This window comes from Zosterops lateralis (assembly GCF_965231275.1).
Source record: "Zosterops lateralis genome assembly, chromosome: 2".
NCBI lineage: Eukaryota > Metazoa > Chordata > Aves > Passeriformes > Zosteropidae > Zosterops > Zosterops lateralis.
The window spans coordinates 71,506,331-71,578,419 of record NC_139763.1 but is presented as its reverse complement, the minus strand read 5'-3'; the positions used below and the strand labels follow the sequence as shown (position 1 = coordinate 71,578,419).

General features: G+C 43.0%; 1 protein-coding gene across 1 annotated transcript; it reads right to left on the bottom strand.

Annotated features, from left to right (window-relative positions):
- Window positions 1-48,343: 48,343 nt before the first annotated feature.
- AMER2 (APC membrane recruitment protein 2) lies at window positions 48,344-51,267 on the bottom strand (the record flags this gene model as incomplete). Its single annotated transcript, XM_083855158.1, has 2 exons — window positions 48,344-50,300; window positions 50,475-51,267. 2 exons carry the CDS (start codon window positions 51,265-51,267, stop codon window positions 49,423-49,425), a joined length of 1,671 nt encoding a protein of 556 aa, XP_083711284.1. The 3' UTR covers window positions 48,344-49,422.
- Between the last annotated feature and the right edge of the window lie 20,822 nt (window positions 51,268-72,089).

Below are 72,089 nucleotides of genomic sequence, written 5' to 3'. Positions count from 1 at the left end.
AAACTGAAACCTGTGCAGCCAGAATACTGCAGCTCAAACCTTTCCTCTCTAAAGAGGGAGCATGGTTATGACTGGTGCTGAGTAGTACAGTACAAACAGATTTATAAAAAGTCTGTACTGGACAGACTAATCTACTTTTCTACATCTTCCTATGTTATTTCAATATCATATTTCTGATTAGTGGTTTGCATCAAAGATGTTTTGCAGTCCTGTGACAGATGTGTCAAATGCAGTTAGAATCATTAGGATGCTCTCTGTTATATGACACAGAAATGAGACCTAATGAAATTCATAGGAAAAAAATGTTCCTCTTCACAATAGCTTCTCAATCAGAAACTCAGGTAAGGGGAACTAATGAACCTTTCTATTTTTAGTTTTGATTTTGAAAATGTAGAATGTTACAGATCACTACCTATTTACACCACTGCATTTCTCATTTGCTAATAGCAACACTTCACTGAACCCAGGATTAATTCATAGAGTTAAGTAAGGAAAAAAAAGAAGCTAATTTACTTCTGATATTTAATTAACTTTAACTGAGCTATTTATGAGTAAAAAGTAAATGCAGCTATTGGCAATTTCTGTGTACTGCTCTAGCATGACCACTATGAAGAGCCAGAACTGATTGTTTGTCTACTTGTACTTGCTACAATTTCATGAGAAAATCTGATTTTTACAAAGGCACGGTTCTATCATCATCTCTCTGTCTTCTGCACTATTTGCAAATGTAAATTCATTTATCACTACATATACTAAATGTGCAAATTCACCCTGAACCTTTACAACTACTGTGCAAATTGGTTGATAAGAAATCAGCTGTCAATACACAGAAGCCCCTCTCTCCACATCATGAAGTCTGCAGAAAAATTAAAATGCATTGGAAGTCCCAGTTCTGTCAAAGGACAATTTTTTCTTGAGTGACTTGTTTGATTTTGAATTCTCTTTAATGCCAGGCTTAGGTGATGAGAGATTAATGGAAGTGATTTAGAATGAAATAAAATACAGCTTCTATTAAATGACATTTAGAATGATGCCTCTGTGATGCCAGCCTACCAAAAAGGCCAATGAGACAACACGTTCTCAGAAAATGGCAACAGAAAAGCTTTGTTTCAGAGAATTCCTGTGCTGGCTTTCAAGTTTATTTTTAAAACAACTGCCTCTGGCATCCATCCCATGTTAATTAAGTATTTGTTACTCCTGAAAGCTATCATGCTTTAATTCAGAGGGAAACTCTCGCTTCCGAAGATCCTTGCAGGTTTAATTCCTTCTCAGAAAGCTGTTTCAATCAGCTAAAAAAAGACACTTTTGGTTTTATTCTGGAAAACAATGTACTGTGCACCTTTGGCATTACAGTTCTATTTCCCAAGAATTAATAATTAATAAAGCATTGTTTTATTGTTTGCCCAACAAATATTGTAAATTCTAACAGATCACAATATTTCTTGGAGCAATCTGCAAAAGCTTCTACTCTTTGGTTTATTAACATCTACATTACACTTATGTTTAAAAACCAGTAATTGGTCATTAATCCTTTATTCAAAACCTTGGTATAAATTGCAAGCATAGAAGAGATGCTTCTGTCAAAGTCACCTCAGAAACTTGCAAAAGCTTAAGTTAAACAGGTAAGTGGCAGGAGGGCCTCGTCATTTCAAAAGCCAGAGGTTCACTCCAGACAGTGACACCTCAGAAAGTTGTTTTCTGGTCACAGATTGTGCTAATGGCTTAAGAGAGTGCAAAGAACCCCAACCTGACTTCCTCCTTGATTACTTCAACCCTAGTCCACACAAGCCTTAGTGCTTTGTATCCCTGAGATCTAATTGTAAAGATCCTTCTTTAACCATTCCTGGTGAGACTGGAAATTCACCTGAACGCAGTAACCCTTCTCAGTCAGTGTTGAACAAATTTCTGTCCCTCCCCTTGCAGAATGAAGGATGTTACAGTGATGTAACCTCCCTGCACTAATGCTGAATTCCTAAATGCTGCATTGGTGGTGGAAGACAAGGTATATCCTGGAATTTAGTGTTGACAACTGGATCTAATGCTGTGTGCCTGCAACTTCTTTCCTTTTTGCCACGTGCATGCTGAGGGCACACTAACTCTTCAATGATTTGGCTTTAGTTTAGTTTTTTAAAATCATTTGAAATCAGTGGGGAAATTCCTGCTCATTTCTGTAGCAGTAGAATTAGGACCTATAGGTCACCTAATAGGAAACCTATAGGAAAAAGAAGACATGGTATGTAATTAGATATGTTTCTCCAGGGAAAAACAGTCCTCAATAATAGTATGTGCAGCTGTGACACCATGTTCCTGCAAGAAAAAGTCTAAATCAGTCCACATAGTGCTTAATGTGATGCTTCCATCTTAAAACTTCAATCAGATATTTTTCAAGTAACTTCAGACACAAAGTATGCTGAGGTGAAAGATTTGAAATGAAGCCATGCTATTATTAAGGAATTGGAATAGGTACAATGTACCAGGAATGTACAGACCTGCACTTAATGAGACTTGAATTTCATTATTTATCAGCTGGATCATCTGAGGCTGTATCTGTTTTATCTTCTGCATTTTACCCACGCAGATCTGTAGGTCTTAGGAACAGGGACCAGCTACAAACTATCTCCCATGAAGTACCTTTGAGCACAAGAAGACACTAACAGAGTTCAGCTTTTTCTGAGGTCTTTAAAAGTCACAATATAAATAGCATGGTTCAAAACAGGAATGTAGAATATCAGATCATTTTAAAAACAGGTGGATACTTCTAATTATGTTAAAATAAGCTTATTTTAGTATGTTTTCAGTAGTGAGAAAAGGCTGATTTAGTTGGGATCTGGCCTTTGATCTGGCCAAATGCTGAACTGATTCCCTAGATTTGACATACCCTTTCCTTGTGTAGAAATAAATAATGATGACAAGATTTATTTTTGATCACTGAAACTCACAATAACTGTGCAGAGTAAAACTACCAGTTCCACTCAATTTGAAAATAAAAGGGCTAAAACAGAATAGCATCAACCAAGGAAATAAAAACAAATATCTTCTGAAATTGTTGTCCTCAAAGAAAAAAACAAAACAAAACCAGAATAAAAGACTGGAATAAAGAGAACAGAACTGATATTAACAGTATGTGAAGAGGTAGAGAACTGGATTTATATCCAGTTCTTAATATGTCATTCAAAATCAAAGCAGGGTGGGATCCACTGAAGAGTTTGGAAGAATGTGAGTGTGTAAAAGACAGTCTCTTATTTTAAGGGTTCTGCTGCCCAATTGAGAAGAGAGGTGACCTCCACCCTTGACAGAGAGGTGGCCTGCTTTTCTAGCAGATGTTTCAACATCTTATAGTCTGCAGAGTTACAACTTCTTATATTACACTGAATTCCTCAAAATCCAGGTTTATGCTTTACACTTTGTAATAAATATCATTGCCTCAAAAATCCTTCTGATTTCAAAATTGTTTTTTAAGATTGCGAAAACAAAGGCAAATTAGTTCCACTTTGTCAAGCTTAAGTTATTCTAAGGCAGTTTAACAAGTCTCTTTAAAGAGAAAAAAATATCCCAGTTTCACAGAGGATCATGGCAGCTTTTCCCTGGGTGTTTTGGTGCTTAGAGACCTGCCTGTTAACTATTAATATCTACTGCAGGACATCCAGTCTGTGCCAGAGTAACACCGGCCAAGAGAAGCCCTTCCCCCTCCTCCCTCAGGAGTCCTTTAGTGTTTCCTCATTAGCACCCTGGAAAGGAGTCCACATTTTAAACCCAAGGTCAAAGGAAACTCGGTTAACTCAGAAAATCACTCGGCTGCTTTGGGGCATTTCCTCAGGCAGGTCAAGCATCAAGAGGGCAGCCTGGGGCTCCTGGTAGGCCTGGGGCCCTCCCTCCCACTGCTGCCCCCCAGTAACCCCAGCAGCTCTCTGGTGGGCCCCAGGGATGGGGAGGGTTTCTGGATTTCTGGCTGGCAACCCTGCTGAAGGGTTTCCATGGCTGCTTGCTGGGTTCCCAGCAGAGCCTTTGTGCTGCAGCACAGCGGGATGGGCAGGGCAGCCTCTCCCTGTGCACCTGCCAGCCACCACCTTGTGATGGGCTCCCTCCTCACCTGTGCCCCATCACCTCTGCCCTTTCATGCACACAGGTACCTATTTCTCCATCTCCTTCCTTTTCCTTTTCCTTTTTCTTTTCCTTTACACAGTGTCGTGGTTTGAAAGCAAAACGAGTGAGAGGCTCCAAGTCAGAAATACAATTTCATAAGAAGAAAGGTAAAAAGGTAAAAATAAAATAAAATAAATGCAATAACACAAAGGACCACTAACAGAGTCAGAATACAACCTGAGCAGGATGGTGGAAGCAGTCCAGGTCAGGTGGTCTTCCTGAAGCAGTGATCCTGTAGAAAGGTCTGGTAGCTCTGCTCCTCTGGGAATCCAGTAGGTAAGGGCTGCTTGTACTGTCCCAAATCCCAGATTATATCCAGGTGAGAATGCTTGGCTCCTCCCCCTGGGTGGAGCATCTCACAATGGGATGATGAACCGTGAAGTGGGTCCTTGATGGCCCATTAAACAGAGATAACTCCTGGAGGGAGTTACCCGTGAGTCCTGGGCAAGGCGTTGATGGGCCATTAGCAGAAGAGCCCAAAGGAATGGGGCCTGGGAAGACACTGCCCCACCTGGTTTAACAGTTCATGAAAGATGGTGATAGAATAAATGCTTTGTGTACATTCTACACTACGACTCAGAACACACAGGTTTTTAAAAATTTCACTTAAGAAAAGAAACCAAGATCTCATCTTTCCCAGCATTTCCAGGCTGCAGGGCTGGCTCCTGGAGCAGCCAAAACGACTTAAGAAAATACCATCCACCAGCATGGGAACAAACCAAATAACAAAAGGTCTTGTGCCTGAAGCAAACCCCTTGGAGTTTTGTGGACATTCCCCTGTGGACAGGTGGAACCTCAGCCCTTGCCAGCATGGTGAGAGGACAGATGCAGAGGGGACTGTCCCCACAGCTGTGCCCCTCCGAGCACCAGCATCCACCAACTCCAACTGCCAGCCTCTGCTTGAAGTGGACACACAGGAAGGGTGTTCCACAATGGGCAGCTCCCACATGTCTATAGTCAAGGGGACTCACCAAGAACTACTCAGAGGGAGGTTAAAAGCCTGATCTTTTACTCTCTCCCTACTTCCAGGGCTGATATGTAATACACTGAAATGTGGAGCCAGGCTTCATGCCTATTTAATTCCTTAGGGGTGAGAAATCAGAAATTATTTTTGAATTGGAAATGGTACCAGCAGTCTTTGGAGGAGTCAATCCATCCTGAGCAAACACACACAAACGGATTTTTTTTTTCTGTCCTGCCAAGAGCCTACTTTCAGGGTGATTTCATTCTAGCTGCGCTTCATTTACAAAACTACAGTTTTCAGTGGAATACATTATTTCAAAATATATATATATATGTCAAAAAAGCCATACTTGTTTTTACGTTTCCCTTTCATACGAAGGAGAACTAGCTCCATGTAATTCCATAAATAACTCCAGCTAGCAGTACTTTTTCAATACGATATACTATTTAAGTCTTCCTGAGACCCATGAAAAATCACCAATTTATTCCAAATTTTGTCAAAACCTGTTCCCTCATTTCCAAGTATATGTGGCCCCAGACTTCCAAATCATGCTTTCTGCATACAGAGATCTGTGCAAAGCAGCTTGCAGGTTCACAGCTCAAACTGGAAATCTGCTGCCACAAGGTGAACTGAATGATAAGACTGGCAGACTTGTCAGTGCCATTATTACTGAAGAATGCTCACACTGAGCGCCACTTTATAAATAAGCAGTAATGCCTGCCTGGGGAATTCAAACTTTAGCCTTTGTCTGTATAGCAGCTTTCATTCTGGGAACTCACCCATTTAAACATTCACAGATTTCCTCTTGCACTCACAAATACGTAGAGGAACAAGGAAATTAAACTGGAGAGGATGGGACTGAGGGAAGATCTCATTGCAGTCTGCAACTTCCTCAAAAGTAGAAGTAGAGGGGCAGGCACTGATTTCTCCTCTCTGGTGATAGGGCCCTAGGAAATGGCATGAAGCTGAGTCAGGGGAGATTTATGTTGGATATCAGGAAAAGGTATTTCACCCAGAGAGTGGTTGGGCACTGGAACAGGCTCCCCAGGGAAGTGAGCACAGCACTAAGTCTGCCAGAATTGAAGAAGCATTTGGACAGTTCTCTCAGGCACATGGTGCAACTTTTTGGGGATGGTGCTGCTCAGGAGCTGGACTTCATTGATCCCTGTGAGCCCCTTCCAACTCAGGATATTTTGTGATTCTATCAGTGTGCTGAGATCCCAGGGTGTGAGACAGGAAACAGTGCCTTTACAACACTGTTCAGGCTGGGGAGTCACCCTTTTGTACAACACTTACTCCCTGCCACACTCAAAGGACCTGCAGATCCCGCTCATCTTGGCAGCCCTGACCAATTTTAGTGTCCAGAATCTTTCTGTAAGCAATGTAAAAAGTCACACTTTTTTGAGAACAACCTTTATCATGTTCAGATTTTGTATGTTTGAAATACAACCCTGTGCAGTTTTTATTTGGTGTAAGTGGCAAGGTTTTAGTAGCAGGAAAGCTACAGGGATGATTTCTGTGATAGGACACCAAAAGCTCTCCCCATGATGGACAGAACCAGTTGTATTAGACCCCAAGATGGACCCACTGCTGGCAAAAGCTGAGCCCATCAGCAACACTTTGATAATACATTTAAGGAAACTAAAAAGTGCTGTGTAGGAGCTGCGTGAGAGAGGTGTGAGAAAAATGTGAGAGAAACAAGCCTGTAGCGACTTAGATCAGGGAAGAAGGAGGAGGTGCATCAGGTACCAGAGCAGATTCCCCTGCAGGCTGGGGAGAAGACCATGCTGAAACAGGCTGTACCCCTGCAGCCTATGGACGATCATGGTAATGAAGATCATGCTGCAACAGGCTCCTGGCAGGACCTGTGGCTCCACAGTGGGACCCACACTGAAGCAGCCCTTTCCTGAAGAACTGTGCCCTTTGGAAAGGACTCATGCTAAAGCAGTCTTGAAGAGCTGCTTTCTCCAAAAGTGTTCCCATGCTGCTTCTCTATCATACAATGCAAATAGAAAAAGGAGTACTATATACATAAATCTCTCTGCACTGTAACTTCTGAACTGTGAAAAAATTTGTGGGTGGAGTGTGAGTGTGTTCCTGAAGGAAAACCTTTCCATATAATGCACTTAATGTCATAGGGCAAACCAAGCATCTTTAAAGCATCAAAAGTGGAAGATTTTTATTTGATTCTTGAGGGAGACACAAAAGCCTCTGTTATCCTCCCACTGGCTTTTCCACATGTACACAAAGCCAGGAGCATAGGTCACTGTTATGGGCACTAACTCAGAATTGAGTTAACTCTCTGCCATTTCCAAACCTGCCTCTATGTACCAGACACTCTTTTTAGTCTCTCTGGAGCAAAAACCTATCAATTCTTGTAAGATGGGGCTGGAATCTACAACTCCCTGGATTGTGTTAAAACTGCCACTTTATAAAGTAGTCTTACATTTCCCATGAAATCTCCCCACTTTAACACCAGCAAACAAGCAAGATCTGGGAGCTTTCATCTGGTAGCCTTGCTCCAAAAAGAAGTTACTATCAAAGCTCTCTGAACAAATTTCACAAGTTTAAGCTATTTATAACATTTCTCACTGTGATCTTAGCAAGTAAAAAGAAAGAACATCTATAAACTTTCCCTGAAAGAAAGTACAGTGTGTCTTTGCAAGATGTTCCTTAAGAGAACAGCATGCAACAACTTCTGCCTGCAGCCTTGCGAGAAGACAAAGGTGGAGGTCATGGGCATCACTCATTCAGATTAAGAAACTCCCGGGGATCATGCAATGACTACATAGACTCATTCTGCATTTGCAGAACACAGGCTTAAAGGAAACTGCTGAGAACCATGTCCAGTTCTCAGTTGTCACAGGAAACCATGACAGTGTGAGACTTTTTTCATGAAGTTTAGTCTTAGAACTTGCTTGGGTTTTTGCCCTCATGACTTCTAGAAGAAGACTCCCCTAGAGCCAGACTGTTCTGGCAGATAAAAATCGCCTTATAATTTCCTGCAGTTAATACTCTCAGGGGGTTTTGCCAACATTATTCCCCAGGTCAGATAGCTCTCCTCTCTCCTGTCAGTTTTATAGAAAACAATTATATCTTGCTGCAGTTCAAGAGGAAGCTGTTTCTCTGCCCTGTCCCTTCTCCTGCTCCTCCTCCAGCAGTGAATGCAGATTAGAGACAAAAAAAATCGAGGCCACACCAATCATCCCATCTTCTTTCCTCTCACAGATTTATCACAAACAGTTGGCACGTACAGTAGGCAGAAGCTTACTCCAGACCCTATCAGCTTCCCTGAGGGAATGACAGTCATCCTAGGGTCAGCTGAATATCACCACACTGAGCAGATGTTTGCTAGCAAAATATGGAAAAAGGGCCAACAACTGACAACTAAATGGTATGGAAAGTCACAGAGCTCAAGCCAGTTTCCAGACCCTGTTGAATTTGCTAATCCAGACAGCTCCTGGGATCGAGAAGAAGCCCATGCCTTAAAACTGATCATCTTTCTTGGGATGTTGTTCCTTATCAACAGAAATGTGTTTTTATAAAAATTGCAAAGGGCACATTTCCTGAATAATGTCTATTCCATCTCTCATTACCTTTCCAGAGCAACGGAGGCATTCACTGCTTACTGCTGATCATAGCAGAAGATCTTTTTGAAGGAGAGAGAGAGGGCTCTGCTTGCAGATCAGAGCAATGGATGGATGTGTGGGACTGCAGCAGAGTGTGTCAGGCACCATCTATATAGAAGCATCAAAGACTCCTAAGAGAAAGCTGCAGCATTTGACTCCTTGCTCTTTGGCTTGAAAAACATGAGCCCATGATCACAAGTATTGATGGGTACATTCATTATTTTAATTAATAGTGGGAGCTGCTACAGCCCATGTGAGCAGATTGATATTTTGCACCTAACAGGTGAAAAATATTGTTTTAAATACTGTTAAATTTTTTTGGAAGTTATTAATTTAAAAATTACATTTATTGTATTTTGGCATGTGTGGTGCTTTTTCTTCTATTACTTTTGATCCTAAGACAATTTAGTGCTTATAAAAAAGGGAGGTTGACAACCAAGGAAAGCTATCTATTCTCTTCATTTGCAGACCAGGTACATTGGGAGCATCTGGCTTTTGAAGATGACTATCCACTTTGAAGTTTTTCTTTTCTGTCAATGAAGCCAGCAGATTTTCATTTCTGTCAGTGAAAACCATGAGATACTTTGAAGTTCTCTTCTTCTGACATTTTTGGCAGCACTTTAAATCTACATATTATAAAACACTCTTTTTTTTTAAGCATTCTTGTGATTCTATATGAGAATACTCAGTTTGGATGTTTATTTTTTTTTTGTTTTTCAGAGTAAAGTCCATTAAAAACATGGTCTGAAAAGAAGTTTTGAGTTTTACCCACTGGAATGCAAAGACCCATTTAGATCTATGTAGGAGCCCAAAACAGAAATTAATAATAATATCTACAATACTTAGCAAGGGACTAAAAGAAACATGAACTAATATTAAAATTATAAGTAAATAGAACATCATACCATGTGTTTTTAAATATAACATGCCATGATAATAGAGAGAATGGTGTTGTATGAGTGCATTGATCTAAATTAGAGAAAGCAGAGAGTCATGTCTATGGCTAAACCTGAGGTATCATGGCAGAAATCAATTTGACTGCAGTATATCACATTAATTCCGTGTAGTCAAATTTGACAGGGATTTCTTGAGGACAGAAAAACAGATATTTATCTTGGCTTCTGGTGATATTTAGTAGATTGTCAAAATTCATGTTAGCTAAGTCAAAGGGAAGGACATTTGTCTAAGAAAAAACAGTTCTTGTAAGAGATGAGAGATTGACAATACAGGAAATTTCATTTAAACACTCAAAATCTTCTTTTTTTAGTGTAGAGCAGCTAAACACTAAAATTGGTTGTCCAGAGAAGTCCCCATTCTTGGAGATACTCAAAACCCCAGATCATGGCGTATCTAAAAGCAAACACTCATCCTGAAAAGATCTGGACTGCTTCTTTCTTGGCACATTTACCCAAAGAGTTGAGAACCATGGCCCGACTCTGTGGGGAAAATCCATACTGCAGAAGTAAATTAGAAGTGTTGCATGGTGGACTACAGATGGATGGTATTGAGGCTGTAGATTATAGGTAGACCACAGACAGACAGTCTTTGTATGTTTAACACAGCAAACCTCTGAGGCTGCTGCAGGCTGAGAGCAGTGGATGTCTGGCTACACGTGTGATCGCATTACGCTGCGCTCCATTTCAAAAGCTCTGACTGCTATTACCAGATCACATTTGCTTTGTGCTATGACTAACACACAAAAGCAGCCCAAGGATATTACAGGGTGTTGATCTGTCTCTGGAGGAGAAAAATGGGATGACCAGTAATTCCAAGACATGAATAAAAACGGAAGGAGTAGTTCAGTGTATAGGTACCCAAATTTAATAGAGTATCAGGGTCACTGAAATTCTCTAGATAAGATCAGAGCAGGAAATGAATGCAAGGCTTATGCCTGCACAAAGAGGCCATTCTTTGCAGAGATACAAGTATTACACAAAGTGAGGGGGCAAGTTTGCCTCCCACATTTCTTTCATTACTCATACCTAACACCTGCTAGTTAACTAATATTCATTTTTTGTACTGGGCTGCTCCAGTTCCACTGAGCATTAATGTTCAGTAAAACAATCTCTCACTTCATGTTACCCTGCACAGATAAAAATAATAGTGCTGCCAAAGTCATGCAACCTGAATTTAGAGGTCCTTAACAAACTTTGAAGAAGAATATACCCTATTCTCAATCCCTGATGGGAGAACAGTGCACTGGAAGCAAACAAACCTTCAAATAGGCAGAGTGGCAATTTTCCAGTTTGGCACCCAAGTAGAACACCAAATTTCATTATCATTACACTTCCTCATGGAACATTTATGATAAATGCAAAACCAGTTTTGTGTCTTGCCTGGAAAACATACAGCACCTAAGCACAGCTCAGCACTGAAATGACCCTTGATAGATCAGTAACTCAGAGGGACTGTTGTCTGGTTAATTATCACTACCAGCATCTACAGGGGAAGAACATTATCAAAATCATCTGCACAACTACTGCATTAGCTTGCAATACCTTGGCAGATTGAAGCATGAATACATGTGGCTTTGGTCTGGAGATCTAACACTCTAAATCAACATTACTCTGATGATTTCAGGGAGCCTACAGTAATTTACATTGCCTGAGAGTATAAATGCATCAATTTAGAGAGACAGAAAATAGATTGATTGCTATATATTCTATTTTATGGTATGGCATCATGTACTATACATCAGAAAGGAGATTGCTGATGAGGGATAGAAAAGGATTCTATACATATTTGCATCTGCTGAATACAAAAAAACTAGAGGATACCCTCATAACCTTTTCTTTCTAGTGTGGCCAAACAAAACATGGTTAGACACATTTATTCTGTAGTCTCTAACCACACTGACAAGACTCTGATGAATGAGAATTGCTCCAAGCACAATATTCTCTTTTTTTCATTGTCAGTGATTCTCCACATAAGCTGTCTTTCATGCCCTAGTTCTTTATGCTGGCCTGTGTGCATTCTGGACTGTGGTGCTTTGACATGCTAATGAATTTTGCTCTGCTGTTAATAACTCAAAGCTACAGGACACCCGATGATATCATCATTACCAGCCTGTGTATGGTTGTTTTGTCTTCCTGCCAAATTTTAGTCTAGCATTTTCATCTGGGAAAAAATAACATGCCTATCTGAGAGGACAGGTAAGGGGTGATCCCTACATTATACTGACCTACATTGCTTTTGAAAACTAAGGTCCCTGACCTGTATGTTGGGAGCACAAATTTAGCAAGGGCATTAGCTTTCAGAGAAAGGATTTCCTTTTAACTATTTTCTATTGCTTTCCAAATGAACTTTGTGCTGTGTAAAAGGGAGTGGAAAAAATGTGTTTGCCAAATGTGAATAGTGCAGGCACATTTAATATAAGTATTTCCAGGTGGCAGCATCACCACCCTGCATCTAACCTGGCAGAGCTGAAGGAATAGGGCAGCTTTTTTGAAAACCTATATCTTTCCTTCAGAAATCGCCAATGAGCTCTGGGCAAGTTTTTATTGTTCCCCTCCAGCAGTGAGACTGAGAGCATGATTTCATTTCACATGTACCCAGACCCCCATATCAGTACTTTTATGGCAAGCCTGAACTTTCAAAACAGTGTATAATCATTAACATCATACCCTACAGCTACTCACTGAGATGTTATTACCAGTGTTTTCTATTAGGAAGGACATGCAAGAGACTCTGCCCAGTGCCCAGTGACTTTGGCAGTCACACCTCTCAGATTATATCCTTAATGTACTAACTTCATGGCTAACTCTGACACTGGAATCATGTAAAATACATTTAGCACAAAGGCCGTGAGAAAACTCAATGAAATGCTTTGCCTCGTCTTTGATTGTTATGATTCCCAAATAGCTTTCTGAGGGAGGTGGACACTTTTCTGTTCACTACAGGAATAGGTAAAAAGAAGCACTTGAAGGGGAAGGGATTTTCCCACCCACATTCAGGAATTCAGTGGCCACATGGAGTGCATCTGGGTCTCGTGGGTCCCATTCAGTTCACTTTCCCAGGTCTCATGTTGCTTTGTACTAGCAGCTTCACTAGCTTCCCTCAGTGCGGCAAGACTGTGGCACCCTAGAGGTGTCTCCTCAGATCCACAACCCCAGAGAAGTTTGTGACATTCAACATCATACAGAATTAAACCATGAGTTGTAGATTCAGAGTTTGGTCTGCATTTTCTGTTTGGGTTACTGTGTAAAGAGTATGAAAGACCCCCCCTGTATTTCCTGCAGAGTGAAGAGCTAGTCCAGGGTTCCTTAGCTGCACAGCCAAAAGTGACTTTTTTCTGTGCAAAGTACTAGAGCAAAATAACTCCCTTCCTCTTCTCATATTTCTCCATTTTCCAAAAGTGCAAGATCTCAATGCTTCTCATCTCCTGAGATACAGTCACCTATCACTCCTAGGCATTTCAGCTCCATCCCATCTCACACCAGTTCCCATTGGAAGCCTCACTCCTTCCCTCACTGGTAAGTGGTCTCTATTTCTCTTCCAGCATTGCTGTCACATGAAAGAAGAGGAGCAGAGGGAGAAACCCAAGTTCAGGCCAGATCTTACTCTTGTTTCTGATGTTATCCCATCAGAGAATGAGAAGCAGGAACAGAGTTGGCAGTGGAGGAATGGTGTCTGCTCCTCCTATTGTCTTGGGGGATGCTCAAGACACGGTCATTGTGCATATTGCTCCTAACCATCATGATACACTCTTTTCACACCTCCTTCTTTTCCTCCAGGGATAACAGCCACACAGTATGAAAAGGGGTGGGGATGCCTTACTCAGTTCCTCAGCCACTACACAGTCCCAGGCAGCTCATTCAGATCTTTCCCAGTGCAGGCAGTGGGAAGCTGGCTGGTGCCAACCACTGGACAGCTCAGGCAGCAGCCAGTGTTATGGCTGGCCTTTATTGAGACAAATATTGAAGACTTCATTCCTTGCACTGTCCTCTATGCTTACCTTCCTTTTTGTGTTGCATATTAGTAGTAGACCAGACATGTCAAGTACACACTATTTGTAGAAGCCATGCTCTTAGCTTACTCAGAGCTCTTGAATAAAATTCATGCCGAAAAATAAAAATCATATGCCATTTTATACTCATTCTCTATCCTTCACAAACATATTTTTCTGTTTTTCATTAACTGTATTATCACACCACTGCTGATTTTTTAAAATACAAAGTTTCATGCTAGTTGAGACAAATAAGTAGTGAGGACACAACGATATGAAAGTACCCACTTTTCTTAATACTACAACTTCAAAAAGCCCCTGATTTTGACTATTGTAAAAAGCCAGTGGTTTACTCTTGTAAACTTGAAGAGTGCCAAAACACAGGGCAAATAAATGCTTCTGGTTATCAGTTACCTAGCAGGCATCTGTGGCATTTAAGTTCCACAACCTGGAGTTGGCCAGACAGCAAGTTGCTGCTGGGGTCTCTATCTGCTCAATATTTCCTATAACAGGAGATGATTTCTTCTGATTTCCAACGGGTTTGCAGCTGTAAAGGTCACACTGCTGACTATGTCACTTTTATTTTCTTTTATTCTTTTATGACTTACCACATATGGCTGAGGAGAAGCAGAGCTCTTGTGAGCTCATGATAACTTTCAGATGTTATTTTTCTTGGGACTATAACACAGTATTTCTTGTAGGCTGTAAAAAGTCCCTGCCCCAAAATATACACGCAATGAGATCCAGTGGTTGAAGGCTCTGTATGACAGCAGTCTAAGGAGTCACAGCCATTGTCATGCCTTGTTCTGGCATCACAGCTGAAAGGTGTTGCAAATATGATGAAATGTTTTCTTCATCATATTTTAGATGCCTTCTAGAATTTGCGTTGATTTTCCTTTTTAATAGGAAAATTGATATTGGGGGCTACAGACCAAAAAAAGGAGAACATTGCAGTTTACAAATTTAAAATGAAAAAACTAATTAAGGGATAATCTGAAAAGCTGGAGAAAAATAACTGTACTACTGATTCAAAGCCTTGACTATAATATCAGTTGTTCTTAGTTCTATAGTACTTTTCAGTTCCAGACAAAGAGGCCTTTGAGGTGTTTTCACATTAGTGAAAATAGCATGCTTTCAAATATAAATAATTCTAATGATGTAAGGTGCTGTTTTATCACTTCCACTATAAAAAGGTTGGCAACAGTAAAAATTTATTTACACCATTGAAACATACCAGTAAGTCTATTGGCTCACACTGAAGATTAAACTAGCTCATAGAAGTCAGTGTTTAAGGAAAAGTGTAAGAATAGGACACACATTGCACCTTCCATGTTTCAGCAGTCTAGAGAAGCTCCTCATCAGGAAGTTGAAGTAACAGTTATTTCAGCTGTCAGAGGTTTTATCTTCTACAGACTTGTGGAGAGAGCTCATCATTCAGCATCCTAAGTACTCTATAGGATATGTTCCACTGTTTGGCTCTGTACTATATGGAAAGCACATCCTTTTGACTGCTTGGAATTGCACAGTGTTGAACATAACAAGTTCATTTTGTATGTATGATTTTTGAATTATGAGAAGTGGTGAATAACACTCCATGCTTAATTTCTTATTGTCACTCAGACTTTGTAGATCCATATGACAGCACCTCTACTCCCCAGGACTCCAAGCTGTTTCACTTCTACTTTGAAGACACTTGGATGGTATACTCATTCCTAATAGAGGTGCCATTCCTTTGATCTCCTCTTCTTCTATTCTTTGACTCTTCCATACCCTTATTGTGACAGAGTGGTTTGAAGAGATGACAGTGTTGAAGGTGTAGGTCCATTATGAATTCTTTTAGCAGTGCAACAATGCTTTTTGTGTTGTTTTCTATCTCTTTCCTAAGAATCCCTAGTTTTAAATAGTTCATTTTCATCCTGTAAAAGGAAAAATGGCTGCATTACAGGAGTGTCCAAGAAGTCTGCCATGGTGAACACTGACACAAATAATCCATTACAATAATACTGTCTTGATGGATAGTGGGATGATGCACAATCTGAACTAATGATTAGAAGAGCTGCATTTCCCAGTTTAATGAGACACAATGATGTAAGCAGATTTGACAGTTGTTTCCTGAGAGGCTGCCTGCCCCTTGTTGAAAGGTTTCCTTGCCTAATGTTTTAGAAGAGAGAGACGTCATTTGTGTGGGTGTTTTCTTGCTCTGCAGGCAGCCAATTATTGCCATCACGTCTCACACAGCTGCTATTTTGCACACACAGACCCAGGAGGATGTCATATCCTATTTCCACAGCTCCAACTAATGAATTGAGGCAAACGTGGAAAATGCAATATTCCAGGCCTTGCAGGTGGGGTCTGCATTGCCACCAATTACAGTGTTCTCCCCTGTGTTATGGAAAAGCCTAACCATTAATGTAAGCATGTGGCTAATGTCCTACTGAGCAACTAGGCAAAGATTACATGTGCAAATTCTTATCACTTTGAAGCCCTAGCCATATGTAGGGAAAATGGGTTTATTTTCAAACACTGAATGTAGAAATTGGCTCAGAAGAATATTTTAAATTATTCATAGAGCTTAAAATGTACTGACTAAAGTTTTTGATCTGGAAGTACCTTGGTTTGTAATCACTGCACTGTGCTCTGTAATCCAGTGCCTGCCACAGATACTTTCTTAAGGCCTTGATTATATGTCAGCTGCTCTCCAGCTTTGACTGTGGGTGGTGAAGTTCTTCCCATCTGTGCAATGCCAATAAATAACATTTCTGCAACAGTATCTCTCAGTATGAAAGCTCATTTTCCCAAATTGTGCAGAAATAGAGAGCCAGGGACACTACTGACAGTCTACAATAATTGTCTGATAATTGACACAGATCTCAAATATCTTTCTTTTCCAGAGTCAGTAGCTCAACGTGAAATGAACACCAAAGGCTCAGCTTTTATTTCCAGAGTTTCTAAGCAGTTCTTTGAGGGTTCTTCTAGTTCAACATTTTTATGGCTGAGAGCTGATCCCACAAAGACAGCCTTTGCTTCCCTGGACCCACAGTTGCACAAAGATTTGCAGGTGTTTCCATACATAGCATCACCTCTGGAATGGGCAGTGACATGTTCTGTGGAACAGAAGAAATTGGGGATATCAACAAGGCAGCCTCCTGCACTCATCCTGTCCCCCACAGTCAGACTGGGAACAGGCTGGCAGATGCAGTGGCTCAGCACCCAAAGGGAGCTGCAGTCATCAAAGCCTTACAGGCTGAGTGTGCACACACCAAGAAGCCAATTTGTCCACAAATTTGAACTTCTGATCATTCCACAGGGAAAATAGAATTATTCTTAAAAATTATTAATAGAAATTATTATTAGGAATAAGGGCGGTTTCAGTTGTTGTAATACAGCTCAGCTTATACTGTCTCTGGAGGGATCCATTCAATATAAGGGAATATCTGCCCTATCTCAGAGAGAGTAGCTAAATATTTTTCTGCTTTGAACCTCAATGGAAGCACAACCATGTGGAGTGAAGAAAACCACTTTCTGATTAGATGCATAAGAAAAGTCCATTAATATATTTCCTTAGAGTCATGAGTGACTGAGAGTTTTCCCAGGCAATACTAAATATGTTTCCATCAAAGTTTGTACAGACATTTTTATCAATAATCTTCACAGATTCTGATTTAATCAGGAAATGAAAGTTGGCAGAATGGTGGATTTTTAGATACTATCAAGATAGCTTCAGTATGCAGGGATTTTATTTTATTTTATTTTTCAAAAATATATTCCTTCTGTGCAGGGATTTTGCCAAGTAGCACCAATGATTTCCATGGCAAAATTAAGTTAAAAGGGAGACAGGTTATTTTATTGTCTGGCCTCACCAACTGAGTGATAAAAAGAAAGCATTAATTCAATTGGTATTACTGATAACAATCATGTGTTACATAAAAGCTCTCTCTACTCAGAGAATGTGATTCTAATCTTGTTTTTAAATACAGCAAAACAGGGAAGATCACTCAATCTTACCTGTAGGCATGTGCAGAGCCAATGAAAGATGTGTGACTGAATGGTATTTGCGGTGCTGTCTACTCTGATTTCATAAATTGTATACTCTGCTTTCATAAACTCCATTCTCCCCAATTCTATTGGAATATGTCCATTCATTACTTTTGGATGTTTTTGTTCTATGAAAGTATATAGTACTAGATTACAACATTTAGGTTTGTAAAATAAGCCCTGTAAAAAAAAGCCTCCATATTTCTGATATAACCTGCCTTTTTTTATTACAAACACTTTTTTCTTAAATATTAGGTCAAGGTGCCTCTAAAAATCACTTGGAAATCCAATTGCTTCTCAGGACATAGGATGGTATCCGCTTTTGAGCAGCCTTTATTTCCTCTCTTGCATGGCCAATATATTAATCAAAACCACACTGGTAATTTTATAATCTTATGTCATCATGATCCATTGCATCTTTATTAAAGCAAGTAATAAGCAGAGCCTTCTGAAATTAGTTGAATCATATTGTCTAAACTCTGGAGTAATGCAGTGATGGATCAGGTCGTGTGCCTGTGTTACCCAGGAGGAATAAATAAATAAATGCACATCAGGGACTGGTAGCTGCCCTCTGAGGCACCGATGTGCTGTGGGAAGGTCCAACTCTCATCATTAGGAGCCCTGAGTCTGGGACAGGTAAAAGAATCATAGCTATTCTTCTCCCTTTCTGACAACTGATGCACACCTCACAAATTATTATTTTTACTAGATTACTTAGGTCTTACATGGATTACTAGAGGTATACAGGGTAAGACCATATTAGCTGTGGTTATTGCCGAGTTAATCACATGGGATTTGATCTTTGACTGATGTCAGCCTGCTCAGGTTCACTGTGGTAGTGAAAAAACACTCACTGGTAGCAGCTGAGCAGCAGAAGTGTGATGCACAAGAGAAATAATTTCTTGTGCAAAATACTATGTGAATATCCCAAGCTATTTCCATGCTCCAGCCATGAATATTGTTGGAAGAAACCAACTTTACAAAATAAATGCAACACTGGCATGTTGTGCATTACATATGTATTTTATATCCAGTGAAAACCAGAAATTACTTGGACTCCTGACCCTGTTAACTGAAGACATATGAATCCTGTCTGTCAGACTAAAGCATATAGCTTAGGCCAGCGAGAAGAAACTGTGCAGAATTCATCATTCTCCAGGGAAGGGCACACTGCAATGACACATTGCACAACCAGAGCACTTGAGGAGCTCTGCCTAGAAAAAGGCACCTGGTTCTTCAATAGTAGCTACAGAAAGTTGTCCCAGGGGAAGTCATCCTCACTGAAGTGAAGAGTGTAAGGTACATGGCTGATGGGGAAAACACTGTCATCTGTAGACATATTGCACTGGTTTTATACCACAGACAAAATCACGCACTGTCAAAACCAGCATCTGGTTTGCTTCACACAGGAGTGCTCCAAGAACTGTCCCCTTAAAGTGACAGAAAAGAGTAGATAGGATTGCTTCAAATCTCTCTGAAGTGAGAGTGAAATGCAATGACGTTTGCAAGGATCCAGCAAAGTAAGGCAACTGGTAAGGTCAGAACTTGAAGAAGGGCAGCCCTTGTCACGCCAAGGCTCAGCAAGCATGTTGACAGCCGTGTCAGAGAGTAAACCTTGAGAATACGGTCCAGTAACCATAGCAAGTTATTGTTGCAGAAGGGGACACACACACAGTGAGTGACAGTGCCTCATTTCTTGGCTTTTCTGTCTGCGATAACAACCTCAATCAAACACACAGCCTCTTGGCATCACTGTGTCCTTTGATAGCTGACACCCTGCTAAGCTGTGGGTGAAGCTGATAGACTCACAGCCAAAGACTTTGAGAATACTCCCACTGCAGACCCTTTCTGCTTTTCCTGAGCTTTAAAGAAATGGCGGAAATGCTTGCAATATGAATAATTTTGGGGGGGTTTTAATTTAAAAAAAAAAAAAAAAAAAAAAAAAAAAAAAAAAAAAATTGAATTTCAGTTAATGTTCACTCCATCACATAATTATATATATATGAACATTTACAGATATACTGTGGGCTATGACTAGGATGAAACATTATTTTTCTGAAGATATTAGGGCAACATAATTTTTCTAAAGGCTGTTTCATATAATAAGGTATATTCTGCTCTTAATGCTGGTTTCTATCAGGATGAAAGGCAGTCATGGATTCTCCTCTATTGGAAGGACGCCTATCATACTTGATGGGACTGTTAAAAATTACACCTTTTTTAAAAATCTGTCATTTTTTGGAACAAAAATATGATTTTAAACAAAGGCCTGGGGACAAAAAAGGCCCAAACCATGCTTTACTGCTGCCATCTTCTGACTTGCAGGCTAAATTACAGGAGTTTGAAAGAAATTAGTTCCGACCGTTTTTTCCTAATGTGCTTTCCAGTATATGTCATTACATCGGTGATAAAATACAAGAGGATTACAAATACGTGGGTTTGGCTTACAAAGGGACCAGGCTGCACGAAGTACACTCATGCTTCAGAGACTCCAAGATAGGAAAAGCAGGACTTGAATTTCATTCTGAATCTTGTTGGTTAGAAATACTCCAATAGGAGCATGAAGCTACAAGGAAAGAGGGAGTCTTATGTTCTCTTTTACAATTCTTTTTATTAATAATTATGATCTGAAGTTACCTTCTTGGTTACATTTCTTAAAGAAACTGTGAGTTCTAGTTACTGATCATCCACCCCTAAAAGCTTATTCTCCATTAGGAGCATAACTACATAGTAAAATCAGCTCATCAAACAGAGAAAGATTTAAAAGAGAAGAAAAACTGAAAAACTGAAGCCCTCATATCACAAGGAGAGGAAAAGTCTGTGGACTAATTGCACCTATGTACTAGAGTTTCCAAGTAGTATTGACTGTGCAGAGGGCTCAGATACCATCCTAAGAGATGATATGAAATCTTGAGATGGGAATAGTTGGTGTGAATTTCATATGAGTGGCATTACCTTGAAGTGTCTGTAACAATGAGATAATGCAGTGACACAGATGGAGGCTTTCACAGCATCCACTTCCCATATCCTACTCAGACATTTGGACTCCTAATACTTAGACTCTAAGAAGATGTCAGGCAATGAATTCAGCAAAAATCTGGGCCAGAGGCTGTGGCCAGATTGCTCTCACCCCAGAATACTCATTCCCCTCCACTAGCAATGCTTGACTTGCAGCCACTTTGTATATGCCTGCCTTGCAGCAAGCTCAATTAATGCACAGTTCAATGCAGTCTGCACTAATATCTTCCTTTGAACCATTTGTGCTGGAGCCTGGGAAGAAAGAGTGGCTTGGGATTAATCTGTGCTTCTTAGCAAAGCAAAGCCCAAGGCACATTCCACCATAGCTGTGACCAAAAACCTATTTAGAGCAGCTAGTTTACTAAATAACATCTAAAACATGATGTTTGCCTTGGAGATAAGAGAGGATGGTTTAGTTTTCATTTAAAAAATAATTACTTCAGATATATTGTCAATAAAGTTGTATCAGCCTCAGTAATGAGATAAGGCAGTACATCAGACATCCAGCAGACTCCAGTCAGAGTGAGACAGTACTGGTCCATTTCTAATTGCTCTTCAGTCCTGTTCTCCATGGCAAAATCCAGTCTTCCCACTGATTCGATGCTGTTGGGTATCAGTACATGTTTACTGGTGTTTTGCACAAATTTATTTCTCAGAGGATGTTGTTAAACATCTGTTGTCATATGGCACCAGCTACAAGCTGTGGCTGGTTCCTGGCAAGTGGTCTAGACTGAAGCCTCCCAGGGAATGTGGTTATAGGAGGATGCTTTGTCTGGACACCTGACTACAGCAACCACTGTTTCTGCATCATTCATCATAGCCATCAGCCAGGTTATTTTAAGGACTGTTCTGACACTTCTGCTCCACTGTGTTTTCTTTTAGATCCTACTTTTTTACCATGTGTTCCTTCCTCCTCATTTCTTCTGCCTTCCTCCTCTAACATGCCAAATGCCTGTTCTCCCTTGTGTTCACATTCAACATCTGTATAAACAGAAAAGGAAATGTTGTAGATAAGAAATCTACTCACATTTGGTTATTTCCTATCCTTCGTATGCTATCCTATATGTATGTCATGGAATGGTGCAGCCCTTGACAGCCTTCTGTTTGGAAGCAATGGATTTAGATCTTCATACATTGTTAATTTCACAGTTAAGAACTGCATAGAGATTTTGAAGGATGAGGGCTTAGTTTTGCTGGAAATTCCTCTTAACTCCTTTGTTTAGCAGAAATCAGTTTCTACTTTCTTTTCTTTCCAGACCAGTAAAATCTCTAGTGAAGTAATAATCCCACGTGATTTACTGGTACTTTGGACTGATGCCAGCTTTGTTTTAATCCCAGCTGCTGTTTTATCTTCTGGGTATTTCAGTTCATAGCAAAGTGCACAGCACAGTCCCCAGAATCTCATGTAAGCACAGATTTTATTATTTTTAGTCAGTCCTTTTGCTTTGTTCCTCATGGCAGAGCTCTGCTGGTCCTCAAACTTGACCAATTTGATTACATTTAAACTATCTTTAAACAGATGCATCCCCTGGGTAAAACTTCTTCTCTGATTAGTCTGGATGGAAAGCATCTGTTTTCCCTCTGGTAAAAAGAGTTCCTAAAATCAAAACACAAAGACAGGCACTGGTCATGTCTCATGGCATTGGCTGAAGTCCAGCAGGCATGTGGTGCAACAGCGAAACTTGAATTTGGGCAGGTTGACCCAAACGCAATAGCACAACCATCCTAAAAATGAAAAAAAAACAGTGGTAACACACCTACACAGTGATCTCAAGCTGCTGCAATGCTTTTGGCTGTGGTGATGGTGTTTGTATCGACACTGTGGTAAATGTTATAACCCAAAGCACCTAAAATGTCTAAACCCAGAAGTATTATTTGTTGAGACCTACTGCCACGGTATGTGCAGCAGTCCTGTGTTCCCTTCTATCCCCTTCCCTGCCTGGGGCCTGGGGAAGGCCCCACTCCCTTCCCTTCTAGTGCTGAAATGTGCCACAGTGGGAATGGATAGGAGATGCAGCCAGGTACCACTCATATCTTCCTGCCCACACTGTGCCCTGCAGGACTCCTTGGCATTCCTCCAAGGAAAGGCAAGAGCAGGGCAGAGGTGACTTGTGACCTGGAGCCATGGGAGAAGTGGGAAGGGGAGACCTGGGGGTATTCTGACCCCAAGAGGGGAACAGAAGATCCTGATGCACAGTGCTGTCCTGTGCTAGGTTTGCCAGCATTAGGTGATATTGCCCAGGGGCAGGTTTTTTGAGGGAAATGAATGAGACCAGCCAGCCCTTGGGGTGGGTTTTGCCTTAGAGGGAACCAGCTGGCTTACTCTGGAGATGCATCTGGAATTACAATCCCATATGTATCATATGAACCCTCTGTCATGGGGCTGTGCAGATATACCCTAAACCTACACAATCCATTGAAGAGAGCACTGAGCTGCAAACACTTCTCCTGAATCCAGCCTGTCCTTTCAAAATCACTTTTCCTCTTCACCTCTGGAAATAGGCCAGTCTTCTCTCTTGCAATGACTTTGGGAACCACAAAATTGGCTCTTTGCTGCTCAAATTCTCCTGCTGTCAGAAATGCACCCTCTCCCTGACAATCCCCAAAATCAGCCCAGTTAGCTGATATGCTGCTGTGTTGCAAGCTGGTGAACACAGGAAGGTGGCCCTGCTGCTGTGCTTATGAGGCCCAAAAGCTGTTTTGCTCATGAGGCACATAAGCAGAGATAATCAGTCCATTAGCAGACTGACATCTTGATGGCCTAGTGACCTCCTAAGGACATGGACCCATGTGGCCTCATGTGCATGGCTGAAGCATGGCTGAGGGAGGGTTTGGAGGGGCCTGAGATAGGCACATTTCCCTCTCACCAAGAAAAATACAAACATTTACAGATATTAAAGTCTTGCAAGCCACAGGCTTGATTACAAACCAAATCCCTTGCTGGTTCTGGTAGCTAGGAAACTGTGGGCTGGGGATTCTCCAGAGCACACGGCTCCAAGGGCTGATTTCTCCCAGGAGAGATAGGCTTCGGGGGAAGAACCCACACAAGCAGATGAAATTTCACCTGCTTTTCATTTTTCTTAATAGCAAGGTGTGTTTTTAATTTGTTACTTACTTCATGCAAATCTATTCCCATTTTTGTGTGAACCCTCTGAGGCCTTTTTCACTTGCAAACTATTATTGCCTGGTGTTTGTCTCCTATGCTAGTTCTTTTGGTCTCCTTTGCATCAATTTCCCTCCAGTGCTGAAGTAGTGAAGACACAAGGTTAGCATAGACCTCAGTGAGGTTCATATCTGGGAACCAACCAGTAATGCCTGCTCTGGTAAAAAGAGTGAGCTGCAAGGAAATTTTCAACACAGAATGGTCATTTCAACATCACAGAACCATTCCAGAGTGTCTCCAGAGAAAAGACTTCAAAACTCTTTCAGTGAGGCAGCATCAAGCTCAGTTGAGAGAGAAAGTCTGGGAGCAACGAGACAAGATGTTCGTACTCATTTGCTGCAGAGCTTGGCCTCAGGGTCCTCCCCATCCTTCAAAACACGAGACTGAGAAATTCTAGGTGTGGTGGAAACACAGTGTGGTGGAGACAAACAAATTTTTGAAAAGAAAACTGTTTTGTCCTTGCTGAAAGAAAGAGCAGCAGCAACTGCAAAAAAATGATAAAGGGAAGCAAAAATAGTTCTGCTCAGCTTATAAGTGAACACAGCCTCTTTCTTTTTGTCTGGATTGCTTTTTACAGAATACCCTTGTGGGCTACATATTAGCAGAGAAAGCCTTAACATTGTCCAAAGGTCATAATTTTGCCTGGCAACTCTGTGCATATTTTCCTAATATCCAACATGCTGGATACTCTCACGTTTTGCTACTTGCCCTCAGCCTTATGTCCCCCTATAGTCCCACCTGGATGTAAACATCCAAAGATCAAAAATCTTTAGATTAGGAAAAAATAATCCAGCAGCATCAGGCTCTGAGGAACATGGGAAGAGTTTCCACAGTGCAAACTCATCCATGGACACATATACAGTAAGTGTCTGATTAAATGCCTGCCACAATTAACCCAGAGCCAGATGTTGCTGTGGTGGTGATGGGGCATGTCAGGTCCTCTAGACCATTTGGATTAGATACCACAGATCTTTGTACATTCAAATCAGTCAAGATTATTTGGGAGAAAACTATGACAAAGTGTACATAAAAAAGGCCACACCACAAAGATCAGTATTTGAGGTCTGATGAGGAAATCTGAGTGCAAAGTCAAGCCTATGAACCAGAGCAGATCTGCTGGGTAATGCCAGTGCTCCTGTGACAGGTAACAGAGGGCTGGATCCAGGAAGGCTGTGTTAGGGCTGGTGTGCTTGGACCCCTCCCCACAGCATCCCAACAAGCAGGGCATTCTCCCTTGGAGGTTTCCCCATCTGAGCTGATGGCTGCCTCTTGTTTACCTATTGCTGGAGTCTTCAGGATGGAGAGGCCTGGAGGATTGAGGATTGGCGCCCATAGGCCAATGCCTAGTCCACACTCACAGGCAGAGGCACTGCATGTGGTTTCTGACCACACCAAGGAATTATCACACTGCTTCAGATGAGATCCTGGGATGAACCAAGCACCTGTAATTCCATTTACTGATATCCATCATGTCTCAGAAACAGGCACCAGGGATGAGAAGATGTACATTAAAGAGACACCCATTACATGACTCATACACAGAATCCCATTAATTTAATCAAATGCTAAGAAAAAAGGCCAGAAATTATGCAGGGCTATTGTCCGTGCCTTTCAGAGCAGCTTACTGATCCCATGCTCCTTGGCACCTGGGGCTCTCAGACTGGGGGACAGATGGATTATGTAGATGAGAACAAATCACATGCCATGTAGCTGCAGGAAGACACAGATAGAATTTTCCCTGGAGCTGCAAGAATTAATAGACCACTGACAACCATCACGGAAAACACACCAAGCAAGATTTTCAGCTGAGAGATTCCAAAATGTTTGGGGAAAACAGCATAGGACTACTGGCATGTGACCTGTTTGCTGGGACACAGCCCCTGAATTTGAAATCATTGTGGTTCCTTAAAATCAACTTCCCTTTCATGGTTCTAAAATATTATTCAGACAGTGAGTACATAATGACCATGGAAACCCCTCTGCAAGTATATGCTTACATATGTATTTACCTTCATGTGAGGATGAATCACTAAAGTGTGAATATCTTCTGAAATATTCTTCAAGGCTGCTGCCCTGGATCAGGAGTAGGGAAAGAAGAGGCAGCAGTGCTTATATGAATGGGAATGTGGTTCTCCATGACACTCTGGGAGGAATGAATGTTTACATGTTATCTTTGACAGATGGCGATGTTAATACTTTCATTTTATGGATAAAGAAGAGAGATATTAGATGATTGTTGTGTATTACAGAGTAGTAAAAGCTCTGTGATGAGGATAAAATTCTGGTCCTCCAGGGAGGAAATCTCTTTTCTCGAATTCAAGAGTAGAGCCTTTGTGAAAGTAGAGCAGAGGGGAGGCAATGGCAGTACCAGCACTACACACTTTTGAGGAAGAACTCAGGAATGAAACCCAGGAAAACTATACAGAAATATAAAGGGAGCAGGTCATAGAATATTGATATTTTAGTGAGATTCATGATTTTAAATAAACCCAAAACTCTAGTTTTAGAGACAAGGGTTAGCAAGGGCAAAACAATCCATATGCATCCCAAAACTACTTGAGATTGCTTTCTGTGGTAGAACAAAATCCTGGAACATATCCACACAAGCACATGGCATCCAATTAATCACTGTAATGATCTATGCCTTGATCATCCATCCTTCTTCCTCCTTTACCATCATTCCTCACTTCCTATCTGAATACAGCTTGCTTCATGTTTAAATTACAAACTGGAAAAAAAAAAAAAAGCTATAGGAATGTCAGAGGATTTTACAGCCAGGATGTTTAGGACTGTTGTCAATGGCAATTTATTTGCTTATTCATACTTTCTCTCCCAGAGTAATCAACCTTGCAAAAATGATGACAACAAATAGGTGTGAAACACTACTGTGGGGAAATATGGCAAATTTGCAGTGTCTGTAGCAAAAAAGGAAGCCAGTTCCAAGGGCTTTCAAAAGAGCATCAATTCCCCTTGAAATAACAGGCAGAAATGTGCAGAAGAGGAAACTAACACTAGGGAAGGTCACTGCTGTAGGCACTAAAGGTGCACATGAGTGTTGGAAGGAGGAAATTTAAGAAAATGCAAAGAGGGAAAGAGGAGAAAAGGTGTTTCTGGAGGTCACTGCTCACGGAAAGCGATTGCTAATGCCATGGCAAACACATCAGCAATCTCAGGAAGTTTATAGGGTTTGATGCTGCTGTTCCAGAGTAATGAAGTAATCTTGAAAGCAATGCTGGTGGCTGATCAGTTTGCTGGTGCTTCTCCTGTCCCTGTGGCAATCCCAGCTGAGATAACCAAAGGCAAACCAGTCTCTGAAATCAGCTTTGTCAACCTGGTTTTATTTGTGTGCTTTGAAAAGATTCCAAATCAGGTCAGGATTCAGTAGTGGTTGCTGGGATTTTAAATAATGCTCTGTTAGCAGTGACCTACCAAGGAAAACAACAACAAAAAAAATGGCTTGTGCTCTTCCTTGTGCTTTTATTTCTATACAAAAATAAGGCATTAATAAGAGGATTGGGACTGCTTCTTATAGCTCTAAAAGAAAAATATATTTTAATGTCCATTTTGGCTTTCACTATTTTTGCTGAAGAATTTGCAGGATGTCTAATATAGTGCTTGCCCATCTCTGAGCCGGGCAAGATGGCAGAATTATCCAACCATTTAACATGAATATATTTTCTCCTACGTATTTGAAGGCATTTCAATGAAACAGAATAAAAGTCCCCAAAGGACATGAATAGTCTTAATGAAAAACTGTTACTCCTCTCAGCAAAGCATATTTCATATGTATCTGTATTATGCCAGTTATCCAGCGAGTCTATTAGAACAAGCCCTGGAGTAATCATAAAAAGAAAGCAAGGGGATATTATTGGATAAGGAAGAAGAAACCTCTTCGGTCTGCTCTGTGCAGCATAAACAAGGGAAGAAAGCAAACATAATTCTTGTTTCCCCTTGACAGGACACCCTTAGATGGAGCTCAAGACATTTACTAAAGATGAGATATAGGGGAAAAAGTGGGTCAGGGCCTGAGAAAGAAAGAAAAAGAGGGTAATTTCCATTATGGTCTGAATTTAGACCTCTGTTGTCTTCACTTTTAAGCATGACTTACAAGAACGATCCTATGGCCTATTTGCAGCTATTGTTGAAACAAGATGTGGAGCCATAGGTGAGGTACCGAGGTTGCCCAGAGTGAAATTCAACAGGATGTTGATCTTGCTGACGAATGGCAAGTAAAGCTGAATATTAAATGAAACCTTCATTAAAAAACTCCCAAAGCAAACAATAAATGCTCTATACATCTAGGCTGAATGTGATCAGAGCATGACAGCTGAAAGGCCACTGCACAAAAGACAGGCTGTAAAATGGTGTGTATCAACCCACTAACAAAAGCTCAAATGCAGAAGCCACAAAAGAAGAGAATTCAGAGGAAATAATCGATTTTAGTGTAAAATCTCTGTTCATGCATTCTAATGCTGAGAATTAAATTTCAAAACATTAATTAATGCACTTACCCTGATGGAACTACTTCCACGGCTTTCCTGCACCCCCTGTGCCAGGACACAGAGGGCCAAATTCTGCCTGTGGATACAGGACTAGGTTACATCACTGAAATACTGCATGGTCTATGGTGCTCCTTTATAATGGAAATCAACAGATAATGGCCAGGCTACCCTGATTTCTCCAGTTTTTTGTTTTTCAGGCAAGTTTACAGCCTCTGAGCACAGCACAGGGCAGTCCCTCTGCAGCAGGCTCACTGCAGCAGGCTCACTGAAGCACTTCACAGCTCTAAAACCAGATAACCCAGGACCTGAGGTGCAAAAGGAAAATCCCAGACAATCTCAGCACTTCCTGGAAGACTGTCGAGATTATAGGGGAAAGAAAAATAAGTGGTCTGAGAAATAATTGGATGAGAATGACCTGAGCTGAGAGAAGAATTTGGCCCAGCATGGATATTAAGTAAAATCCATGCTCCTGCACACCATGAAGGGTCTGGCTGTGCCCGGGGTATCACCAGAGAGCTGCATTCTTCTGGATTTTCATTACAATTGATTTCTAAGCATAACCCACTGATTCAAGCAGACTCTTCTTGGACAGACATGGCACTTAGACTTACTAGCAGTGGAGAGGTAAATTATTGTATTTCCTCCACCCAACGGCCTTCCTTAACATCCTCCTCCCTCTTGCTCCTGCAGTGCGCCCTTGGCAATACAGAAGGCTGCCTGTGGCCTGGCAGGGCAGTTTCCCTCCAGCAAGTTGGGGAGAAGCCACAGCACTGCAGAGCAACCAGGCAGAGCAGTCGTCACATTGGGGGCCACCACTCAGCCACCCCAGCAAAGCCTCTGCCCCTCATGAGGTGCTCTTGTCAGGAGGGCCAGCATGGGATGGGAGGTGCCCCCAGGAAGGGGTTTAGCACCCTCTGTGCACCTGGGCTGCCCATTCCTCTGCATGGCTTGCAAAGCACAAACAGCCAGGCAGGATCATGGCAAATCATTCCATCCTCTCCAGGATGGACATTGCAAGGGATAACTGGAGAGAGTCATGACTCATTCCCGACTCTTCCTCAACAGCAGCTGGAAGACAATGGCAAGAGCTGCACTAATTGGAAAAACAAGTGGGAAGATTCAGCATGAAAGACTCAGTCTCTTCCCAGCCCCGTGTTCAATACTGATCCTAAACAAAAAACAGACTGCATGGGACTGCTACCTGTATACAAACTGCAGGAGTGGGAATTTAGCCACACGCAGGCAGAAGAGCCCCCAGCTAAGAACGGCTCAAGTAGATGACCATTTTTTTTCCACATTCAGAAACTCTTTTTCCCCACTGCAAAATCCATTATTAATGCCCCACCGCACCTCCCTCTGCAGGCTCTGCCTGACAAGCCTTTGAACTCCTCCCCACCCTCCGAAGATTTCTTTGCCTACACCCCTTGGAGATGGGAATGGGAACTGGGTTCATGCAGGGGGTAAGGCTCTGGCAGCATTAGAAAAAGGCAGCAGCAGGGCCAGGCATTTGGGAGGAACATCCGCCAGGGAGTGACCGGCTGAGCAAGGCAGGAGACAGCAGCTTGAGCACAGATCCCTCCTGCTGTGCCAGCTGCCCAGAGCCAGCTCCCAGGGGCTGCCTCCTGGCTGCAGGGGAGGAAGGAAACCCTGCCAAAACCTTTCCCTGACATTACCTCCTGGGCTGTGGGTGCTGCCTGCACTCTGCAGGGACACTTATTAATAAATGTTCAGTGTTTGAACGTGTTTAACAAATCAGCTACAAGTCAAAATACTTTTATATGAAAGGATGTTTTTGTGCCTTTGACAGGGAGACATGGTGGCGTGTGTGCACTTCTTGCTCAGCTCAAAAACAGCAGCAGGGGCAGAGCTGGTGCTGGCAGCATGGCAGGGCAGCAGTGTATTTTATTAACATGGCATTGATTCATTCTGTGTGAAATTATCTCAGAAGTGCACTTGAAATGCATCAAAACTTAAAAGGAGACTTGACCACCAGCAAACAGTTGTGTGGACAAAGAAATAATGTAGGATGTAGGACAAACTGGAGTTGTGTAGGTGCCCATCTAAGGGTTACTGGTCCTAGTTCTTGCACAGGGCATGGCTGTGCCAGGAGCTCCTGAGTCACCTCCCTCAGGTTCTCTGGGGTGAAAGCTCCTATGACCACAGATTACCTCTAGTCAGATTCCTAATGCTGGCAAAGTTACTTTGTCACACAACAGGGCCCTAATATCCAAGTTTCTGTAACCTTTAATGCAGCTGCTCTTCAATGACTTGCAAGCCCGGGTGAACACAGGCTCCAAAACCACCCAATTTTGTTTGGTGGGAATGAGAAAGTCATGGCTGGCAAGTCAAACAATGGATACCACACTTCCCTGGGTCTCTGGTGGGGCAGATGGGGACATGCGTTTTCGATCAACTTTTTAGTCCCAGGGCAAGTAGATTTTCCCAAATGATATTTTCCTCTTCTCCCCCGTGTTTTGTGGAGGGTTTCTGCGATGTTCAGGAGAACTAAGACCTGTTTTACAAATAAGTGTGATGTCTCAGGTGACATTTGTGATTTGCATTGCAGGTGATCAGTCACTAGATGAGATGAAATAAATTAGACAGAGTCCTGCTATGGTCCTTGGCTGGCTACAGGCAGCTCCCTGGCAAGAGGCAGCCATGTGCTGAGAGCTGCTTGGACAGACAGACAGACAGACAGACAGTACCACCTGTAAAACCAGCAGTGAAGCCCTTAAGTCAAGCTGCTTTACACCAGCCATAGCCCTGAACAGAAAGGCTATGCACTTAATACAAAGGCTAAAGAATAACTCATGTGGCAGGAGGGTGTTGAATACACCTCTGAGCTGGCTTAGTAGTAACTTCTATGGTGTTAGGGGTGCCGAAAATTGGTGACATTTGGCCATGAAGAGAGGTCTCTGGAGAGGTATGGTAATGTTTCACATCATCTACAGCTGGCACTAATGTTAAGGAACTGACCTATCAGAGAACACTTCCCAAACTAGTCCACTGATTCCTCTTTAGCCCTGTTACAGAGTGATTGCAGAGCTCCCAGGCACAGGGGAATGGCTCGCATCCCTCAAACTGCTTCTAATTCAGTCTCAAACTTTAATTTGTAGCAGCAGCAGAAGCCGGCCAGGCTTCCCTCATTTGTGAAGCTTATAGCTGTGTCATTAATGCATTATGTCCCTGCACATATTTACCCAAACCACCTGTGAGGGGTGAGAGCAAAGTGAGACATCAGAGGAGATGCTGTTCAGAGTGGGATGCCCAGCTGCTTCATTACGGATGAGCTGACCCATGACAGCGGCACGAGCTGACAGGAGAGCACAGCACTGGAGATTAATTGCTTCTAATGAGAGCCACTGCAGCCCACAGAGAAGGGATGAACACAGGACTGCCTCAGAAACTACAGCACTTTAACCCTCTGTGGTGCGAGATCCCACATCAGAGATTTTGGGCACCACATTGACAGCCTGAAAGGAAGAGAGGGTTTCTGGGTAGTCTTTTGCCTACAGCAAGTGAAAAGGAGGGAACTCAGATCAGCTTGCTCGACCACAGCACTGTGCAAAACACTGGTCCTGCCACAAGCTTCTAAACCCAGCATGAATGTGTTTAAATCTCTCTTTTCAGGACAGACTTCTAATCTTGCTGCAGCCTCCCTGTTCCCTCATCATTTGTCCTGCTCTACTGCAGCAGCTCTGCCAGCTAGGACTGCTTACATTCCAGTGCAAATTAAGGGTAACTCCATGGAACTTCAGAAGTGCATGCTGTATTTATACCTCTGAGAAGGAGCCTGAGCTTGGATATCTGTCATCTATCTGGAAGAGCTCTATGAAGTGACTCTCTCTCTCCCCCCCCTCCCCCCCACCCTGCTTTTTTGCTTCTCCCTTTCTGTAGCGCTTTCTTTGTCAGTACATCTTTTAATAAAAAATTAAAAAACAAAACCCAGAAATAGAGCATTCCTGCCTTCAGGCAGCTATCTGGGGCAGCCATGAAAATAGCAGCAACTGCTGGGTACCTCAGGGTTTAGATCAGGTCAGCAGCTCAAGGTCAGCTACCAGTTCTCTTTTAGGCAATTTCTGCAGGGTTCATCAAGTTTGCCATTGGGTTCATCAGGTCAGTGCACAGAAGCACACAAACTATACCTGTGCCACCATCCCATTGAAAAATCTCCTCTAAATTTTCAGGAGACAGCATGGCTTCACACAAACAGGAGGAAAACTGTCAGTCAGCAGCTATCAGATCCATTTGCAGTGCCCATGCCCTGGCACATGTGTCCAGGCTGGACTTGGCTGCCCAGAGCTGGCACCCTGCTGCCATGCTGACTGGAGCAGGGAAGAGCCCTGCTGGGAGAAAAGTGCCAGGCTGGGAGGACCAGCCCTCTCAGTGGTTGTCCATCCACACTGGGATGAAACAGAGGGAGAGAAACAAATGAGCTGTAGGTTTCCCCAAAATTAGTATTTTCAGCTTCAGGGGACAGAGGGAAAAACAAGCAACTTGATCATTTGATCAGTCTTAGCTGGAAAAAGAAACTGGAAGAAAAAATCGGTCATTGGCTTGTGACAATTTGGTGGAAAATCACTAAGGCTTTTCCAGGCTGTTTTCATGTCAGAACTGACCTAGTTTTTTAAATGCTAAAGAGGTGGGGGCGTACTGAGCTACAGAAGAGCCAAACTATCCCAGGCCAAGCAGAACCATAAGTTGGGGGAGTTTTTCTTAAGTCAGTCCAGACTGAATTTGTTGGGAAGCTGTAACTGGTGGATCTTGCTTTGTCTTTAGGGACATGGGCAGAAGATCTTTTCTGGAGAGGAGAGCAGAACAGGAATGGGTGCTGATCAGGAGCCCTGGGGAGAGAGAGGCTGGGCACTGCATGAGCCACCCGACAGCTGGTTGTGGGCAGATATAGGTCACTCAGAGGCTGGTGAAAACAGAGCCCACTAATTAGGGCACCAAATCACTCACTAACCATAGAAAAGAGATCAATCTGCTTGGTGACATGAAAAAACCTGAAGGCTTGTGCTGTGCTGTTTGTTTGGGCACATACACCACCTCTATGATCAAAAACGAGGCTAAGAAATGCTTTTCTAGAAACCCTCAAGCTACAACTGTTTCAAACAACTTTGCACAATTCAACAATTGCTCCATAAATCTTTCCTAAAGGTTTTCATCTTGGATAAGAGACTTGGTATTGTTGTTAATGTTTTTTCTGGGAACAAGAGATGATGCTTTATTCCACCTGGCTGCTTTTGTACTCTGAGACCATGTTTCATGGAATGACAGGAACTATAGTTTAGCTATTCTTTAAGGGTTTCTACTGAACACACCCTAAACCATATAAGCTAAAAAAGTATTCCATTTGGAACATTTATTTTTAGAATAATTTAAATTGCATTTAAATAATGAAACAAGCAAAAATAAATATTTTACTTAATTTATATACTTTTTTACAAACATAGGAATCATGGTCACAGGCATATAGGAACAATATTTTAGTCAATTTCAAAGCTTTAGTGTCGAAGTAATTCAACTCCAAGCTGTAATATATGTTTTAATAAGTAATAAAATATAATTTTTTTTCCTTAAAAAAATTATGTATAAAACTAGTGTTTTAAAATAGTTGAAATCCTTCCTCTAGTGACAAAACCTGCATATTTTCAGGTCAGTTTACAGGGTGTTATCCTTTTTTGCAAGCAACTGCTGCTCTAGAGCATCCTAAGCTCATTCTTATTGTAGAAGTTGGTTGTAAAAGTGAAGCATACTATTGCATACCATTAAAAAATGTATCATATAATACAGTTTCCAAGGGGAAAAAAAAACCACAAAACAAAAACACGTGAATATGTTATTTATGAGAGGAACTGTGTAACAAAGCTTGTTTTGAGTTTTTGGGGGATTTTTTCCCCATATATTACTGATAAAGAATGTACTTTTAAGAAACTACCAGGCTAACATGTGGACACAGGAAAATGTCCTCCTGCAATAAACAAGAGTTCTCTCATTAGCAAACTGCTTGAGTACTACTATAAGGCCTTAATGCAGCTGGCACAGTTCCTAAGAATAGAATTATTCATTGCCATGGTTACCCATGCTGGAAATATTACCCTTTGCAATTATTGTAAACAAAGATCCTTTCACAACAGTGTAAAAATTAGAGTGCTTCAAGAAATTAAAGGAAATTATAAATTGTACAGCAGTTGAAGTTATGCCTTGTAAGCACTGTAGCTTTTCTAACACACCGGGGGTTTAAAAACCCTCTACAGAGATCTGATCCTCTCCCAGCCTGAGCAACGTGTGAAGATCTCCACCCATCAGCACCAAGAGCTGGGTCACAGCCTGAGAACCAGAGTGCTGGTGTAGCGCACAAGCCCTTCTGCGTATCACAGGTCCTCAGTGGAAGTGTGCTGTAAAAGCCACTCACAGGGGCCTGGTTAGGGGGAGGCAACAGGTGGGAACTTATCCCATGTGCCACCCATGGAGGTCTCCAGATGAAGGGTATCATGGAGCTAACTTGTGTCGGAACCATTGAGTCATGGAGGGGAGCAATCCCTGGAGCTGGCACAACCTTGGACAGAAACAGCAGCCACAAGCTGAGCTAATCTCCAGCATTGCACTTGAATAGCTGGAGCAGAAGATACTCCAGCAGATGACACTGGCACTGTGCAAATGCCCAGCAAGGAGGTGGGTTGGTTCACATGGAAGCAGGCAGCAGCGGAGTAGGAGAAGCAGGACTGAAACTCAGGTGTTCTTTGCTCCTGCAAGTGCCTTTACCACATTTCCTCAGGGTGGGCTTGGTTTCTCCAGATGCCCATGCCTTCCTTCTCTCTGGTCTCTTGGCAGTGTGGGGCTGTGGATCCAGCATACACAACCTGGAGAGGCTCTCATCCCACTGGCAATTCACAGCAGAGTATGAAGACATCCTAAAAAACCACACTTGCAGTGGTGCAAAATTTGAAGAATTTGGCCACATGAAACTTTTCCCATGGAAGACTGGCAAATCCCCAGCCTTAGAGGTGGAAAAAGCAAAAGGTGTGGTTCTGCACTGAAGGTCACAGGAGGACATCTGTGGAAGGATATCACAGCCTGACTCCAATTCTCTGCTCTGTTCTGCAGCCATTCTCCTTCCTGAGCCATGTTAAACAGCCCCACGGCAGTGCCGGGGAGCCTGGAGAAGCCCTGCAGAAAAGCCCTGGGGAGGAAAGAGTAAGTGCAGTGATGCAGAACAAGACAAGGAAACCGGCAGCCTACAAACCTCAGCAGAGAGGTCCTTACCTCTGCTGGGCAGCTGGGGCACGGCAGAGCATCAGTGATCCTTGCTGCATGGGAGCATTCCTGCAGCGGGGAGGTCGGAGAGCCCATGGGAGCTGCAGGTTGGTAACCTCTGGAGGAACCTCCTGTGCATCATCCAACTGGAAAAAAACAGATGTGACAAGATAACACTGAAATGGAATCCCAAGGGGGAAAGAGAAATTGGGGAGCTTGTTAGGAACCCTGCTGCCATCTGCGTGATAAATGTGACATTGGGGTAAAAATTCATGATGAAAAATATAGAGATATATGTTAAATTGATGTTAATATAAAAAATATGAAAAGGTATAGTCTGTAGAAAAATTCCCCTCAAACTAGCTGGCTGCCGCTTCTCATCCCGAGACAAAGAACAGGACAGGAGCCATCAGGATGGACAAAGACACTGGCCAACCCAGATAAGAATCGGCATCATACCCAGACAGAGAAATTCCTCCCTGAATGAAGAGGAATCCTTTGCCAGAGACTACACATTGGAATAATCATGGACCAGCGGGCCTTCCCAGAATACAATTTGCAAAGTTCGACAAATCCAGGAAACCCATCCAAAGATGTATTTGGACTATTTGCCGGACTATCCCGGGCACCTGTTTTGCCTCGGGACACGAAAACCCCTATAAAACCCCAGGCTGCGATCCCCTCCGTGTGGATTTGGGAAAATCTGTACCTTAGGGTGCAGACCCCTTGTCCACCCAGCACTGCACTGCCCATCCTATTTGTGGTTTCTCTCTTTGCTGGTGATTGGGATTGTTTTTCTAATAAATTGTTTCTTTATTAATCCGATTTTTGCCATTGCATTTCTAACAATCTGGAAGGCAGGAAGAGGCAGGCATCTGTGAGAAAGTGGCATCTCGGGGGAGAGCCTGGGTGCTCGCAGCTGGCACTGCATGATGAAAGGATGGGGAGTAGTTGGTGGGCCTGCCCTGCCCTGGAAATCGGATCTGAGGGTGAAAGGAAGGTTGATTTTCATTTTCCCAAGATTTCAGGGTATGTAGCAGAATCTAAAATAATCACATCGTGCTGATTGTTGTCCTTGGCAGGAACAGTAACTTTGTGGCCCAAAGGGTTTAACTGAAGATACAAGGGGGGAAATGGGAACACTTTGGGCTCTTGATTTGCTAATAGGAGTCTTTTGTGCTGTTTATTGGTTCGGAGCCATCTCCTAGGTCTTAACCCTTTACTCCTTAGTTGCCATGAAAACATGTGGTCTTCCTCGACTATGCTCTTTTTTTTTTCTTTTTTTTTTTTTTTTTTCCAGAGGTAAGAACTGTTCTTTTTGAGCTTTCTCTAAGCTCCCATCATTGGTGCTAAATCTGGGGCATGGAGAGAGAAGAGAAGGCCTATGCCATGGTAACAGATGCCTTTGAATTAGTAACTGGTTTTCTAGTAACTGATATTTTCTGTAATTCAGCCCAATGAACACCAGCTTAACACTGGCCTTCTCTTATGGAAATGAAGGACAAAAGGCTTTTGCTTTTGGTTAGTCATGTAAATCCTCCGATGAAGCCTATTCTACCAGAAGGGTAGTAAAAGGCTGTGCTATAAATAGTGCTGTGTGTTTGCCTGGCTGTGGCAGAAATGTAAGGTTTCATAGCTCGGGCCGAGGACCTCGGTCGCTTCAGAGCCAGGGGCTGACATTTGCCTTTATGTTTGTGCTCTGATGTCTGTTCTGTTTTCCGATACAGTCATTTATTTTAAATTGGTCTGAATACGTTACATCTTGAGAAAGAATTAAGATCTGGCATAGACAAGTTAACTTGCCTCTGTAATCTCATCCAACGGTTTTTCCATAAAACATGCGGATTTACGGTGTTTTCTATCAGACCCCAGGAAAAAAACACAGGTAAATTTAACAGCATGTAGTGATGATAGACATAAATATGTTAAGCCCCTGAGAAAGCAGCAATAGGCAGCTCAGCAAAGGACACAAGCACCATTTCTGCAGTTGCTGCATAGGAGCATTTCTTCCTGATTTGAATGAAGCTGTTCAGACGCAGCAGCTGCGTAATCAGACACTAAATCTGGTATGATAATGACTGGATGTGGTCTAATTGGGAGGATCAAAAACCTAATTAGTTAACAGGAGGAAAAAAGACATCTATAAGAAAAAGAGTAGCAGGGGTGATTTCTTCACTCTAAGTGCTGCATTTTTGTGTAATTTGTTATCTGTCAGTAAACAAAAAGTATAAGTGCAGAATGTGAAAGGTAGAAAGTCAGAGAAATACAGATGTAGATTACACATCCCAACTGTAAAGATAGACCAAAACTAGCTAAATCCTTATCTGTCTCTATTTTTGCTTAAGAACTACTCAGAACAATCATTTTGATTATTTTCAGTGTTTTCTGATCCCCTATGTTACTATAGCAGAGCAGATGATTTTTTCATGTCCACTTCAGATTGTGATCAGTATCTCTACAACCATAGTCAAAAGGAGGGTTTTCCCTACTCGTATTTACTAAGACATATTTGCCTTTATTTATTCAAATGTAGTTCCTTGCAAAATTAGGCTTTTTGGTTTTATGGGTGAACAAATGAAGCCGGGCAGGAATGAAACAGATTTGCTTACAAGACATATATAATTTCTGTCCTTAAAATACTGTTTGGTCATGGGATTTTTGCTTTCTTTGCATTCTGCATGTTACCCTGCATGTTCCCAGCTCCATTCAAGGAGCTCAGCACCATTTGTTCCCATACTAGCCTACAACTGAATGTGCTCTTGAAGCACGTTGAGCCACATTGGTGCCCTGGAGGCAACTATCTCTCTGTGAAGCAAAAGGAGGACACTGCTGCCTGAGAGGCTTCTGGCTGCCCCAGGTTTACTGCCTCAACCTCTCCCATCATCCATGATTCTACCCAAGCAACCTCTGCTCATTCAAAACTCTAGAGAATCTTTATTCAAGTCTTGTCTCTGTCCATGGGACTTAAGAGTTTCAAGTGATACCAAAAGAAGGCTGATGAGGCCAGAGGAAGAGCCTATCTGTGACTCCTGGGAGAGCACACCCAGCCATGTGATGCTTTTGAGCCTGCCCAGTGCAAGCACTCGAGTGAGATAGTGAAATCTGATCATAAAACTTCAGACCACAAGTTCTGAGCAGCAACACCACAGAGTGCAGCTGATTTTGTGGATGCAACTTCTAAATCTGGCACCTGCAGACTTCTCTAAGGTGGGAAAGGAAGCAGTGGAAGAAGGACTCAGACCTCCCTGGTCCAGGACAGGGCTTCATCACTGGAGCCCTCCCTCCCCTTTCTGGTGGCGCCCTTTGCTCAAGGTCACCTTTCCCCTGGCATTCACATGGGAGTGCTGCACAGAGGCACTTTGTGAAGGGACTTTGCATAAGGATGAAACATCTACATGGTTCATTTGTTAGTCTCTTCAGTAGCTGCAGGGAGTTGTACTTAAGAGACTCATTGCATTTGTCCTAAGCTGGAAAATATACACATAATGATCAAGGACAAGTCTCCTTCATTAGTCAAAATAGGAGACCTCCTGTTCCCAAGGTCTAAGTGAATACCTGATCCAAGTGCTAAGGGTCTTGCAGAGCATAAACAGTGATGCCATTAGAGATGAAGCAGTTTCTGGGTCCTCAGCTACCATACGAGCATCCATGGCCACTGAAACAACCCTTTGAAGAACTTTGGAGCCTCCTCCCCATCCCCCTCAGGGCACTGTGGAATGGTTTTAATTAGAAGCAGATGTGCAATGTGGTAGGTAGAAGCTGACGTCTGCTCAATGTGAGCTGCTAGTAAACAACTCCTGTACAATGACTTTGAAAGGGAAAAATACCATGACTCAGGAGAAAGGTTTTAAAATTAGACTAGTACTCATTAATGGTCAGTTGACTGGTCCATTAGACTTGCCAACACTCCTTACCAATTATTCAGAGTCAAGAATATTATCTTCTCCTTGTTGCTTGATAGATTTTGGACGGAGCATTCACCTTCAATATTTGGGTCACAGAGAGATTTCCAGGTCATCACTCCCATTGCAAACACTTTTCCAGTAAGACAGCCTTGAAAGTCATAGAGATGTACTGTTGGGAATGATTGATTTTGGTTTGAATCATGAAGAGACTTTTAGCTAAATATTAGAAACTACATTTTGATTTCAAAAAGAGAATTTGGGCCAAGTCTTTTTTCAGGAGATTTTTCAATTTTTTTCTATCACAGTGGATCTGCCAGGTTACTGTCATCTGGGTTTGTGGAATGTGTTAACACCTGCATCACAGATCTACAGTTATCAAGGTTCATGAGGTTGCTGTACATTTGCCCTGCACTTCATTGAAATCCCTTTGTCCTCCAATATTCCAGCAATATCCCTTGCTTTTGTTCAGTAGCTTGGACAAAAGCAAGGAAATCACTAGGCAATCTGTGTGGCCACGAATTTAAACCACAACTCTTCTGCTTTCAGATGCATGGGATAAAAGACAGGAACTGCAATAGGAGACACAGACTGAGAAGGCCTGAATGTAAAACTGTTTGTGCACTAAATCACTGGGAAAACATTTCTTCAGCCTCGCTCCAACTATTGGAAAGAAGAGTTATACTTGTGTGAGCACAGGATCAATTGTGTCACTGTGTCCTGCTCCTTACTAGAATTAATGAGCTTTTCATGCCTTTTGCTTTGTTGTTCCTTGAAAACTCTTGAGCAGATTTTATTCCAGTTCTTACTCTGGCTGGCTCAGAGTTATATTCCACGGGAGAACCTTGAACAAGGAAGTGACACTTAGCTCAGCAAAGTAAGCCTAAGGATTAAAACTTGACTGATGCACATGTTTTATGCATGTTCAAAATTCAAGAAATTTAGAGGAAGTTGCAAACCAGAGGTTTTAATAAATGTAATTCAGTAGTCATAGGAAGGAAGGGACATTTTAAAGGTGAGAAATGTAGCTTACTGCAGATTGCATTTTCTGTCACACCAAAACTGCAACTCCAAAGTCAATTTGTGCCAAAAGAACAAGCTTCCCCACCTGCTTCTCAACTAGGAGAATCAGAAAACAAAGCTGATTTGAAAAACAAAATAAAAACTCAGTCCATTTCACTGTGCAAGTGGTTTAAAGGGAAAAAAAAATTCCAAAGCCAAACAAAACCCACATGCTGATGAAACAGAAGACCAAAACTCTCATTTTTGAAAGTCCTCCTTTAAGTAACAAATTCAGTTTAGCTATTCTGTGATGTTATTAGTAAAACTGCTAAAGGCATTTCTACATAAAAATGAAATTGCACACATGCCCAAGTATTCTTTTTTATGCTATTTTGGTGATATAACTCCCTAATGTCTTGCTTTGAAAAGCCTAGTATTTTCCAGGGCACTCAATAGATTGGCTCTGACTTGAACATCAAAAAGTAACAACCTTCACGTTCATCAATGAAAAGTGACAACTGATTTTATTGACTGTTTTCATTATAACACATGACAGTGGGAATATTTTTCACTGTTAAGATTTTTGAATGGAAGAAAAGTGCAGTTAGTCTGAGTTCCTTACATTCATTAGAAGCAAGACTATTGAAACCATCAACATTTACAATGACACATAAGCAAACACCAGAATCAGTGCCAATAAATACACAGAGTACCAAAATAAATATTTACAGAATTAAAAATATAACAAACACTGATTAGTATATCCTTGTGAACTGCCAGGGAAGAAAGACACCTATTGCTATCAGTTAGGCTGTAAATACATTAAGAATACAGTGATTTGAGGAGACATACTCATCAAAGTTTGTAGAGGTGGAAAGGAGCAGAGTGTGTCTAACAGTCTGTTATAAAAAACAGCCCCCCAGAATGTTGTGAGCTTTCATTAAGAAAAAGTTGGTGCACACAGACCCACCAGATTATTACCAAGCCTTTCAGATACGAAGAGTGGGGAGTTCTGGCTTTACTCACTCATTATCTCAAACAGGTCGTACGCTACCTTACAGGAGGTGGCTGACACAAAAAATACAAGGAAATATTGTAATTAACAGTGATCTGTCAGCTATATCACATCTTACAGGAACAGGCTGAGTGACCTCTAACAGGACACACACATCCCCTTAAGCAGGCAGGAAACACCAAGAGCATTGGCTTGTCTGATGCAGTCCCTGCTACCCTTTTCTCAGGTACATCATGATGTTTAAGCAGAGTTCAGCTGTTATAAAAGACTAAAGTCATGTTGTATTGTCTGGATTTATTGTATTTTCCATTACCCACATTCATAACTCATCTCCCATTTCAACAGGGCCACTACACCAGGCTTCAACACCTGAACTTTTCTGGGACAAAGTCTATCAACAAACAGAGCAGGAAAAATTCAGATGCAGCCAAGTTATGGGATCCTCACTCAATAAAAACCAACAGCACTTACAGATCCACTGATTTCAGAGACAATACTGGTGGAACGAGATATTGTCTAGCTGTTACAATTTCACCCATGGTAGAAGATTTATTTTAATTTCATGAAAAAAGCAACAGCTTTAGTCTTGCTCCCCCTTTAGAAAACCAGGATAATGCTGCTTAGTACTTGGTGCTGCTGCAGTGTGTCTTACACTCCCTCCCCACTTGACCTTAGGCTGCAAGGGTGCAGCCAGAGCTCACCACTCTGCCTAGGGCTTGGTTCTTCGCATCTTCCTGGCAAAACGAGAGTGGAAGAGCCGTGAGATGCCATAGACCAGTGCTGGGCTACAGGGGATTTGTGGATGTTTCTGTGCTGAAATTGCCTTTAGAAACTAAGACACTGGGCACTGGTCAGGTGTTGATGAAAGCAGTCCACCTGCAGGAGCACTGCCTTCAGCTCACCCACACTCACACTGGCTCCTCAGCCAGTGTAACACAGCAACGCGAGCATCAGTGCAAGAAAGAAAGGATACAGATTTTTTTTTTTAGGCATATGTGTTTTTCCATAAGGGCAAGAGGTCCAGGCCTTGCTTTCAGCCCACCTCCCAGATGCCCTATCAGCCCTCCCACCCCAGCACAGCACCACCACCTTTTTTCCTGCTGCTGTCCAGGACTGACACCTCCACATGGCAACAATTGCACCCCTCTGCTGGCAGCACATGGTGAGGTCAGACAGCAAACTCTCTAAGTCCCTTGGGATGCCTTGCTCCCCTAGTCCACAGGCTGTAGGTGAGTTGGGACACACCTTCCCCTCTGCTGCCATTAACCAAGAAGTACATTTTAAGGTCAGCCTTAATTCAAAGCAGATATAACCAATTTTCTTTTACAAGCACATTATGTTCAAAGCTTCCAATGCATCTGCATAAAAAGCCCATGGAAACAACCTGATACTGATTTAGCAACTGTTTTGATGCAACATCATCCAAAATAATAAAGATCTGCTAAAGATCTTACCATTCAGTCCCCACATACCTTCTCCCTAATGACACATTTAAAATGTGGCTGTGAAATAATTAAAGGGAAGCTTCATTAGTTACCATATCAAAAACACAAACAATGACAAAATAAGCAGGGGGTTTAGAGCTCTGGAAAGAATCTGGTCCTGTTTTTGCCATCAAGAGTTAAATTAAGGAAGGCAGTGATTGTGTTAGCTGTAATTTAAACATGCTGAGCACTAGAATTATGTGCAGGAGTGCAGCTTGTTAAGATGAAAAACAATGGAAAGACATGTTTTGCATTCAGATCAGTGAAAACACTACCACAGTAATATAAAAGACTGCACAAACACCTGAATAATGTTTATCTTAAAAAAAAAAAAAAAAAAAAAAAAAAAAAAGGAAGACTTGTTTAAGAAACACTTTCTATTTCCTTAAAAGTTTAAGGACCTCTGCCAGTTCTTACTGGAATCAGTGGAAGCTGCCACAGCAAAACTGGGCCCTGGAAGGAGATTGTCCTGTTGGCAAATGCCAGTTTCCTAACTTTGTGGCCATAGCTAGATTAGTTTTTATTGCAGAGCATTGCTTGGATGTGATGTCAAAGTAGGCAAAGCAATCTTCTTTTAGCCATTGCTACAAGAAGCCTTTCAGCCTGGCAGTTTAAATCCCTTGCCCTGTGAGGAGCATCACCTTTTCCTCTCTGTACTACAACTTTGGCTCTATTTATTTAAGTATGTGCAGAAAGGGAAAAGGAATGCAAAGATAAAATCTAGGCAGAGTCTCCATACAAACAGCTCCTGGGCTTTCCTACAAGAGTGACCTGCTTCTCTGCTACATTTACTAAACTGCCCACTACAGGAAAGTGTAGGAATGCATTCCATGCTATGCAAAATATCACTCAACATCCTCACCCATGTGTATGAGATTACACAGCAGGCATCTCCATTTCAAATATCTTTGCCACTTATTCTGAGGGGGTTTAATTTTTTCAAGACCAAGAAGTAGAAGCAAATACCTCCTGAAGAGGAGGTATAGTGGCAGCAGCTCCTCTCTTCTACTGCTGGAAGGCTAGATCAAAAATCTGTTTCCCAAGCAACTGCAGTATGGCTGAGAAGGAATGAGAGACATAGAGGGGGGGAAAAAGCATCCTAGGCAATAGTACTCACTGTTTTGAGTGGAGAAGCCTTCTAAGGCAAGAAGAGTTTTAACAACCTGCTATTGCAGGAATCAAGGCCCCCATGATGTGGCTAAAGTGGTTATAGCTATTATTCCTTTGCATACGAAAGTTCTTCCATTTCTCTATACGTGACATAGACCTAGGAAACACCAAATCAGTGCTGAACGTTCCTAACCAAGATGCTCAAAAGGCAGACAAAATAAGAACTAATGATGAGTAAACAATTCCTGTGAGTTAAATTAAAAATAAATCATTCCTGAAAACAAACAGCAAGACAGACTGAGATACCTCCTGCTCACTGTAAACAGCACGTGGATTCAGGACAAGGGAATCCTATCATCCCATCCCTCAGTGGAAGGGAGGAGTGTTCAGCATGAACCAGTCCCAGGCCACTGGGGACAACTGACAGCGTATTTTTAGCACTGAATCTCAGAAGAGTCAGTTGTTGTGCCACTGTGCTCGGACACGTGAGGTTATGTCACCACAACAAAAACATGAACAAAGGGGGGGAAAAAAGAAAAGACAAAATAAAGCCAAAAACAAACCCTGGAGAAGCTGTCATGTGTGAACTCTGCCAAGACTCTTTTCTGCATTGTCTTTGAGTTGGTGTCAATCTGTTTTTCCAAGGCAGAAGCCCCAGCCTTTCATCTCAGTAACTATGAAAATACATTTTTAGGCCACCTTGCCTAGAATCCCCGCGTTGTGGCTGTTGGATAACCATCTGTCTTGTAAGTGGCTATTGTTACCGTGATCTGTCCCTTTCATACCATTATCCTTCTGAAAAGCCTTTTCTGAAAGTAGTCCATTAGAGCAGGGAAAGAAAAACCTCGGTGTATGGCCACGCAGCAGAATCAATGGCTCCCTTTGATCTGCAAGCTCAGTCAGTACTACAAATTTAAGAAACAACAAGGTTTTGCTTTGCTAAGCAAAGCCTGTTAATTTGGCTCATCTGCACTCATAGCATCTTACTGAAAATGCCATCTGTATCAGATGTTTTAAGACTTTGGTGCAATATTCGCTTAGCTTAAATAAATAATTTTGTAAGATTCATTAAAAAATAATCAGTGAATTAATTTTCATAGTGTACTTCTATGCACGTAATTTTTAAAATTCAGTCCTCTACTACCCTGAACGGTGGTGAGGATATTCACAGTGGATGAATAAAATGCTGGTTATTGATGGAATAAGACTGAATATAGCTTTTTCTTATTCTAGTCATGGAATTTCCTCTGAAATCTACTATGAATGTTTGAGTCCTATTACTGGCAAGAGCAAAATGCATATGCACTACATGGAAAATAAGACCTTTTATGTCTGTTGCAGGCCACACATTTGGTACACAGGAAACTTAGCTCGTATCATGACAAAACAAGTCCACAAAAACATAATTTCATGCTACTGAAAGGAAATCTTTTGTGCTGACATAAAGGACAGGAGTGTATACCACTGAAATCACTGTAGATAGCTATAAAACACTATGCAATATATAGAAAAAACTCTAAGAACATACAAAATTTACCAGTAGGGACCCGAAAGTGCAAAGAGTACACATAACTAAATACCAAGTCCTGATCTATAAAATCCTTTATGAACAACATACAGCTGATAATTACAAAGCATCATTCAGACCACCAAATAACAAATGAAACAAATGAAGAAAAATATACTTTAAGGAAATCAAAACAATTACACCATTGGGAATGTTATCTTTGGGACTCAGAACACCATTTCTACCTCAATACCTACCAAAGCCAAAGAAAATATATGTTTGAACAGGGTAATATAAATAAGAATGCAAGCTACCAGAAAATGCCTCAGGACTATTACCTCTTTATGTCTCAGCCTTTAAATCCAGCAAGCCATTAACTGTTTGTTCTTAGGCATCTCACAGTATTTTACAGGGATTTTTCAGAATTATATATAGGTCTAAAGAAAGCCTTTGAACTTCCTTTCAATGATTGTTTTAGGCATTGTGTGGAGTTATACAAATATATTTGTACGAAAATTGAAAACCTTAGTAAATATTAGATCTATTACCTTTCAAAATAAAAAACATAGATGGCTTAGAGACAAAAGGGAATTTTAGAAGTACAAAGTTAATTTGAACATTAAATTGTATCTTCACTCTCGCACAACCATTACCCTGAATCAACGTCAGCACGTTGCAGTGACTCAAAATACTGACGCCCTACTACCAGCTATTTTCCCATTTTCCTTTTAAGGATATGATTGTCCTTAAAATATGTACATAGCAAGCAGCCAAACAAACCGCCAAGAGATTTGCAAAATGTACTTACAGCGGGTGTGTGACAGAAAGCTTGAGGGAGTGGCTGCAAAGCACCTGCCCTGGGCAGCTGCCCTCCCACCCACGCTCTGTGCCAGCCCAGGGCTCCTCGCTCCAGGGGTTAGCACCAAGGAGGAGGAGGAGGAGGCTGCTGCCTGCCACCATGCAGAGGATGGAGGGATAAACATGGCAGAAAACAAAGGAGAGAGAGAAGAATGAAGGGAAGGCAAAGCATTTTAATGATGATTCGTGTTAGTGGTTACGTGAGCGGGAGTTAGTCTAGCGTCACACTATTGGTTTCTCAATACAGACATGCCACAATGCAAACAAAACACATACGATGAATAATTTGACACACACAAGTCCTGTAGAGATGGCAGCTGGTATCTCCTAGTGGGTTTAAAGATGCACCACTCCTACTACCTGTACTCAGTGCTTCCAGTTTTTATGGTACTACCACCACATCCTCCCTCCCTCTCAACTTCCAGTACCCTATAGAACACCTCGGCACAATTTGCCCATAGAACAAAATGGGGAATTATGATTTTTTTCTGCAGAGTTGTCATGCAAGCAAAGATGCATCCCTTCCAGCCAAACAAAAACAAAAGAAAGGGAAAAGGAATGCCATGTTTAGGGCTGAGGAGCAGGATAGTATTCCACGTTCTGTGCATACACCTTTTGAGGGTATTTCAGCGTTGACTTTCTAAAATGCACGAGTGGAATCAGACCAAATGCAAATCCCTTTCTTAGGCAAAGGAAAGCATTGCCAGCGTGTTTGGAGGCAGATGTGGAGCACAGGGCCCAGGCTGTGTGTGGGAGTGCTCACACAAGTGTGAGTGTGCACAGGGACCCTGCCAGGAGCTGTGTGCTCGCTGCACATGCATCTGTACAACACGGCTGTGTGAGTGGGCACACAGGGAACCACACACGTACACATCAGGAAGAAAACATAAAATAATCCTCTTTGAAGTGTATTAAGGTTCTTAAACCATGAAAACAGGGACTGGTCAGGGAAACTAACACTTTCACTGGGATGCTGCAACTCAGTATTAAATTCTGCAGCAATTTCAAAACTGGATGTCAATCTCACCTTCATGACTTTAAGGTCATTTCCCCAGTGAACATGAATCATGCATATACATATATACAATTCTTATTATGGTATTTCCTGGCTTTTTATGGTTTGCCTACAACCTTAATATCCTTCAAATGTATGTTCTGTATATTTATTTTCCTTTTTTCTCCTTTCGATTTAAGAGACAATAAAACCAACTGCTATGTAAGATCAGACCCATTAGCTTCAATGATGTGAATTTAGGATTCTCTGCATAATATAGACATGTATATTTTTAAAATGTATATTATTTTTTAGATACACTGGAGCATATATTTTATATTAACTGTGGTCTGATGATTAAATAGTTATATCAAAATATTTTGTAAATACATAACATTTACCTTTAGACTTAAGTGATTTTTAGAGCTTTTTCAGTGTATCATAAAAATATGTCCTCAGGCACATTAAAACCCTATTATATTTCTTTGAAATGTTGCCAATGCCCATGTACAGTAGCCGCTATTCAAAAAAGTCATGGCCATTAATACATTTCTCCTATGATCCAAGCTCATCCGACCATTTTATGTACCACTAGTTACCATATTTATCTTTCTCTTAAAGTAAAATTATTCTGACATTATTGAAAATGAAAATAAAAAGCAATGAGAACCCAAACTTTCTTTAAATAGTCAAAAACTAATTTTATATCTTTTAAAAAATAATACTTAAAAAACAAGTTTCTTTGCTGGGTTCCTTCTCGGTAAGGTTTAAGCCCAGAGCAACTTCGTCTAAACCCCTGAAAATAGAGGTTTGCAGTGGCAGTGCTGTCAGAACATCAGCTCTGAGCCATGGAATGTGCCACTGGAATAAAACCAGCACTTCAGACTTATTCATCTGGGGATGCATGAGCCCATACAAACCAGAGTTTTTCTAATTTAAGGTACTTACACAAAGTTCTATCCTCTTAGAACTGTAAAATTATCTACCTATAAAAACTAACTCTTGCTTAAACTCTAGATAATAAGGACAGGTGATTTTTTTTTTAATATAAAAAATCTGCTAAAACACGTATATATTTACACACGGCGAGCAAGTTATTGTATAAATGTGGACAGTGTGTATATATTGGCATTTAGTAAAATGTTTCCCTGAACCTGATTGTATGCATTATTGGACAAGTATTGATGTAAACATCTGAACCTACGTCAGGTGTCTCTGTTACCCATTTACATTAGACCAGATCAAAACCAACCAGACAGACAGACAAACGAAAATATGTTTTCCTGTTAGACGAGTCCACCTAACTCCTTAGTTTTATCTCCTGCACACAAGTCAATCGAGTCTGCTGTTGAGCAGTGTTCTCGTTCCTACAGCAGGTAAAATACCTGTTAGGTGGGTTGTTTTCTGCTTGGCATTTTTTCCAACATCTTGTGGAGCAAACATCATTTCCAGAGCCAGCCGGGCACCCAGCTTCTCCTCCTCCCCAAGGAATGATTAAAAGATAAGTATATTGGAGAACCTCTCATGTCGCTCCCTTTGTAACTCTGTTCCCTTGAAGAACTCCTGACACTGCTTTGCAGGAAGAAGGATGGTCGTAATCCAAGTCCTGCTTCCAGAAAGGCATGTAAAAATGGACCTCCTCAGTGTTTAGTGTTGCAGAAAAAAGATACAAATGTAAAAAAAAGTGCTCAAAAAGAAGTTGACGTTTTGTATTCAGCCATACAGTCCAGTAAGAAGAGACTCAGAAGCGCAGGCCCACGGAGTACAGTGAAGGAAGCCTTATAGGTGACTTTCTTCAGGTGATGCAAAACAAATCCATTGTCTGTGGTCCTCTATCCAGACTTTCCCACATGGACTTGGTTCTCTGTCTTCATCTCCACCTCTTACCCAACTACTTTTTGGCACTGTCCTGGTACGTGGCAGTTTTCACTGTTGTCCCTGCGACGCCCCTGTTGCTGACCCGGCGCACCAGGACTTTGGAGACGGGGATTTTTGTTCTGTGCATCTCACTTTTGGCCGGGTGATGGTGTGCGACATGATGGCTGTTACTGGCATCTGCTCCGTGGCTGGCAGGATGTGACGAGAGGTGTTTAATGCTGATGGGTATCTTGGAGTCCTTCGCTGTGCCCGAGGGTGTTTTCAGCGTGCTCACGGTGGTGATTGGAGACACGGGCTTGGAGCGGGGCACACTGGGCACCTCCTCATTTGTAGGCCCCGCTGGTGGGTTCTCATCCGGCTCGGCATAAAGGTCATAGAGAGCATCCCCACTGTAGCTATCCCTGGGAAGGGTTTCCTTCTGGATGCTCGTGGAACTGTCTTCCTCGGGACCAGGCGTGGTGGAATCCCAGTAGCCTTCGTCGCTGTTTGGGACGCCCTCGTGCTGCTCCTTCTCCCTGCTCTTCTGCTCCTCTTTGTGGTTCGGGTGAATGGCAATCTGGTGGAGGCCACCACGTTTCACCATCACCCTGTTCTGGGCCCCCTCGGTACCTCTGGTTTCCTTCAACCCCTCGGGCTTCTTTGTCCCTGCTGCGCTTCCTCCTCCTTGCGCCTGGCTCTCGTCCGTCTGTGACAGCATATCCCAGAACTCCTGCAGGCAGGTGTCATCCACCTGCTCGGGGCTGGCCATCTCCTCCCCTCCTCCCTGGTAGGCCACCATGGTGGGATGCTTCTTGGTGGCCCCCAGCTTGCTGGGCCCGGGGGTGCTCTTCTCGCAGACGCCACTCCCGCCGCCCACATCCTCCTCGTGGTCCGCAATAATATCTCCGCAGCCTGTAAGAGAGTCAAAGCTTTTCAGTGAAGTCACGTCAGCAAACATCAAACAAATACGATCAATCGATTGCTCTGAGGGTGGATCAACAGAGGAAGGGTCAGGGGCGGCTGCCGTCTCTTGGCCGCTATCACAGTGAGGTTCAACAGGGGGGGTAGTCGTTATTGGAATGTCACCTGTTATCGCCGCATCCTTGGCTCTCCCGGCCTCTCCGGCGGCGGGCTGGGGCTCGGGCGGCCGATGGCCGATCTCCTCGGGCGGCCGCAGGGCGGCGGGCGGCTCCTCCCGGCCCGGGGGGCTGCTGGCCCGGGGCTCCCGGGGCTCCTCGGGGGCGGCGGGCGCGTCCCCGCTGCGCCTCTCCCGCGGCTCCGGCCCCGCGTCCCCCGCGCCGCCCGCGCCCCCGGACACGGCTCTCGGCGCCTCCTCCTTGATGCACTCCAGGCTGGCGGTCAGGGAGCCCGGCATGATAAGGCCGGACGGGACGTCCGAGCTTTCCCCCCTCTCCTCCTTGCCGTTTTTGTCCTTTTTGTGCCAGCGCATGCTGCTGAAGATCCCCTTCAAGCCCTTCTTTTGTCTGCCGCCGGCCCGCGGCTCGGCGCCCTCGGCCTGCCTGCCGTTCTTCCTCAGCAGCGAGAAGAAGCTGTGCGACTTGCCCACGGCGCTGGCGGCGGGGGCGCCGAGGCTCCCGGCCGGCCGCTCCTGCGCCTCCCGGCCCTGCGGCTCCCCCCCGCTCGGTTCCTCCTTCCTGCCGCTCTCCAGCACGGCCTCGGCCAGCCCGTCGTGCGTCCGGCTCCGCACCATGCCCGCCTTGGCGCCCTTCCCCTCCCCGCCTCGGCTGCGCACCCCGAAGATGCTGGGCATGGTTCCCCCGGCCTTCCTCCTCCTGAAGAGCTTGAAGGCGGTTTTGTTAATCCTGCCCGCCGGCTGCTCGGCGGCCGGGGGCTCGGCACAGTCGCAGGGCGAGTCCATCTCTGCCTCTGCCGCTGCTGCCGCCGCCGCTTCCCCTCGGTGCGATCCCTCAGTGACAGCCCCGCCGCCGCCCGCCCGTCGCCACGGCAACCCGGCCCAGGGAGGGAGGGAGGGAGGGGAGGAGGGGGATAAGCCGCTTTCCCCCCGCCCCTCAGCCCTTACATAACGCGGCCCCTGCCCGCCGCTCCCACCCGGGTGCCCCGAGCTCGGCTTTTATTCATCAGAGCGTTTTGCATCCGCCGCTGCGCCCTGCTCTGCACCGCGGGCATTGCGTGATTGTAGCCGTGGGCTGGGGGAGGCAAAGAGGCGCTCGCAGTGCCCACAAAAAGCGGGGACGGGGTCGCTGGGGACGGTGGCCCTCTGCAGGTGCCGGTGCCCCACACGGCAGGGACAGGCGGCTGGGAAAATGGGACACACGGACCGAACCCCGTAGGTAAACACTCTGGGGGGCAGAGGAAAAGGATGCTGAGTTCTCCCCCCTCCCCTTGCTTTCCCATCTCCCAGCTCAGCAGGACGGCGCGCACCGTGTCCCTGTTTCCCCGCAGTGCCCACTGCAGAGGGGCAGAGGGGAGCAGTGCTACAGTGGGCACAGCCCAGCCGTCTCCCATGGAGGGGGAGCACAGTGGCAGCCCCCACACAAACCTTCTCCTGGCCCCTGCATCCACTACACACAGTCATGGCACCCGGTCATGTCCATGTGGAATTGCCACCAGGAATGATGGCCAGCTGTCCAGTCACATCAGGGGGCTGGTGTCACCCTGACCACGGAACTCCTACCTGGCTGCAAATCTATCCCAGGTGAGAACAGAACAGAACGGAACACAACAGAACAGAACAGAACAGAACAGAACAGAACAGAACAGAACAGAGCGGTTGGGAGGAACCCACATCAATCATCCAGTCCAACTGCCTGAAATAACGGCCTAAAGCACTTATTAGGGGTATTGTCCAATTGCCTCTTAAACACTGACAGACTTGGGGCATCAACCACCTCTTTAAAAAGCCTGTTTGAGTATTTACCACCCCCTCAGTAAAGTAATGCTTCCCAATATCCAGTCGGAACCTCCCCTGGTGCAGCTTTGAATCATTGCCATGAATCCCATCTCTGGATACCAGGGAAAAGAGCTTAACACCTCCCTCTTCACTTCCTCTTCTCAGGATGCTATGGAGAGGAGAGAGGTCACCTCTCAGCCTCATTTTCTCTAAAACAGACAACCCTGGCCACAATAACTGGCCCTGGGCTCCAGACTCACGGAACTCTCAGCTGGGTTCTTTCAGCACCAGAGCTGCAGAGCAGACCTGCTTTCACTCAGAGCTGTGCCTGTGCCCTGGCAGCCCAGCTGTGCCCTACAGCCCCAGTCTGGACTCCTCAAAACAGAAACACTTGTCTTGGTTTAAGCTCTAAATGCAAGTGAGTACCACTAAAGAGAAGCCGTGTGTGGGCCCATTGGTGTGGAGCTCCCTTTGAAGTCAATAAAAGGCTTTGCCATTGACTTCACTGGCTGGAAGAATTAGTTTTGGGTTTGGGTGTTTTTTTTAACATCATCAGACTTTCATTGCACTCTCCCATGAGAGTGAATTATCTGTTGTGAATAATTTATCTAGTGAATTTAGTCCTGTTCATATAAAAGTGCCATTTGCATTCAGAATAAGAAGTGTTCAATAAGAGCAATACCACAAGCACATTATTCAACTTACAGGTCTCTTCTGCCTTCTGGCAAAGGCAGAGGAAAGGACCAATGAGGCAGAAACCAAGATATTGGCTGGAAGAGGAGGAGTGAGTTACATTTTATAGATTACAGTTTGTAAACATGCCCAGAAGCCAGAGACAGGAGACAGACCAGAACACTGACCCAGCAGTGCAAGTTCCTCACCTTGACTGTGCCTCCATCAATTGGTCCATGTCATGAGTTTCTGTGTTACTTGGTCATATTTCTGCTCTTTACACAGATGAAGGAAACTTGATAAAAGAGAGAGAATACCAAATGCTCTTGAGAAAATGCAAATACAAAGAGCCAGGCATATTTTCGAAATCTGAAAGAACAAACTCTGATCACGTATCTGGGGAAAAAAAAATGGGTAAAAATGCTAACAAGTGAGACTTGGCTGCCTGACTGCAATTCTCAGTTTTTGCACTTTCATCCTGGTGCTTTGCTACATTTCTCCAATCCTTTATATTTCACCAGTTCTTCTTATAAGCATTGAGTCCAGTGGAAGGAGACTCAGAGATACAAAAGACAGAGGAGAGGTGACTCAATGCTTCACAGCTGTATGGAACAGACAACTTATTGTGTCTTCTTTTTGTCTCAGTATTTGTGGCTCTGCCAGAAAGGGTGGACTTTCAGCCTGTTTTTCAGCCAGCTTAAAATCCAGCTGTTAGTGGAGGAAAGTGACTTGAAGTCTACCTGAAATTACTGCTTGGGAAATGTTTTGACAAATTGATTTCTTTTCTATACATTTGATTTCAATACTGTTTACACTTTAAAAACCTTATTTAAATAATCTTGAAGTACCAAAAAGGAAATGGTAAAGCACTGTATTTTGAAAGTGACAAATTAAATATTCCCATTGTTTTCTTTTATCCTTTTATTTTAGCCTGAAGACATCTATGGATTCATCATGAACTTGTGACATGCTTTTCAGTCCCCTGAATTATGGCAGGGATCACTTTATGGCTTCCCTTCATCTCTGTAGGTCTGAAATGGAAGTCTGCTTCTGACAGTGAAAAATGTCATAACTCTGCATGCTCGGCAAGGGGGAAGAACGACTGACAGACACCTTGCAAAGTGCAAACAAATGAGGAGCTCTAATTTAAAAGCACAGAGAGGCTCGGAGCCAGCAGGGAGCTCCTGATAACATGCAGACAAGGGGCAGCTGAGCCACTGTGGATGGGACAGCTGTTCCTACTGCATTCCCCTGACCTGGCTTAGCCTGAGGGGCATCTGATGTGGTGGAAGAGCTCCCATGCTGAGCTGCATGGCACAGCCACACCAGCAGGTTTTATTCTACCTGAAGGGGATATCAGAAATGGTCTGTGTTCCAAGGTGGGTTTTTTTCATGTCTAGATTGAGTATGAATGAAGAAAACCATACAAAAAACACTATATAAAAATTTTTATTCAACAAAGGGTAATATAAAAAAATGTAGCATTTATAGGTATACATTTTTAAATAGTGATTAAGGACTTCGTCACAAAGGCTATCCTCTCCTTGTTTCCTGGACATACCCTACAGCTATTTTGGGCTGTTTGTTAAAGATTACTGTCACAGACTGCTGGTCCAGCTCTCATCCTTGGCTCCACCACTGACCTGTGGTGTGATCCTCAGGAAGCCAGAGCTTTGCTCATTTCCGACGATGGTGCCTTCTCTAGTGACCCATGGGCGCCACCGTCTTGTCCCTGTGGCCACTGCCACAGCTGGAGCCATCAGGTGGAACAGCAGGATGGGCAGGAATTACAAACCAGCTGCAGAGCCTCACCCTGCTTTCTCTCCAGTCATTACACCAGGCAGCGCTCTCAGTTGCCCCAAAGACTGCAGTTTGTGGCGCAGAATGAAGACTGAATAACATCCTAGGTTTCATCATGTATGAATTAGTGATGGGAGTGACAGGTAGCAAACTATTTTGTACCTCATTTTGACAGAAGCCCCAGTTTTTGGTATTTCAAGGCTGCCTCGTGTGCTGAATGGGAGCACTGGGCATGGAGTTATAGGGTGACAGGACAGAGGTGTTTGAATGTCTTCACAGGAGTTTTTGACTTCATGCTTCATTTCTGTGAAGCCTCAGTGACTCCAAAGAGTAGCCCTCCCAACAATAAACAGGATATACTCAGTTTTTAAGCCAGAAAACTGACAGAAAACAGGCAGTTTTTTGTTGAAGTTCTTTACCTTTTTTTTTGTTGTTGTTGTTTTAGCATTCTCTATGGTTGTATTTTACCCATCACATATACTATAGGCTCATAGAATTGTTCAGGTCAGAAAAGAACTTTAGGACCATTGAGTACCACTGTTAATTGTACATATGCATATATAATTCATGGGGCTCAAAGATGCTACATCAATTTAAAACTTGTAGGTCTTCTTAATGATAAGCAGTGAATATAAATCACAGAATGTGAATTGCAAGACTTTGGCTGGCACAGTGCCTGCATCTCAGCCCTAGTTGGTAGTGGGAGAAAGTCAGCAGGCTTTTAGGAAGCAATAGATAATTACCTTGCCAGGATCTAGAGTTTAAGGATGAGTGCAGGGAGGCCCAGAGCAATAACGTGTCCGTAGGGAAAACAGGCCCACTACCTGAAAAGTTACTTTCAACACAGCAGTTTCTTTTACTTGAATAGGTCTGCTCCTGTGCAGTTAAACTCTTCAGTGCATTACAGTACCAGGAAATGGGAGAGGTGCTGTTTGCTGGATTACTAAATCAATGGGCTCATTAAGACAGACATAAGTAGTGTCAGATCTCTACTGATACCTTAAAATCTGCTTAGGGAGCCACTGGGACTACAAAAAGAGAACAGTAAAACCAGCAAAACAATTCAGAAAAAGAAATGGGGAATTAAAAAAGTCCCTCTTATTTTCCATGTGAGCATTTCTTGCTGTGACACATATCAGTGACAAGTGGCTGCTCATACAGGTAAAGGGAAAGAGTGTCTGGATTTCCTACATTTGCCACTTGTTTGCGTTTGTCTCCCAATGGATCAATTCCCTTAATACTGCCTATTTCCTTCCTGCCTCTCCAGCCCATTCAGGAGCAGCTAACATCTCTTTGGGACCATTTGCTTTGTTAATTCTACGTCCATTTTCCCAGGCCAGACCTTTTCCATAGCCTTTCCTCAAACCAAACTTTCCTCAGCTGCAGAGACATAAAGACCAGAGGTGTGCAGTTCAGCATGACCAGAGCCTGGCTGACTCTTGCCCACCGGCAGCTCAAATCTGGGGATGTGTCAGAGAAAAATTTCCTAAGGAAATCTAAAAAGTGCAGTATATGGAAGGAAGACTAAAGAGTGGCACATAGAAGATGAGGGATAAAGTGAGGAAACGCTATCAGACTGTCATCTCCACACAGGCTCACCAGAAAATGCCTGAATAACACACAGAAAACTGTCACCAGCAAAATCTGGTATCAGTGCAATGTACAGATAGAAAAGTTCATCATGACTAGGAGATGTGCATGTCCCTGTACAGTATATCTCCAGTCTCCAGGGAGATAATAAACTGTCATTGCTGTGTTTTATTGGCTGAAGAGCTGCAATACTGGGAAGTGTTCGCTGAGCAGAACAAGACCTGTTTCTCAAAATAGAGACCTGGACTCTATTTTCAGAAAATTACGTCTAAACTCCACAAATTTATAGAATTTGAAAGTGCCCGCTGCAAAGCTGTGTAATTTAAGTAAACTGGAACGTCCTCTAAATCTCCAAGAAACCACACCAAACAAGAGCCAAGGTACAGAATCTTGAAGAAGGAACAACAATGACCTTCCACAGCATAAATATGGAGGAAAGATGAAAACAGCCACTGACTTTTCACATGTTTAAACAGTGGTCCAGTCTAGCCAAAATGGGAAGAAGTCTCATTTCATAAGCCTGGCAGACTGTGTGTTAGACCTGAGACCTCCTAGTGAGGACTTAATGGGAAGGAATACTTGTCCTCACTGGTAACATCCTTGCGGCAAAGGCCAGCAGCTTCTCTGCACATGAAAGGAATCCTGTGGCCACTGTGAGGTTTTCTTTTATTACTGTCCCTCGGCCCCAACACCCCTTCTGGGTGCACTTTCAGAGAGAAAAAATAGTTCAGCAATAAACGGATGTTCAGGTTGAACAAAACAGTCACGGGGTTTCTGAAATCAAGTAAACCATCTGAACTGAGAAAGGATGAGGATACAGAAGCTCATCCAAGGTTTTTGTAGAGTTTTTGTTGTCAAAAAAAAAAAACCATTTCTGTATAAAAGGCTTATATTTTGCTGTTTTAAAGAGCAAAATAGGAAAATAATAGGAAACCTCCCAAAATGAAGCAAAACATGATCTAGACTCCAAAGAAAATTATTCTATGTTTTCCAGTTCAGTCAACCGATTGAAAAACATCAATTCTCTGCATCTCTGTGTTATCCAACTATTCTTCCCAATGCAAAACAAAAGGATTACAGTGAAATAAGGAAACAACTGAGAAACCGAAAGAGGGGAAATATCCATCATTTGTCTTAAAGCTAAATACAAATTAAAAATGTCCTCAAGGGACAGATTTATTCTAATTAATAATATGTTAGTGCCCTAGCCCTCTGCATTAAAAACTCAAAACCTTTTAATCCTGCTGGAACAGTATAGCTCGAACCTCTACGAATTAACCCAGTCCAATCCCAGATTTACTTGCACTGTAATTACTGGAAATGTTTAGAGTTTATTTTCTTCCATATACTGAACTGAAAGGAGGAAGGTTAAAAAAAAATTGCATAAATATGGGTTTTTTGATGGATGTGCTGCCATTTTCTTTGGATGTTTATAGTATCTGAGACACAATAAAAACTTAAATTTTGTTTTTATTCTGCCAGTTAAGTTTTTCTACTTCAAAAATAAATGAAAATAAAATCTTGTCTGTGCAGACTCAGCAGACCTGACAGACAATAGTACCACAGGAGGGATGGGTCTTCCCAACTATCTTTTAATTAAAGCCCAAACAGGAGTATAAGCAGATTAGGGGGACCATGGGGAATATTGGGTCAGAATATGTTTTTCAAACAGTTGAGATGCAATTGAGCGTGATTTTTGGAGAACAGTTCTGCTGAGACACTTAATCACATTGGAGATGCCTGAGGTTTTTCCTTACCTTTGTACTATCTCTGACCTTTCCATTGACTTCTGCAGAAATACTTCTGATTAGTGTCAGTAGGTATAAAAGAATTGGGACCTTAATTAAAGATTCAGCCTCCCTAAATAGGATACCCAGATAGATGTGATCTTTTTTTTAAAGTAAGAAATACTTACCCAATTTGCTAACAAGGCTTTTGTGAGATTCAGTTGACACAGATACATTTTTTAAAAAAGTCCTTTCATTACAATTATTGATAGATTCACTATTAGTTTGATTTCAGGAGTGCTCTGTCTCCCTTTCCTTCTCTCCTCTTATTTCACTTTTCATAAACTAACCAGGTCCTGGGCTGAACATGGGTTGGAGCAGTTGGGTGCCAGCCCCGTGGTAAAATGTGGAAATCTTTGGGCTCAGATGAAAGGACTCAGAGGCCAAATGTGAAAGAGAAAAAAACACCTGAGCACATGTTAAATACACAGGCTGCAAGGGAATTACTGAAGAGCTTTGGGACCAGATCTGTGTCTTGGGACATGGTGGGAAAGGAGAGAAAGAATTGTGATTTTTATTATGACAGATTTTCAAAACTAATGACAAAATTCAGTCACAGGATTTTTTTTTTAGGAGCCCCAAAACTGCAACTATTCCTGTACACAGATGCACACTACTTGCTTTGTATTTGATACAGGGCATGCCTCAGCAGCCTCCAAAATGGTTGGCTCTAAGATGCCACACAAAACTAGGCTATGCCTTGCAAACCTGTAGGAACTATTGGCTTCCCTCTGTCTCAAACCAAAAGGTAGATGTTTTTCCCCATGCTTTAACCAGCTACAGAGTAAACATCTGCACATCAGCTAGTTAGCTTAAATCCCCTTTCTTTAATGTGGCTAAAGGCAGGTATTCTTAGGGTGCAGTTTATTTGACATGTTTTACAGGCCAGCTGATGGGTGGATGGGATAAATCTTATTTTAAAAGCTCTGAGCTCGAGTTAAATGCTCAGAGAAAAATATCTAAGTTTGCTCAAACCAGCCCATCTCTAAATGGTTTGATACTTGTGGTGTTTAAATTATTTCCTCACTTTCCCAAAAGTATCAACCAACATTTTTCAGTTTTCAGATTTTCTGTTTGGGAAAAACATTGTTACACAGAAATAAAACATTTTCCATCATCTCTAAAGCAAGCACATGCATGGCTCAGTGTATATATGTGTAGCAGTGCCTTCTCCTTGCACTGGAGGAGCTACTAAGATGCTCATGAGTTTGCAGGACTGGGACTCTTGTCAAGGTGACACCATGAGAAAGGCTTGGTGCAGCCTGGACTTTGGTTGTGTTGGTCCCTCAGAGCTGTGAGGGTTTCTAAAGAAATCTGACCCTGCTTGTTCTTTCTGGAAACCCTGCCTTGGTGCACACCAGTGAGCTCCACGGCTGGAGGCAGCGGCGAGGATGCCGGTGGGTCGTGGAGCAGCGCACGGATAATCCCGCACACAGCACTTCCCCAATCCCATTTCCATGTCAGTCCCTGCCACACTGCTCTCACCGAGTAGCACTGTGTGGGACACACGACACAAATAACACCAGAGGTTTTTTTCCATGGGGCTATTTTTGACAAGTGCCGTTGCTTTGACAGCAGATCGCTCGATCAATTCTAACTGAATGTCAGCTAAAGGACGGCTTTTCAGTTGTCTCTTTTTGCTTTTTTTTTCACCACTAAGAAAAACGAAACAGTGGGTGTTGATTTATGACAGTTTTACTGAAATATCTAAGGAGTACAGTGCAGTTTAAGAATAGATTAGTAGCAAGAGGAATAATCACCGGGGTTCCTACACTCCTACTCTTTTTTTTGCTCGGACAAAACAGGTTTCCAGAGAAGCACCATTTGAACGAGGACCATGTAAGAAACACAGGATTAGGCCCCCTGAGTTGCCTGGTAGGATACCTGGTAGGCAGAGCAAGCATCCACCAGCCTCTTGGAACGTGAATGTCTCTCCTGAGTGGTGTTTACACACACAATAGCTGGATTCAGCATCTACCAAGGATGGCAACTGCAACACTCCGACCAAACTCCACAGTCCTGGATCAGGGCCAGGGGCAAGCAAATTGGAAAGCAGTATCACCAGTTTGCCCAGTGTCTCTGGCTGACTGGGAAAAGCCCATTTCTCTTGATTCCTGGCCAGGGCATATCATCTCCTGCTTCCAGCAAAACCCAATGGGAAAATTATGCACCAGTCCAAAAGGTATTATATCAATGAAATAGGACACTCAAGACCATCCACTCATTTTTGTGGAGTTTTTCTATGGAGACTCAGAAAAATAGGCTGACAGGTGGTCACAGAGCCTTGCCTGAACTCATGGATTACCAGGACAGAAGGAAGTATCCTGTGACTGTTAGATCTGCAGACTTAGAAGAAACAAACTGGAAAAAAATGGCCTGATTTTTTTTTGAAAACAGATGACTATGGCTTTCTTTTGACTTTTGTGCTTCGTAACATGCATACACATGGATAGATATGTGCATATCTAAACACACAGAAGTCCCAGAGCATTTTTTTCAGAGAGATTCCTCTCCTTTTCACACCAGTCTTAAACATGCCTAACAGTTTTCTCTCTCTCAGAGTAACTCTCGGTATTAGTTTTTTATCTGTAATTGTATCTATGAAATAGTAAAGGGGATAAACAGACAACAATCTGCATCCTTCACCAACACTTATCTCAGATCAATTGATAATCCCTTCTTGGGCTGATTGCTGTCAAAACCAGGACAAGCAAAGGCATTTTTCATTCCCACCATTGCAGCTGTTGTCTTTTTCTGTTAGCCCAATTAAGCAAAGCAAAAAGGAATAACCCCGTATCAAAGCCAGTTTGCCTTAGGATATAAATTGTCGTCTTTTATTTGTTCATAGCCAATGCTGCAAGAATAACAAAGCGATGCCATAAAATTCAACCACTGTGCTGAAAACACAAAGGAGCCATTTTTTCCTCTCCAACTCTTGATGGCATCCAGCCACCCTGCCCCATGGCAGGCGCCGGCCCTCCCTCAGCCTGGCTGATGGCAGGGCTGTGCCCAGCCTCCCGTGTTGTCTATGGCCAGCCCCATGTCCCTGCTGCTGGGCACCAGGGCTCAACCTCCCCCAGCCTGAGCCCAGCACTCTTGGTCTTCCCCCACCTCTCCAGAGACAAGGGGTTTTACTGGGTGCCTCCATGAAAGCTGTTTCCCCTCCTCCACTGCTCCTTCACACTTGGCAGGAGAGAGCCCTACACCTTTCATCTTGGAAAGCAAGAGGGAGCCAGTAATATTCTCTGGCACTGTTGGCCAAAGCCCTCCTGGAAAGTAGCTGACGCTATTATTGTAGAAGTGTAGCTGACTTATGGCAATGAATGCCAAAGAAGTGCATCACCCTTGTAGCTTGTTGTCTGCATGGCAGGACACCCTGTTGTGTGCTGGATTGTCACATGTAATCTATGCAAATGCAGTCATTAGCTTTAGCAGATGTTTTTTGAGTATGCTGTTTCAAAACTGAAAAAGAGATCAGCAGGCATTTTTTTTCTTACCTAGATTTTGAGGAACAGAATAAACTGCAATGGCCAGTTGCTAACATGAACTCACCCTTCCTGATACATAATGCGCTGTACCTACTTCCACTCTATATAAGAACATTTTAATTACTGCTTTTCACTTTCTTGATCTAATTTTCAACAAGAATCCTTGTAACAGCTTTAGGAAAGTAGGTTTGCGTTTAGTGCCTGCCTGTGACGCAGGGAGACAAACAGATAACTTAGCAAGGCATCAAAGCAGAGAATCAGCAGGAAATTTAAGTTCTTCATTCCTGGTCTTTGCTGCCAGGCAGTGCCCCCTCATCACAAAACACACTTTTTGCTCTCCTTGGGCTTGTCCATCTTCGTTAGGTGCCTGTGACAGCTACCAGGGCAGCAGGCAAGGTAGTTTGGATTCAGCCACTGAGTCTGAGGGGCAAGATGGTTTAGTGGCATGAATGCTGGCTATATTGTGCCTGGTGTCTCACTATCAGACAGAACCCTGTGCAGGGTTCTGCAACCTCAATGTCCCATCCTTGAGCTGTGGTCAGGCCGTGAGAATGCTGGGACCACAACAACAGCCTGACCATGAGAGCTTGCAGTGGGAATTGGGACTGGAGCAAGGACCAAGGCAAGACGGACATCAAAGAGGCACAAAAGAGGGTGAAGCTGAACTAAGAGGATTTGCTGGGGGCTATGCCAGGAAGCCCCTGGAGCAGCCATATGGCTGCAGACAGTGCCGGGCACCACCAGCCTCCATCCCTCCTGTGACCATACCAGCAGCTTCTCTCAGCAGCAGGGCAGTGGTGGGCTGGGCTGGCCCTGCGCCTTCCCTACGCTCTGCAGCTGCTCGCCCAGGGCCACCGGGCTCACCAGGGTGTGGGGACAGTGTAAGGAGGGCTTGAGAGTGGTGGGTAAGCAGAGCTGGGAGTGGGGGCCTGGAGCAGCCCAGCAGAGCTCTGCACTCTCCCCAGCAGCCCCTGAGCATGAGCCCACCCGTGGGCACAGAAGAGGGCATTAGGCTGTGCTGCGGTAATTAAGTGTGGATAGTGCACGTATCTCCTGGATATTTAAATGTGAACCAGTTTAACTGAGGTTTAATTAAAGCTGCTGTGAATCGGCTTAAATCTGTGCTCCTTCCGTTCCCCCGGGGAAGATTTTAGCTGCAGAGGTGGGATGCTATCTCCCAGAAGCAGGAGGGTTTGATGGTTAATTGTTAGAGGCGTGTGAAAACTTAACCATGCTGACCCAAGCTCTCAGGAAGGGCTCAACTCAGTGTCCTTGGAGATCACTGGGCCCCTTTGCTCTGGGAATGGAGTCTCACAGGAATTGGAGACATTCAGCTTTGCCCCTCTCAGTCCCAAAGACAAGGTACACTTTCTCTCTCTGTTTTCACCAGTATAAATAGGTTTGTTTATCCTAAAGAGAACCAACCTTACCAAAATACTCAGCCGCACCAATAAAAGGGAAAGAGTAAAAAAAAAGACCAAATAACACCAATTAGCTCCCTTACTAAATGATTGGAAAGCACTTAGTGATAGGAAGGCATATAAAATAATAATAATAATGAACAGATCACATTAGCACAGAGCCCTAATGTAAATTTGGTGTGACTCCAGTGTCTGACTTGCCTTTTGCACTTCAAATATGGTGAAGCATTTAAAGGGAATGATGCTTTTTCTATTAATCATTTATAGTATCAATAACTTCTTTTAAGAGTCCTTTTTTTTTTCATACACTGAGTTTTATGTATGTTCAATTATATTAAAGCATTGCAAACCATTTGCTTCTTGCTAAGGAGAAAGGTTTTCAGAGAAGTTTCTCTTAACATCAAAAGTGAAAAGTACTTTCCACAAAGGAAATACATTAACCTACTACCTGCTAGTATTTTCAAAAGGTCCTTGAAAATTCTAAGTAGCATCAGATGATAAATTATTATCTTGTAATACAGTGTTTGTGCATAGTTGGTTGTATTACTTTTACACTTAATAAGAATTGAAAAGAACAAGAATGGCACAGGACAGTCCTAAAATGGCAGGAAGCAATAATCAAACACTTTTATCCACCTTCATTTCACACTGGTAACATGTTTTTTCTCTCTCTTTCTTGGAAAGAGAGAGTACTACAACATGCCACTACAAATCTCTGTCCAGTGTGTTGCTCTTTACTGGGAGTTTCCTGCTACAAGCCTTAGCTGGACAATCAGACTACCAGGCTAAATTACAAAGGCAGGGCTCCAAAGTGCAGTTATTTTTACACCACAGCTGTAAGACCAGGATCAAGCAGAACCCCAGGGTCCCTGTTGCCTAAGGCAGTGCTATCAGAGATGTAAAAAGCTGCACTTGCCAGTAGTTTACCTGAACACATTTCCAAGTGAGAAAGACAAAGATCTAGGGAAATCTAGATATTGTATAAACCATAACGTGAGTGCCTACATTTGCATTTAAGCATCTTAATGCACAGCCAAATTAAAGTACCAAAAATCAAAGTTATAATGCAAGAATGGCAGCTGACTTAACTCAGAGCTCAGGCAGACCCTGGAAAACCTGAGCCAAAGACCAAGCAGAGCACTGAGGCTCCAGGTTTAGGTATGAGGATACTGGAGATGGCAGCTGGATGCACTGGGGTCAGCCCTGGGGCCAGTAAGGAGTTGGTTCCCAAAATCCTGGTTCCTTGCTGCTCCCATTTCCTGGGCTTGGAGACACCTGAGGAAAAGCAAGGAGATTACTCTTGCACCAAATCAGGGAAATTTGGGGTTGGAGGTGTCACATGGAACCAGAAGAGGATTTCCCTTTCCTGTAGGTCTCATGAGGACTGCAGGAGAAAAGAAAACTTCTAATCCCAACTCCTCAGACCTCTCCAAGGGGAGAGGAGCACCTCCTGGGGAAGCAGTCATGGGAAGAGGAGAACTGTGGACAGCATGGAGGGCAATGCCAAGTGCATCCTTCCTAGCAAGGCACAATGTGCCCAAGTTACACACGATGCCTCCAGGAGCCTCCCAGGCTATGTTTGATACACCTCACACTCATCAGTTTTGGATCTTCACCCCACACTGATCCTATCTGTCCATAACAAGGATGAAGATTAGGTTTGTCTTACACACAAAAAGAGATTGGATATTACTGAATTGTAGAAAGTACTGATTTCGTATGTATCACAACATTTTTTCTCTTAACGTGTGCAAAGACATCACTATTAGAGATATACAGGCTCCATAGACTAGACAGGAATTGTCAAAAAGGTTTTTTTCCCATCCCTGTGCTCACTTAAGCAGTTTGCTGTAAAATTCAACTGGGAATTTCTTAAACATACTAAAACTACCAGTTTAATTCCTTCTTGCTTTATCTGCATTTCTAAGTCTCAGAATTATTTAATTAGTATTACAGCATATGTGGATTACAGTCCTTCCTTTCAAGGCAAAAATATTTTTAGCAGGATTTGAAGAAAAATTTACAAACCTTCACTTTTCCCCAGTCCCTTTTCAGCTGGACAAATGAGACCTCATGTTTATGAAACAGTTTTGGTTTTGAGCACATTTCTTGAGTTTTTGCACCAAGGAATTGCAGAATTTTGAAGCTCCTTCTGTGGCTGCCCTGGAACACAAAGTATGTCATGGATCACTATGTTATGAAAATAGAAATGGCTATGCAGGGCCAGGAGTTGGATTTGATGATCCTTGTGGGCCCCTTCCAACTCAGCTTATACTTTGTGATTCTGTGATCTTTTTCTTTTTCCATAAATATGGAAATAACTTTGTTGAAACCTGGGGTGGACAGTAATCTCTTCTGACATCTTGTAAAGCAGAAGGAGCTGGGGTTGGTCCATGTGAGTGGATACTGCCCCACACTCCAGAGAGCAGCTGGGCTAAGGAATGGAGAATTGTTTAAAAAGCAACAAGAGATGAGGACAGAAATTTTTTAAGGCCATGCCATACATAAAATATAGCATGCAGACTTTGTCTTCTGTCTTTAACACATAACATAGACCAGTTCAGCTGGGAAATACCCTGGCCTGCTGCAGCACAAGCTGACAGAGAGGCTAACACGTGTGGAAGCAATGCCCAGGAGCAGATTCCAGGCACCAGCAGCTCCCAGCACTGGCATTTCTGTGATGGTGTCAGAGTATCAGCTGCACTGAAAAGCAATCTGCTGAAAAGTAAAGCTGGAGACACGGCTGGAGTGGAGGCAGTACTGGTTGACAGAGCAGCCAGCAGTCCAACACCTTGTTTTGAGGGTGGGAACAGCCATGAGTGCTGAAACAGAAAGTCAGCCCCAAACCTGGCTGCTTTGGAGCTTTGCCACCAGAACTGACCCAGGTGGGACCTGGTGGGGTAGACAAGGAATAAACAACCACAGATGGTTACACAGGAACCTCCTGGCTGCAGATACTGCCCATCCTCTGCTGCTTTCCAGACAGAGGAGGCACCTGCTGCATGGCTGGAGGAGAGGACCCTTCAGGCTACTTTGTCCTGTGGGAAGAGACTGAGACCCTTGCTTTACTCCCATTTCCATGCATGACTGAAAACCAAGGAAATGAAATATCCCTGAACTTGCAGGCATTGCTGCATAGAGATGAGAGGAAGGGAAAAACATGCATGCCTTTCTCTTTTATTCTTTCCAGGCAAGGACAAACTAATCTGGCCAAGATAGTAGTTTTATAACTGAATTAAACTTGAGAAATATACGTACTTTTGCATGAACTGAGACCATTTGAGCTCTCCCTAACACTTGAAAGGTTGCTGGGTTTGCCTGCCATGAGCGAAATTCCAGCCAGCTGGCATCCTTTTTGTGGTGTCTGACCACAAAGACATCATTACTGATGTGAGTGAGTTCAACTCACCAGTCACTGATCTTCTGGCCCTTCCAGATCTTCATCACATAGTTTCTTCTCACTGTTAAAGGGCAACACCCTCAAGAGAGGAATGTGGCAGCGTGGGAAGTGGCTGAGCTTCATAAGAAGTCCCAGGCAAAACCCCTTAATCTGAATTCTGTTTCTGATCATTTATTTCCAGCCATTTCTCAGCTGTGTCCTTGACAAATTCCTTGAGGGAAATGCATACCCTATGGAATTGGAGTTATCCTTGATACCCTTCAAAGGTTGAATGTTACACAGGTGATTTGTTCTCTTCTTTTCTTCCCATGCATGCAGATGAGAGACATTGTGTTCAACAGTACTTTCAAACAGACGCTTCATATCCTTGCCCTCAAAAGCAGCACACACATTCAGTTCTTTATTTCTTTGAGGCAGTAAAGAAAAAACAGGGAAAGACAAGGCTTTTTGAGGACCATCTCCAGGAGCAGAGGATAAAATACAGTGCCCAAAATGGGCCAGTTGTAAAAAAGAAACAAGAGCAAGGAAAAAGAGGAGTAACAAACAAAGGGCAGGGGAGAACAAGCTGGTATGCAATAGAAGTCTGACCAGGCTTCTTGCTGGGCATGATGAAAGGCACATAAAACAGAGAGACTGGAAAGCCAAATGAGAGGCCAAAATGTCCACTCTATGTGCTGTATCCTGAGACATGCCCCAGTGCCTGCCTGGGGCCACTCAAAGGAGAGGAGCCAGGACGTCTGCAGTCAAAGCCAGCACACCCACTCATGGAAAAGCCACCATCACCACCATGTCCACACTGAAAAGGCACCCAAACCAGTTCTTTCTGGTGCTGAAAATGGCATCAAAGCCCCTCTGGAAAGAAATAGCTCACATGTGACACACAGAGATCCACTGACTTGTCTACGTCCCTTGCTTAAGGGGACCATTGATTCAGTGGACATGTGCGACTGGAGTAACTGTAGAATTGAGAGAGTAAAACTGATGTGTCTGTGACAGACAATTTCATTAAAAAAACCCAAAAAACAGAATTGCCAGTTTATCTAAGTGGCCAAGACTTGGAGACACTACAAGAGAATCACAAGAGTTCAGTGAAAAATGGACCCTCAAACCCAAGAGCTGCCAGCTGATGAGAGCAGCCTGTAATTATTTGTCTCAATTAGTTAAATTTGTGATTTCATTTCCTCCAGGGTGGGTTGGTTTTTTTGGTGGGGTTTTGTTTGTTTGTTTTGTTGTTGTTGAGTTTTTGTTTGGGTTTTTTTGGTATGTTTACACATAAATTCCTTAAATCCTTAAATCTTGACACAACAGTTGAATGTCAAGACTCTCACCAGTTTTGTGAGAGAATACAGGCACATCATTTTAGTAATTAGGTTTCTGTTTCTCCAGCTATTCAACAGAGTAGTAATATGGTGAGATGTTGTAATGTTAATTTAGATTCCTTAAATCTATGATGCTGTGCAAGTGGAAAATAATTACCACGAGACCTCCTAGTATCTACAAAACCAAATGCAATTATGCTTGTAGAAGGTCATTAGTCTTTCTTCAATAGAAAATTTGTCAATTAATGTATCATGACCTTTTTTCTTGCTGTTATTATCTGTGTGAGAGCTGTCAGAGGCTGTGGCAGTTTCTTGCTTTCCAAGTACAGAAATTCAGTCTATTCCAGCAGAACTTTGATATTTCTGTTAGTTGGTGTAAGGCTGTGCCTATTTGCCTTTGATTTCATGTTTAATTAGGTCTACAATATTCTATAATTAATCTCTTAAACAAGATCTGAAATGGAGATTAGCTCTTGTTAGAATTCTCAGCTTAGTCATCTCTTTTTGCTACATGAAAAAAGGCAATGCATTTATCTCAGACAATATGTTAACTCTTCATGCTGTTGCCCTAGTCCAAATATTCCAACACTTCCAATCAATATGTACAAAAAAGCCAAACCAAACCAAACCAAACCAAAACCCAAAAGCAAACAAACAAACAAAAAAAAAAGCATTCTGAGATGGGTTGGATTTTCCCTCTAGCCAGGCTCCCACCTATAAAATTTCTTCCATCAGCAGTTCACTCCCACTGACGCAAAAGTAAAAACAGCCTGCATGACTGCTCTGCTGCAAAGTTTCCCTCTTTCCACCCCAGCTCCCAGCCTGAATGTGCTTTGTCTGGGCTGCTGCTTTGATGTTGCATCAGGCAGTTTTGGAACAATAACTTGAAGACAGCATTAAAGCCAGCCAAGGGTAAAACATCCAGCCACTACTGTGCAATTGTGCAATATGCTGTGGCTTTGCAAGAAATCTGGAGATGGGCACAGAAGTCCCCAAATTTGAGATCAGGGGTTGACTGACTGCCTCTCACAAGGAGCTTCACAAAAGCCAGGCCAGAGGAAAGCTCCCTCCTCCCAGTTTGAACTGGTCACTACTTTGAGTGCAACAGGATGGACACAGCCTTGCCAGAGCCGTTGTCCTGTGCTGGTTTTGAACAATGGGGGATTGAGAGGGGGGAAAAATAAGTTGTTTGTGTGTGTGTGTGCATCTGTCAATAAGGGAGCTTAAGTTGGGGATGAGAGACAAGTGCTGGAGAGGTACTTAGAGAGATTAAGTGCAGCAGATTTATAGGTGAAATCTGGTTAGTGTTGATGCAAAAGGTTGTGGGGGAGATTTTCAAAAGCCCATGTGGGAGGAGACTGCTTGCATACTATTGATTTTCTATTTTGGTGCCTAGCTCTCATCACTGTATGACAGTCTTGTGAAGCACCGGAGCTTCTGGAGACACTGGAAGAGGTCTGTGAAGCAAGCAGGTGATGAGTCAACACTGACACCATCACCCACTGCAGAAAGGGAGGGAGGCCCCCTCCCCCCATATTACAAAGTGAAAGCAGTGCAATGGTCCCAGTTCCCCATGTTTTCCAAAAAACTGGTGGCACAGGCAGAGGTCAGAGAGCAGGAACACGATACACAGCACACATTCATGAACTGTGGGCATGTTTCCAGCTCTGTGAGCAGGAGTCATCGTTGCACAGAGGGGACTGCAGCCCATGAGTCCACTTTCCCTGTAATTAACCCATCCTCGTGTGGAGACAATCCCTTCTGGTTTGTTCAGACCTGAGTGATGGCATCCGAGCACCAGAGATGAGACTGCAGCCAGTACCCACACACAGGGAGCAGGGAGAGGAGGATGTGAAAACAGGAATGGGTTTAGCCAAGCTCTGAATCAGGGGCACTACAGCTCTTCACTCGCTGTCAGGAAACAGCAGCTGCTGCTCCACCACGTGCACTTTGTTTTTCCTCTGAAGGCAGAAAATAAAGTAGGTCACTATTTTATTTTCCAGAAGCCGAGATTAAGGATATTAGGAAATGGCACAGTATAGTGTAAGCTGCTGATGAAAACACCAGAGACTCAAGCTGCATGTGTTTACACATGACATGAATGAGAAACTCGGTTGTTGACATGAAAAACAAAGATTATGTGTAGATACTACATAAAGAAGAGATATAAGATGCATTAATTAGATGCTATGATGGCAAAAATGTGTGTCTTCTGGCTCTTGAAAAAACAGGAGACAAAGTAGAAAAAATATTAGCTGTCACATAAATTGAAGAGTGCTAGTCAAGTACATGTCTATTTTTCTTAGAAGGCTCAGTTTTTGTAGGTGTGCTGTGTTTTACAACATCTCCAAACCACTGTGGGTAACCAACAGGGTTTAAGATGATTAAACTGGTGCTGGGAGCAGCAGGACATCAGCTGTAGGACCACAGCTATAAATCCATAGCCCTTAGGCACAACAAGCATTGCCACATGTGAAGAATTTGGGTGTTTTTCCATTAAATCTTACACCCTGAGACGAAAATGGTTCACACTCCCAATTCAGGCATGTTCCATCCAGCAAGGAACAGGGAACATGATATGCAAGACAAGTCCAATTACAAACAGCTGGTGAATTCTGGGAAAGTGAGAGAACGAAAAAGCATTTTTTTGGATTTTAATTAAGAAAAATAATGAAGACATTCAGTGAAGAGCTACAGGAGATAATCCACAGAAGTTATACAATGCAACAAGGATTTGTACACAATTGTCATAACTATGAGTTACACATTTCAGTGAAGTGTGCAGTTTGAAACTTTGAAGTTCTCTCCACCTTAGACCCGTCTCTTGTGACTCTGTCCACACAGATGTGTCCTTACACAAGCAAGGAGGCAATAATTCTTGTTAAAAGAAGTGGAGGTTTTAAGAAACATGCCCTCCAGCCCAGCATGTCACTACTGGGACCTCCCCTAAGCAAGCGTGTCACAGAGGAACTGAAGTTTTGCAAGTGACCAAAAGGCAGCAAGACTGAAACACTCACTTCTATCTGTGATAAAGCAAGATTTTTAAGGTTAGACATTATTTTTATGTATATTGCCTTGGAAACAGACAACATCTGAAAGGAAGGGAGAGCAGAGACTGGGCAGATTTATCCATAAGTCATTATATGAGATTAGCTCTGTTGTTCAGAGCATGGTGCTAATAATACCAGGGTTGTGGGTTTGATCCCTGTATGGGCCAAGAACTTTGGAGATGGTCTTGATGACCTTTGTGGGTCCCTCCCAACTCAGAATATTCTGTGGTTTCTTGCTCTTTTTTTTTTCTTTTCCTAATAATTAATTCATTTATTTCTAAATCCCTTTCTTTCACTATATGAGGAAGGACTCCTGAAAGAAGCTTGCAATGAAGTGTCAGCCTGCACCCCTGTGTATGTTTCTGCCTAAATCTTTCCAGTACAGATAAAGGTTTGTTTGCCATATAAACCCAAACCAGGGCTTTCACAGTGTCCAGCACTCAGCCCAGTTCCCCAAAGCTGAGAGCCCCCTTGGCCTTTCCCACAAACAGACAGGGAGTCCCAGGCCATGGCAGTAGTGGCAGGTTGGGGCTGCCCCTGCAGGAAAAGCAAAGGTGGAATTACTGAGGCGGTCAATGAAGGCAGGCATCAGCCCAAGCCACAGCCTGGACATGGATTTGTGCTGCCCTCTATGTGACAGCAGAAGAGCCTGGAGCTGTTCTGGCCGCTGGGGATCCACTAGAGCCACACTTACCCTACGGAGGGGAAGAAAAGTTATTTCAGACGTGATTCATCCTTCACAGTCAGGCAAGAGAAACCTGGAGTTAGAGGTCTAAACCATGGATGGCTACCTAGAAACATCTTTCTCTGCATTGTCTACAAGGGAGTCCAGAGGAGTTTCAAATGCTGTCACCTAATACCTGGACATAAGTACTCAGATTCTGCAGCCTTGTCCCAGCTCCTCCGTGCCACCCAGGAGGGACAACTAAAGCCATGCTGGCAGGAGACAGAAGGACCCAGCCCACCAGGAGGAGCTGGCAGATCCCATGAGCAGGGCAGTCAGAATTCAGAGGTTTGGACCTGCTTCACCAAAGGCAAAGAAATCTGGATCCTTGCTGTTATTTATCAGATTCTGAACTGCTTTAGGGAAAGATTTTTGTTATTCATATCTTCATTAACTGTTGCTTAATCTGTACTTCCCAGTTTCTCAAGGCCTCTAGATGTAACAATTTCAATTCTTCTCTTTACAGAGGAAAGCTAATGCATTCAAACAAGTCACTCCAGACTTTCATTTTGCATGTTGTTCTTAAGTTGTTCCTATTCTTGCTCCGTTTTGCCTCACAAGCTAATGGAAAAGAAAGA